The sequence below is a fragment of the Populus nigra genome, chromosome 11 (assembly GCF_951802175.1).
Source record: "Populus nigra chromosome 11, ddPopNigr1.1, whole genome shotgun sequence".
NCBI lineage: Eukaryota > Viridiplantae > Streptophyta > Magnoliopsida > Malpighiales > Salicaceae > Populus > Populus nigra.
Window position 1 is genome coordinate 12405988 of NC_084862.1, and position 71776 is coordinate 12477763.

The 71776-nt window shown below is 37.2% G+C and overlaps 1 protein-coding gene and 1 pseudogene across 1 annotated transcript; both read right to left on the bottom strand.

The window, feature by feature from the left end:
• Positions 1-4114: 4114 nt before the first annotated feature.
• Positions 4115-58794, bottom strand: LOC133668106 (uncharacterized). Its single transcript, XM_062087850.1, has 4 exons — positions 58279-58794; positions 6714-6773; positions 6193-6244; positions 4115-4395 (listed from the first exon to the last, which is right to left on the bottom strand). Exons 1-4 carry the CDS (start codon positions 58753-58755, stop codon positions 4115-4117), a joined length of 870 nt encoding a protein of 289 aa, XP_061943834.1. The 5' UTR covers positions 58756-58794.
• On the bottom strand, positions 43613-45422 carry LOC133668833 (uncharacterized; annotated as a pseudogene).
• Positions 58795-71776: the final 12982 nt, after the last annotated feature.

A 71776-nucleotide genomic window follows, 5' to 3' on the forward strand; every position in this document is an offset into this window, starting at 1 on the left:
AAAGCCAGAATCATGCAACTACGGCTTGAATTACAATCCATGAAGAAAGGATCTTTGTCCATGATAGATTACATCATGAAGGTCAAAGGAGCTGCAGATAATCTAGCAGCTATTGGAGAACCTGTTTTAGAACAAGATCAGGTAATGAATCTCCTTGGAGGCCTTGGTTCTGACTATAATGCAGTAGTCACTGCCATCAACATTAGAGATGACAAGATCTCTATTGAAGCAGTTCATAGTATGCTACTAGCATTTGAGCATCGTCTTGAGCAACAAAGCTCACTTGATCATATCTCCCCTGTATCTGTCTGTTATGCCTCTTCCTCTAATAACAGAGGTGGTGGAAGAAAATACAATGGCAGCCGAGGACACAACCATATTTCCAATACCAGCAACTACACCTACAGAGGTCGTGGTCGTGGGGGTAGATATGGATATAATGGGAGACACAATTCAACCAATCCTGAAAAGCCACAATGTCAGTTATGTGGCAAGTTTGGTCATACTGTTCATGTTTGTTACCATCATTTTGATATCTCATATCAAAACTCACAAAAGAATGGTACTTCCTCTTTGAATACTGGAAATCAAAACACAATACCTGCTATGGTTGCATCTTCTCATAATTCTGCAGGTGACGATTGGTATCTTGACTCTAGAGCAAGTCACCATCTGACTCAGAACGAAGGGAACCTCAACAATTCTGCACCTTACACAGGCACAGACAGAGTCATAGTTGGTAATAGTAAACATCTATCCATTTTTAACACTGGTTCCCATCGGCTAGTCTCTAAGTCACATTCATTTCAGCTCAGAAAAGTGTTTCATGTTCCCTTTATCTCAGCCAATCTGATAAGTGTTGCTAAATTCTGCTCAAACAATAATGCCTTAATTGAGTTTCGGTCTAATAGTTTCATTGTGAAGGACTTGCATACGAAGAAGGTGCTAGCGCGAGGCAGACTTGAGAATGGACTTTACAGATTTCCAGTACTGCACAGTAACAAGAAAATGGCATATGTTGGAGTTCGTAATCTTTCCACTTTTCATTCCCATAGACTCAATCCTGTTCATAATAAAGTGGAACTTTGGCATCACAGACTAGGCCATGTTGCCACTAACATTGTAGTTCAAGTAATGCAAAGTTGTAATGTCTCTTGTGAAAGGAATAAAACTGTTGTTTGCTCCTCTGTTTGCCCTTCTTGTCAAATGGCCAAAAGTCACAGGTTGCCTGCTCATCCTTCATTTTCCCGTGCTTCCAAACCTTTGGAACTCATTCACACTGATCTCTGGGGACCTGCCATGCTCAAGTCTACATCAGGGGCAAAATACTTCATTCTTTTTCTCAATGATTATTCACGTTATACATGGTTCTACCCTCTGCAAACCAAGGATCAAGCTCTCTCAGTGTTCAAACAGTTCAAGCTTCTAGTAGAAAATCAGTTTGATGCAAAAATAAAATGTCTACAATCTGACAATGGTGGTGAATATCGATCCTTTATGACATTTCTCCAACAATCTGGCATTTTGCATCGATTTTCTTGCCCTTATACTTCAGCTCAGAATGGGAGAGTAGAGAGGAAGCATAGGCATGTTGTGGAAACAGGATTGGCTTTACTAGCTCACGCCTCCTTACCAATGTAGTTCTGGCAATATGCCTTCCAGTCAGCCACTTTCCTCATCAACAGGATGCCAAGCAAGGTACTAAATAATGACTCACCTTACTACACTCTTTTTCATAAAATTCCTGAGTACAAGTCTTTCAGAGTATTTGGTTGCCTGTGCTATCCATTCATTCGTCCTATAACAGTCACAAGTTGCAGTACAGATCTCTTCAATGTGTTTTTCTTGGGTATAGCTTCCAAAACAAAGGTTATTTGTGTCTTGATCCTCTAACTGGACGTGTATATGTCACCCCCCATGTTGTATTTGATGAAACCAAATTCCTTGACACTACACTTTCCCTTACTAGAGATCCCCCAGCAGAGATCCTCACTCCAGCTATCTTACCTTTCCCCAGTTCATTACCTACAAACATCAGTCATTCACCACCACAGTTTGCTTTACCCTTCCCAAGTGACAGTACACGTTCTATGAGTGGTTCCACATCCACTCCTGTCTCTCATTCTGAACCTGCATCAATTCTTAAGGATCAGGATACTTGTTCTGCCCCAGCTCCACGAATGACCACACGATTGATGCATGGTATAACCAAGAAAAAGATCATTTTTGATCTCTCTGCTACAAGAATCTCAACACCATCCACTCTCAGTCAGGCCCTCAAAGACTCAAATTGGACTCAGGCTATGGATCTAGAGATAGCTGCTCTACATAAAAACCATACTTGGGATCTTGTTGACCAACATGTTGCTGTTAATATAATCGGTTGTAAGTGGGTCTATAAGTTGAAGCACAAGCCAGATGGGAGCATCGACAGGTATAAAGCCAGGCTTGTGGCTAAAGGGTATCATCAAACTCTTGGCCTTGATTATTTTGAAACATTTAGTCCGGTTGTTAAGGCTGCCACTATTCAAATCATCTTAACTATTGCAATCAGTTTTCAGTGGGAAATTCGTCAACTTGATGTTCATAACGCATTCCTAAATGGTGAGTTAAAGGAGCAAGTTTATATGACACAGCCTCCAGGCTACGAGGATCCTAAGTTTCCCACCAAAGTCTATCGATTGAAGAAAGCTTTATATGGTTTGAAACAAGCTCCACGAGCTTGGTTCCAACGGCTCAGCTCTGCTCTTTTACAATGGGGATTCAGTAACTCTAGGACCGACAGTTCCATGTTCCTTCATTTTGGTGCTTCCACAACTCTGATAGTTCTAATCTATGTGGATGATATTCTCATCACCGGCAGCTCATCTCAACAGATTTCTTCACTCATTACCAAACTTGATTCTATCTTTGCTTTGCGCGACTTGGGGCGGCTCTCCTACTTTTTGGGAATAGAAGTTTCTTATCTTGAAGGATGTATGCATTTAAGCCGAACCAAGTATACCTCTGATTTACTGCATCGCAAAACAATGTTTAATACCAAAGCTGCCAAAACTCCTGGCGCTGTTAGGCAAAATTTGTCAAAGTTTGATGGTGCCCCTATGGAAGAGGTCACTCAATATCGCAGTATAGTAGGTGCCCTTCAGTACCTTACCATTACCAGACCTGACATTGCTTTTGTTGTTAATAAGGCATGCCAATTCATGTAACAACCAACCACAGCTCATTGGCTTTCTGTCAAAAGGATCCTTCGGTATCTCAAAGGCACGTTACATGATGGATTGTTGCTACGTCCTTCACCTCATTTGACAGTTGAAGGTTTCACAGTTGCAGACTGGGGGGCTCAACCTGATGATCGACGAAGTGCGAGTGGATATCTAGTTTATTTAGGGGATAACTTAGTCTCCTGGTCCTCAACGAAACAGAAGGTAATGTCTCGCAGTAGTGCAGAATCAGAGTATCGGGGACTGGTTTTAGCTACTGCTGAAATCATCTGGATGCAGGCTTTACTACAGGAGCTATGTGTGTTCTCCTGCTATTCCTCTTCTCTGGTATAACAATATCAATGCTTATCATATGGCGAAGAATCCTGTTTTCCATGCCCGAATGAAGCACATAGAGATTGATCTCCACTTCATTCGTGACCAAGTTCTCAAAGGAAAATTACAGCTGCAGTTTTTTCCTACTGACGAGCAGCCAGCTGATTTATTAACCAAGCATCTACCAAGTGCAAGGTTCTTGTTCCTCAAGTCTCAACTGTGCATCGTCCCCAGACCCTTTCACTTGTGGGGGGATGATAAACCAACACTGGAAGAGTTTATTACGTAACTAGCAAGTTAGTTAAAGTCAGTTACATATAACAGAAAGTTAGTTATACAGTTATGTTAGTTAAGCCAGCTGTACTGGCAGTTAACCTCTTCTTGTTATAACTGTTCCTCGTTCTAACGTACTCTCCAAGGATTGTATATATATGTGGTTATCTCTGATCTTAGTAATTAGAGAAACAGAGAATAACATTTTCTCAAATTCTATCTGCCCCTCTCTGCCAAACCAGGCCACCCTCATTTTCTTCTCCACTCAACCACGACCCCTCACTTCCACTCTACCCACTATGTCACTCTCCCAGACAAACTAGCCTCCCTTTTCCCTCTCCATTGTTTATCTCCTCTCTCAGTTTTCCCTTAGCCCTTCCACCGACGGTAACAGAGAAGCAACACCAAAACCATAGACCGGCCTTCCTCGGCGATATCTCCGCCTCAACACCACCAGCAACCTCTCCCATCTCCACAGCAGCTCCAGCAGCCGCGGGCAACAACAGATCTCTTCTCCATCTCTGCTGGCCAGACGCGACAAAAGCCCAGTCGTCGGCGACCTCTTTGCCTTTCCACCAGCTACCTGAAACAGAAAAGAAGGCAAAACCAAAACAAAAGGCAGATCTATAGAGAAAAAAAGCAGATCCAAAATGGGAAAGAAGAAGAAGAAAAAGATCCGTGAACAAGAAAGAAAAAACTAAAATCAACTACTTGTTGTGTTTTTGGGTATTTTGCAGGTCACCACCTGCGAGGAAGGGAAGAGGGTAGGAAGCCACTCTAGATCCCCCAGCTGCCTGCAATTTCTTGCAACGACGCGTGGGTTGGCGGTGGCACGTGGAGAAGACGCGCCGCCACTGTTCCGTGACCCAGAAGCCTTCCAGCACTGTTCTCGAGTTTTTTTTTGTAATTTTCTGATGATGTGTATATTTAGATTACTATTGTTTGGTTTATTTTGAACGATCTATTTTGAACCTTGATAATTTGTAACATGTAAATGCGAATGCATGAAAAAAAAAACATAATGAAAAGGGATTTGTGTGTGTTTGTATTTTTTTATGTATGTTTTAGAATTATAAAATCAAAAAGACAAGAAAAAAAGAATTTAATGTTTTGATTTGTATATGATCAAGGATTATGATTTTATATGTAAGATGTATTCTTGATATATATAAAAAAAGAGTTTGTTTTGTTTTATTGATATTAGAACTGTTAGATTTTCTTTGCCTGATAAGATAAAGATTTCCTTACTGAGGAGATTTTTTCTTCCCTTTTTACTTGGCCGGTGATAAGATAAATTGTCAAAAATTTCAAATCACATCAAATTGCAAAGTAGCTTACCTCAGGTAGAGTGCGTTAGGGGTGCTAATATCTTCCCTGACCACAACAAATCCCTTACCTGTGAATCTCTGACAAGACCAGTACACTTGGGTTTCCTAGTAACCCTGAATCAAATACTAGGTGGCGACTCCCAACAATCAAGCAAACAAATGAAAATCGCCAACGATGCCGCGCGGGGACATGCGACATCTCTCTAAAACTCAATTGTGTTGGTCTTTTTCTTAAAAAATAAATTTTTCAAAACCACAATGGGATTACAACAGACCAAAATAAGTTTTAATGGGGCAATTGTCAACAAGAGTCAGATGATTAAATTACAAGCATTGAAACATGAGGGACCAAGTGATAATTAGTGTCAAGACCTCTAGACTGGTGGTTAATTTAATCTTAAGGACCATAGAACTATTTTATTTTCACAAAAACAATTAATAATTTATTAATGTTGCCATAAACTCCACCATCATAATTAATTAATGCAATATTGAGTCTAGATAATGTGATTGTTTTAGCATTCATAATTAATCCAGTTCACTAAATATTACCTAAGGGAGACTCAACTCGTCTTTTAAGCCCTTGGCCATAGGTCATTAACCTAGACAAGCATGAAATTTCATTGTCTAAAATTAATATTTTGCTAAACTATTAAAGAGATTCTAACTATTTGGGTGTAATTTCAATATTCTCTGTGAGGCCACAATGAAGTCTTCTATGTTTCCTAAACTATTAAAGAGATTCTATTGTTTCGGGGCAACAATAAAGCTAAAGTGTCTCATTTCATCTAACCGTCGTGCCGAACTGTATACATACTTAGAATTAAGGAATGTAAGTTCGAGCTCTTGCTCGTCATAAAAATATGAAGATTCTTATTGAAATATTCATCAAGTCTTATAGTTCATTAGTTAATGGTGCGGGATTTTTCAAAAAAATAAAACATCTTGTTTGGACCATGGCTTGAGCCTCCAGTTCGTTTGGGCTGGCCTGAACGGACGACCCTTATTTGTTTTTTTTTTTGTCTTGACCAAATACCACGAAAAATTCAAACCTTTTCTGTGCACAACAAGGCCATTTTCTACGCTAATTGTAGTGACCATCACCTACAAATCCAGCAACCATAAGCCAGCAACTATAACCACACAACAATACGATAATTCTAGAAATCACAAGCAATGGTACAACAAATTGAATAATCATTCAACAATCTCATAAGTTCAGATAGAACACATAGTATTCATAAATATACTTTCCAACATTCTTTATAGTATACTGTCTTCCTCTTATATTTTATGAACTTAAACATTGTAGAATCCTCCATTTCGGTAAGAATCTTGTTTTGTATAAAGAGCTCGTGGACTAGTGCTGAAGTCAGTCATTTCACTAGCTGAAGATCGCAGCCCATGAAAACCTCGATCTAGTCTGAAGTTTTTCATTACTTCATTAATAATAGTCTTCCATAGGCAAGTGGTTCAAGTTCCACCCCTTTCAAACTCTAATAAAATTAAAACACAGTGATAATAAAATGCATCATTCGTTCTTTCACATAATGCTGCAGCCAGAGGATGATACAAGACAAGCACCACCAACAACCATGCCTGTAACAATTTTTTCAAGCACATTTCTTCGTTTCTGAAATTAAAGATAAAGAACGATATGATTAGTTATTTGGAACAATGTCTATAAGACAAATTTTGATTCTGATGTATTCTTACTATCACTATGCTATATAATAAAACCCACACAACGATTAGGACACTTATGGAAAACTTTGTGATTTTTTTTTAATTATGGAAATTTAATTAGAAAGATGTTATCAAATTTGACAAATAAATTTATAGAAACGAACTATTTGGATCACTTGTTTGATCAATAGGCCACTACCTGTACTGTTGGGTTGTTTTTACTAAGTATATTTTACTATATATCAACCATAAACAAGCAACAATTTCCTTTAATCAGTTCAAAGCATCGATGCACATTAAATTATATCTTTTTTAATTCCTCTTTTTCATGTATAATATTTTTAACAAAATGATAAGTTTTTTGATAATAAACTTCTATTGGTTTGGGTTTCTTAATTCAAATATATGTATAATATTTTTAACAAAATGATAAGTTTTTTAATTTGATAATAAACTTCTATTGGTTTGGGTTTCTTAATTCAAATAATCTTATTTTTTTAATTTTTTAATTTTATATGTAGTTTTTTTTTCAAGTAATGCTATTACCGGTCAATACATGTATTTTTGACACATGTTATATGATTTATGAGAATTGAACACGAGGGAAAAAAACCTTAAGAAAACATATAGTGGAACGGTATAATCCATAAAATAATTTTTTATAAGTGAAAAATCTAGTAAAAAAAAAGACTACAGGAACAAAACATATCATTATCAATAAAATTATGAATGAAACATTTAGCATTTTTTGTGGTTAATTGTGTATTTGAGATAATTAGGTTTTACATGAAAATAAGGACAAATATGAGTTATTATTTTCTTAAAAATAACATGTATTTGTTAGTTTTCTTTATTTATATATTATATCTTTGTTAATTTTTTTCATGCATAATATTCTTAACAAAATGCTAAGTTTTTTTTTTAATTTGATGATAATTTTTATTGCTTTTTGTTTTTTAAGTCAAATGTTCTTATTTTTTTTTCAATTTTTATAAATATAGTTTTATTTTTTAATTATTGATCTTATTAGGCAATGCACATATCTTTGACATGTGTTATATAATTTAAGAAAATTAAACACAAAACTTATAGTAAAATATCATTAATTCATTTTTAAGATTATTTTAAGATTATGGAAACATAAGTGGAACAATATAATTTTTGCTACCCAATTTTTGACCATGTTTTAATAAATTTTTAGAAAAAATCCAAAAATAGCGAAAAGCATTGAAAACCCAAAAAATACATTTTTAATACATTTGCATCGTTTTTAGCATTTTCAGCATCGTCTCAAAAGAATTTAAATTTTCAAAGGTCTTTCGAACGCGTTCAACTTTTAACGCGTTATTTTTAAAATCATTGATTTTCCTCATTAAGTCGATGTTGATATTTGCTCGCTTTCAAAAATACAAAAAAAAATAAGAAAAATCAAAATTTACAAAAAAAAGCGGAAAAGAGAAGGAAAGGAAAAGTTGAGGGACTAATTTGAAAACCTATCAAAACTTTTCCTATAAATACCATGCTATACTAAATTTTCAAAGGGGGGGCAATTTTGACATCAGAAAAAAATACAAAAAATACCTAACCTTAAACCCATCTTTTTCTCTAGAGCCGCCGCCCCCCCCCCCCCCCGATTGAGAATTTTGTCTTCCCCCACAGAGCCGCTCACCCCCCTGAACCAAATAACAGCAGCCCCCATACACTTTTCAATTTCCCTCCTTCTTGGCCCAAACCAGCCTCCACACAGTTCCCCCCATTTTCTAGCCAACAACACAGAGCCCCTCCCTTTTGATTTTCTTCTTCCTCAGCCGCTGGACGCAAGCCTCCCTTCTACCCTCTCTCAAGCTCTCTGATTCCCCTCCATCAAGCCACCAGCAGCAGCAGGAGTCCCCTTCACAACCTCCTCCCACCGAAGAACCCAGCGGCGGCCGACAGCAGCAGCACCAACAGACGCCGTCCCCTTTCTCATCATCCAGCTATCCTTTGCACAGACCGGCCTCTGGCGCTCCTTCCACAACCGCTGACAGATCTTCCCTCTTCAACCGGCCACAGGCCACGGTCTCCCTCATTAGCACAGACGCGACAGAGCTTCCCTCATCGGCGCAGATCGGCCTCCAACAGCAACCTCGCTGTTTTCTTCATCTCCCCCCCACCAGCCTTGCAGCGACGTCTCCTTCCCATCACAGCAACGCCGCCTCTTCACTCACAACATTGGGTCCTCCACGGCAGATCTGTCACTGGGGAAGAAGAAAAGAATAGCAGGCATAAAACAAAGATAAAAGCAGATCTAGACAAAAAAAAACGGATTGAAATCAACTATTTGTTGGGTTTTTGTTCTTCGTTGCAGGTCACCGTGACTCTCACTGTCGGCGTAGGAAGACAGGGGGGAAGAAGACATTCCAGATCCCCTGGTTTGTTTGGAGTTTCCAGCGGCGGCGCGTGGATGCACGCGCCGCTAGTGACGGCCGCGCGTGGGCCAACGCGCCGCTACTGTTCCTGCGGTTCAGAAACCTTTTGGCAGCGTTACGGAATTTATTTTGTTACTTTTAGAATAGTTGAAATGTGTATTTAAATTATTGTAAGCATTTTATATTCTGTTTGGTACATTATGAACATGTAATTATGGTAGTGAGAGTCAAAATAGTAAAAGGTGATGTGTGTGTGTTTTTGTATTTTATTTTATAGATGTTTTTTTTTTATTTAGGATAAAATTGCAAAGAATAAAGAAGAATTTAATATTTTGATTTGCTCACGGATAAAGAATTATGAACTTACACGTAAGTTGTATTTCTAAAATTCGATGAAAGAACAAAATTTTTAAAATTTCTTTAACACATCAAGTCCACGAAGCAGCTTACCTCAGGTAGGGTGCGTTAGGGGTGCTAATACCTTCCCTAACCACAACCAGTCCCTTACCCGTGAATCTCTGACAAGACCAGTACATCCAGGTTTTCTAGTAACCCTCAATTAAATACTAGGTGGCGACTCCAACGAACAAATCAAATAAACGCATAATGAAAAATCGCCAAGCCGACGCCGCGCGGATTTTGTGGACGTGCGACAGAATGGCGACTCCACTGGGGAAGGTATTGTATTCGACATTATTGGACTAAGCTTTGTGTATTTGATGTGTTTATGTTTTTGCATTTTTGTCTTGTTTTATTTTTGTTTTATTCATGCATTTTGTAAAATTGTCTCATGCATCACATATTTTAATTTTTTAAAGCACACACAAGCTTCAGGTTAGGAGGGGGACTAGCAGCTTACCTTATGACTTTTAGTCAAGGTTTAAGTTTGTGTAAACTCCAACTCTTTGTTGAGTGCTTAGACTGGTAACAGTTGGTACATGTGCCATCTCATTACCTACTGGGCCCCTATATTGCCTTCAAGAGGGTGATCACTGGGACAACAAGAGACCTTTTTTAGAGACAAAGTAGTAAACCTAAACCGGTCTCACTTAAAACGATTAGAACCTGCCTTTAGGATGTGTGCTCCGTATACATTGTTTTGCATCAGGGCAAACCCTTCTTGAAGCATCTTGAACTCAAGACTTTTGGGTGACCCAATGGCCGTCACTCAGAAAATTTTCATTGTAGAGTTTGGGCAAGAATCAAGATTCTTGTTTCATCATACAAGAGTTACGACCATATGTCACCCCTCGAAGGGAGCGTTCCTCATATAGATTACATGTTCATACATTTATCATGCATGTACCGGGAGGAAAAATAGGTTCCCTATCTGAGGTTTGCTTGAACAAGTGTCAAAATAAAGATGGATGGAAAAAGATGGAAATGAAGAAAGATGTCAGATAGAGGCTCATTATCAAAATGAAGTTGAGAGCATCAAAGATGAAGTAGCCAGACTCAAATATGCTTGAACAAGTGTTGAGCATCAAATGGAAATGGAATGTCTGCACAGCCTTCTGCAGGAACACTGCTTGTCCAGTCTAATTGAAGTTACACCTCTTTTCAGTCATGAATAACTGCAGCAATGCCTTCAGTCATCAGCAAATGACAACCTTTGTTCTTGTTCAGTTGCACTGATAATTATTCATCGTCTCCGTATCTTCTAATGGAACCAAATAACTACTAGCCTCGGTACATGGTGCATTAGTCTTCTTTGAAGCTACCCCAACTATGAGCTCAATTCCAGTTCAGCAGCACAAAAAGTAAAAAACCATGATTATACACTGAACTTCTATGTGGCAGAGCTCTCTCTGTAGAGATTTGTTTTTAGATCTGCTGGTGGGGAATGCAAGAGGGGATGTAGTAGTTTTATATGCTTTGAAACTTTCTCCCACCAGTGGCACCAGCAAAACATTGTAGTAGGCTGAAGAGTCAGACCTGGTCTGAAAACATGAGCAGTCGTCGAACTTCAACGTGGCAGAGCACTCTATGTAGAGATTTGTTTATGGATCTGCCAGTGGGGAATGCAAGAGGGTATGTAGTAGTTTCATATGCTTTGAAACTTTCTCTCACCAGTGGCACCAGCAAGACACCGTGATAGGTTGAAGAGCCAGACTTGGTCTAAAAAACATGAACATACATCAAACTTCTACGTTGCAGAGCTCTCTCTGTAGAGATTTGTTTGGGGATCTGCCAGTGGGGAATGCAAGAGGGGATGCAATACTTTCATACGCTATAAAACTTTGTCTCATCAGTTTCAGCACTGAAACACTGGAGTAGGCCGAAGAGTCAGACCTAGTCTGAAAACATGAGCAGTCGTCAAACTTTGACATGGCAGAGCTCTCTCTACAAAAACTTGTTTATGGCTCTGTAAGTGGGGAATGCAAGAGGGGATGTAGTAGTTTCAAACGATATGAAAAGTTACCCCACCAATTTCAGCATCGAAACACTGTAGTAGGCAGAAAAGCCAGACTTGAGCTAGAAAACAGGAGCAAATATAGAGCTTCACCGTGGCAGAGCTCTCTCTGCAGAAATCTGTTTGTGGCTCTGCAAGTGGAGAATCCAAGAAGGGATGCAGTAGTTTCAGATCATCTACAATTTTTCTCCCATCACTGTTAGCTTGAAAATGCAAAAGTAGGGAGAAGAGACAGACTTGGACTGAAAAAAACAGGAAGAAGACTGAAACTTCAACAGAGCAGAACTCCCTCTACATGTGTCTATTTGTTGCACTGCATATGATCAATCAAAGATGAGACAGAAGAGTTTTAGATTCATCAATTTCTCTTCCAGTTGAGACAATGCGTGATTCCACGTGTCGGTAGCGGTGATGTTGTACCAAGATTACCTAGGTGGTGGAAGTTTTCCAACAACCCTCAACCAACCACAACAACATTGGAAGATTGACATGATGTTGTGAAGATCATCGAAAGAATTGAGCGAGCTATGAAGAAGTGAAGGATTGAAGGTTTTGTCATGGATTCTAGAATTGTGAAGAGAGTTGAATCAGAAGATGACTCTCGATTGAGAAACCTCAGTTATTTTGCATAGTCAAGTCTTGCATAACATTAATTGCTCAAATGTCTTTGCCAAGATTGACATTCATCTGCCACTCAAGTTTGTCGACCAGCATCTGTTAGATTCCAGACTTGGTGCACCCATTTCGATAAAATTGCATGCAACCACCGTGGTATAATTCAAACGAGATGTGAATATCATGGTGGGTTCCTGGGCCATTTTTATTTGGACAGATGCAAGAGTTTCAAGAATCGAGCAGAGTTTGTGAAAGATGATGTCATCAATCATTTTGTCACCAGAACATCATCAGAATAACAAGTGATCGAAGTTGCTCGGCAAAACACAGATATGGCCAGAAAAGCTGATCCAAGAATGGTGCTGAATTGTCCATCATTTTATTGTGGACTTATCATTCCGCGTTTTGTTTTGGGGTCACATCTCATCCTCAAATGAAACATGTCTTTTCTTTGTCTTTTTGTTGTTTTGAAATCAAGAGATGCTTCTTTCAAAGGGTATTTTGACAAATATTTTTTTGAGCAAACTCCAACATGCAATAAAGGTTAATCAATCCTGAAGATTAAAAGTGTTTTGATTACAGAAATGACTGGATGCTTGAAAATGACATGAGGTGACCAAACAATTTTGAACTCATACCTCCTAAAACTGAGCCACACATCATGTAGCTAAATTTTAAAGTATGCATAATGACATGTAGTGGATTCAGTAGTCATGGACTCGTGAATCATGATTCTTACAAGTCCAAATCATTACATTGGATGAGGTCAAAATTTATCGATTCTAACCGACCTTGCTTGAAATGAGAAAAGGCCATCTTTGTTATCCTTTCACATTTCTTGAAATATTATCCCTTGCGGTCCCCATTTGATTTTGATAGAATATTTTTCAAGAAAACCCTGACTAGGATTACACCCCGCACTGGGGGCAAATAAGAGAAGACAAAAGTGAAAGAGAAGGCTTAGAACAAAAGTTCAACGTTTGAGAGTGAGTAAAAAGAAAGAAGACCTAGACTGGGGGCATGTTAGAAAACTATGAGAAATGCTATGTGAAAGCCATGACCTTTGGCATCCATGATAAAGCCCTTGAAGTTATCAGAGGATTGAGATTGGTTATTCATCAAAGAAAAAGTTGGATTTGCATATAACCTATGTTAAGAGAATTCTGATATTTAAGGTTAATAAGGTTATATGTCATTTCCTCTATAAAGACAACAATAGAAAAAGAGTTGATGAATAGTTTGATGTTGATCCTAGGTCTTTGAAACCCTCAAACACCTTTTGAGCCTGAATTTTCCTTTCTTTCATAAGCCATGAACCATAGCCTGCATTACGTGCTTTTAAAAGCCCTTTTTGATCAAGTAAGCAATCTGAACCGATAAATGGCGCTCTCAAAACTTGAGGAGCCTTTCCATAAGAGTCGTGGCTTCATGGATTAAGCCACTTGTTATTGTGCATGCTAATAAAATTGGTGCTAAAAAAGAAAACAATCTTTCTTGATGAATCCTCAAGTTTTGACTTTGAGCCTTTTGTTTTCCTCGAAATTAACAAAAGGTTACCTCATCGCAAACCATCAAAAGTTATACCCAAGATCAAAGATTAAAATAGACACAAAAAAAATGAGAAAAGCTATTTTAATCTCACAACGGGTTGATTTCTGTTTTCAAAATATAAGACAATCAAAGGATTACATTGAATGATGTGTGTTGGGTCTTTGACCAAAAAGCATGATTTTTAAAAGATCTTTTCCAAAATTAATATCTCTTTGTTTTCATTTCAACAATTAGACTTGAATAGACATGACCTTTGAAGTATGAGATTCCAGAATAAGAAAGATTGTCAAACAAGAAGAATATCGATCAAATTGGCAAAATCCATGATCGAAATGACATCAACATTTCTTGACACTTCTTGAAAAGTTGACCACCTGGGGGCAATACAGTGGATCCTGAGTAGGAAAACCAACAGTATTCAGATCAGCTGGGGGTAAAGAAAGAGGATCAAATGATGAATAAATGCACTAAGGACAATGGTGTTTAAAGAAAGCTAAGCAGCAGAACAAGGATTCAGATCATTACTCGGGGCAATGTTGTTCAAAGACAGTCCATGATTTAGTGAACTTCATCAGCAATTGATGAGCAACGCCGCACTGGAAGGATACTTTCATATCTTCATCCTGGTTTATCACCTCCAACATGGCTATGACTTTTGAACGATGTTATCGCATAGTTGCATTTGAATGAACATCGAACATATGCATACCACTAAGACTGACTGTGGGACCATCTATTCTGAAGCTCAAATGCGCACTTCACCGTATGAATATGGGTGATAACATGAACATCATTGATGATGTCAAGACATTTCTTTCCACGATTTGGTTTGACAAGTTGAGAGGAATCCACGAGAAAGAACATTGAGCATACAACGATGAGTCTTTCACTACAAGCTATGAGATGCATGTTTGGACGATTAGATGATTTCCATGAAGACTAGTGATATCATATACTTGAAGAGTATTGCTTCAACTTGAGGCAAGTTCATGACTGGTTGACAATCTTGATGGGTGTTGGCATGAGGCACACAATCAATCAGAGGGTAATTCTCAGAAGAATCCAAAAGAGAAAATTCTTCATGATGAATCAAGCAACATCACACTTGGGGGCATGGTCAAGCTTGATAAACAGCGAGAGCAGTAATCGTCGTGGACAGCCCAGGATGGGCACTGCACTTACAACTGAGTGGATGGCTAGCACATGAATGAGCCAATGCATTGAGAGAACAAATAAAGCTTTGGAATGCAAACAAAGGCACCCTATGACGATGGATCATCAAAGGGGGGGACCTATATTTCGAATCAGGTAAGGATGCATGCATGTCATCTAACGTTAAAACATTACACATATTTTTTATTTTGTTTTGTTGCAAGAAAAATCCTCAATGTAGTTCAGCAAGATTGGGGACCAAAAAAAAAGAAGAAGAAAAAAACAAAAGAAAAAAAAAGGGAGAATCATTGAGCTGATAATAACAGAGAATCATGGTTGTGACCTTGGAACGAGAAGAAGAGGAGATAAACCTTACTGTTAGGAAAATCTCAAAGAAATGAAAAGATCAACTATGCAATCGGGAAGCATTGAGTTTTCGAAGTCCTGCGATCAGGAATTACTAAGAAGCACCAAGTTTTTCGGCCCTTCTTCTATCATCCCTTCAGGACTTCGCCAGGTAAGTCCCATTTTTCACACTTGTCACATCACATCTTTCATTTGGGTAGGTCACCCATTACAATGAGACCATTCTTCATGTTTTTTTATCTGGGTAGGTCACCCATTACAATGAGGCCATTCTTCCACTTGGGTAGGCCACCCATTACAAAGAGACCATTCTTTCCCTTTTCCTTGGGTAGGTCACCCATTACAATGAGACCAACATTTTTCTAGGTAGGTCACCCATTACAACGCGACCAATTCTCCATGTTTTTTTTATCTGGGTAGGTCACCCATTACAATGAGGCCATTCTTCCACTTGGGTAGGTCACCCATTACAAGGAGATCATTCTTTCTATTTTTCTTGGGTAGGTCACCCATTACAACGCGATCAATTCTCCATGTTTTATTTATCTGGGTAGGTCACCCATTACAATGAGGCCATTCTTCCACTTGGGTAGGTCACCCATTACAAGGAGATCATTCTTTCTATTTTTCTTGGGTAGGTCACCCATTACAACGCGATCAATTCTCCATGTTTTATTTATCTGGGTAGGTCACCCATTACAATGAGGTCATTCTTCCACTTGGGTAGGTCACCCATTATAATGAGACCACACTTCACATTTTTTCTACCTTCCACCTGGGTAGGTCACCCATTACAAGGAGACCACTCTTTATTTTTTCTTTGGGTAGGTCACTCGTAACAATGAGACCATTATTTTATTTTATTTTATTTTTTGAAAAAAAAACACCATTTTTTTTTGGTATGTCACCCGTAACAATGAGATCATTTTTTTGAAAAAAAACATTATTTTTTCTGGGTAGGTCACCCATAACAATGAGACCACACTTCACATTTTTTCTCATCTTCCATGTGGGTAGGTCACCCATTATAATGAGACCACACTTCACATTTTTTCTCATCTTCCATCTGGGTAGGTCACCCATTATAATGAGACCGCACTTCACATTCTTTTCATTTGGGTAGGTCACCCATCATAATGAGACCGTTTTCCACATTCTTTCCACCTGGGTAGGTCACCCATTACAATGAGACCATTTGTTACACATATTCTTTGTTTTGATTTAAAGAGGTCGCCAGATCGGATCTCATGTAGCTTTGGTTAAAGGAAATCGCTAGATGGGATTTCAGGTTGACTGAGTTACGTAACATTTTTTGGGTTTGGTTTAATGAGGTCGCCAGATGGGATCTCATGTAGCTTTGGTTAAAGGGAATCGCCATATGGGATTTCAGGTTGACCGAGCTACACACTTTTTTAGTTCCAGTTGAATGAGGTCGCCAGATGAGATCTCATGTAGCTTTGGTTAAAGAGAATCGCCAGATGGGATTTCAGGTTGACCGAGCTACACATTTTTTAGTTCCAGTTGAATGAGGTCGCCAGATGAGATCTCATGTAGCTTTGGTTAAAGGGAATCGCCAGATGGGATTTCAGGTTGACCGAGCTACACATTTTTTTAAGTTCTAGTTGAATAAGGTCGCCAGATGGGATCTCATGTAGCTCTGGTTAAAGGGAATCACCAGATGGGATTTCAGGTTGACCGAGCTACATATTTTTTTTAAGTTCCAGTTGAATGAGGTTGCCAGATGGGATCTCATGTAACTTTGGTTAAAGGGAATCGCCAGATGGGATTTCAGGTTGACCGAGCTACACATTTTTTTTAAGTTCCAGTCTAATGAGGTCGTCAAATGAGATCTCAGGTGGCTTTGGTTAAAGGGAATCGCCAGATGGGATTTCAGGTTGACCGAGCTACACATTTTTTAGTTTCAGTTGAAGGAGGTCGCCAGATGGGATCTCAGGTTAACAAAAAAAAAGAGAGAAAAAAAGAGAGAAACATAGAAAGAAAGAAAAAAGAGAAAAAAAAGAAAAAAGACAAAAAGACAAGTTTTTCTTTACAAAGCCTACTATGCAAAACATTGAGGAGTTTTGCTTCGTAAGCATTGTAAAGAGGGGGCATCTGTTGCTACCCAATTTTTGACCCATGTTTTAATAAATTTTAAGAAAAAATTCAAAAATAGCGAAAAGCATTGAAAACCCAAAAAATACATTTTTAATACATTTGCATCGTTTTTAGCATTTTCAGCATCGTCTCAAAAGAATTTAAATTTTCAAAGGTCTTTCGAACGCGTTCAACTTTTAACGCGTTATTTTTAAAATCATTGATTTTCCTTATTGAGTCGATGTTGATATTTGCTCACTTTCAAAAATACAAAAAAAATAAGAAAAATCAAAATTTACAAAAAAAAGTGGAAAAGAGAAGGAAAGGAAAAGTTGAGGGACTAATTAAATTCATTGATGTGTCTAATGCTTTAGTGAACAATGAGTATCGGAAGAAGGACCAAATTGTTCACAAGGAGTCAACGTCAGAAGCATTGACAGTTAGAGGCAGAACAAATCCCAGAAGATTTCGAGGGCGAGGGAGATCTCGCTCAAAATCCAAAGGAGAATCATCAAACAGACGATATCTTGTAAAAGATGAGTGTGCCTTTTGTCACAAAAAAGGGCACTGGAAGAAAGATTGTCCAATCAAGCACAACAAGGAAAAAGATGAACCAACTGTGAACGTTGTATGAGATGAGGATGAACGAGACTCTGTATTCATGGTCTCATCACCAAAAAACCATTCTGGTGAATGGATTCTTAATTATGCATGTTCCTATCACATGTGCCCTAACAAGCACTTATTCTCGTGACTCAAGGAGTTCGATGGAGGAGTTGTGTTGATGGGTAATGATAATGTTTGTGAGATCAAAAGGATTGGGACTATCCATCTGAAGATGCATAATGGGGTAGTCAAGACACTAACAGAGGTACGGTATGTACCTGACTTGAAGAAAAATCTCTTCTCACTTGGAGTCCTAGAATCCAGTGGTTATAAGATTATCATGCATGGTGGAGTCTTGAGAGCAATCCATGGTGCATTAGTTGTCTTAAGAGGCACGAGGACAGGAAACTTATATTTCCTGGATGGATTCTACGGTTACTGGTACAACAGTTGTCTCCAAAAGCATATAAGATGATGAAGCAGATAATTCCAGACTTTGGCACATGCGCTTAGGGCATGCTGGTGAAAAGGCTTTGCAAGGATTAGTTAAGCAAGGTCTATTAAAAGGCGCCAAGACTGGGAAGCATGGGTTCTGTGAGCATTGTGTTATTGGAAAACAGACAAGGGTCAAGTTTGGCACTGCAGTACACAACACAAAAGGAATCCTAGATTATGTTCACACAAATGTATGGGGACCTTCAAAGAATGAATCTCTTGGAGGTAATCATTGGTTTGTTACTTTTATTGATGATTTCTCAAGACGAGTATGGGTGTACATGATGAAACACAAGGACGAGGTCCTTGATATCTTTTTGAAATGGAAGAAAATGGTGGAGACTCAAACTGGAAGGAGGGTTAAGACTCTTCGGTCAGATAATGGTGGTGAGTACACTTCAGATCCTTTCTTTGAAGTTTGTCAGAATGAAGGGATTAAGCGACATTTTACTGTTCGCAAAACACCACAACAGAATGGAGTAGCAGAACGCATGAACCACATATTGGTGGAGAAAGTCTGATGTATGCTATCACATTCGGGACTAAGCAAAGTGTTCTGGGGCGAGGCATTAAGCTATGCTCGTCATATTGTTAATTGGTTACCTTCAGCAGCATTAAATGGAAGAACCCCCTTGGAGGTATGGTCAGGCTCTCCTGCAAATGATTATGACTCTATGCGCATATTTGGTTGCTCAGCATATTATCATGTTACTGAGTCCAAGCTAGATCCTAAAGCGAAGAAAGCTATATTTGTGGGCTTTAGTGGAGGAGTAAAAGGTTACAGACTCTGGTGTTCTGAATCAAAGAAAGTGATTTTGAGTAGAGATGTCACTTTTGATGAGTCTGGCATGTTACATCAAGAGAAATCACAGGAGAATGAAAAACATTCTGGTGGTGCACAACAGGTGGAGTTGGAGACTTCAGTCATCCCTATAAAGACTGTTCAGAGAATCCCTACTGAAGGAGATTCAGATGAAAGTTCAGATGAAGAGGATGCAACAACTCCAGCAACCACACAACAAGAATCCATTGCAACGAGTAAACCAAAAAGGGTTATCAAGAAACCTGCTCGGTATTGTAACATGGTGGCTTATGCACTTCTGGTGATTGATGATGGAATACCCTACACCTACAAAGAAGCAGTACAGAGTGTAGAAAGTGCAAAATGGAAAGAGGCAATGGATGAAGAGATGAAATCTCTCCACAAGAATCAGACTTGGGATTTGGTACAACTCCCTAAAGGAAAGAAGACAATTGGTTGCAAGTGGGTATATGCCAAGAAGGAAGGTAATCCTGGAAAAGACAACATCCGATTCAAAGCAAGTGTCGCACCCTCACAAGCGGAGCGCGGCGTCGCGGCGATCCTTGATTGATTTCGGGGTCTTTGTTTGTTTTGTGAATAAGGGAGTCGCCACCTAGTATTATGGTTACTAGGAAACCTAACTGGTCTTTTAGAGATTCTAAGGCAAGGGACTGATTGCATAAAGGGAAGGTATTAGCACCCCTAGTACGCCCTACCTAAGGTAAGCTGCTTGGTGCTTGGTTTGCCTTATAATTGCTATGGTGTTGGTGTTTTCCTAGGATATGTTTTGCTATGATGAATGGATTTGGGCTGAAAGTTTAAAAAGAAATAATCGTTGGTCAATGTGGATCACACCCTTAGATATGTCTACAAAGTACCAAGGAGAATCAATGCAAATCTCTTGAAATTTGTGTTTGACTCAGATTAAATTTATTAAGATAGAAATCTAAGGAGATTCCATGTGCTTTAAAAGCTCATTTTTCCCTTAGTATTTCAAGAGTTTTGTGACTCGTAAATCACAAGGAGGAGAGACAAAAATTTAGAAATCTAAGAAAATTCAAGGTGCTTTAAAATCCTATTTTTGCCTTAGTGTTCCATACTCTCACAGCTCGTAAACCGTGGAGTCAGAAATTGAAAGACGACTTATTATTCCTAGAAAATTATTTTGGATATTTACCACTAGGGGTTTCTTTATCCAAATATTAACAGTGAATAATAACAAGTTATTCCCAATAATATTTTGGATATTCATCCCTTTAGGATTTCTTTATCCAAACATTAATGGTGAATAATAGATGAATTCCCTCAAAAATAAGATTTTTGTATTTTTGGAATATTGGCCAATACCCTTTGGAGTTTTACAAACATGTTGTAAAATCCAGAAATGCAAGAGAAATAACATTTTCGAAATCCATGTAAAAACACATTTTCGAAACTTCAAATATTTTTTTTATATATATAAAAAAAACGTTCAAAACATGTTACAGTATTGGCCGTATGCAACACACAAGAAAACATTTTTTTGTTTTTTCAGACATTTATATATATATATATGCAACATTTCGTGGAAAAACCGGGTATTTTAATACCAGATTTGTATTCCCACAATATAAAAAATAAACAAAACCATAAAATAAATACATGAGAAAAACAACGATATTACTTGTTTTTTTGAGGTTGGGTCCAGCTCGACCCATGTGGTAGGGCTGAACCCAGCAAGCCTAGCCGAGTCACCGGCCCAAACCAGTGACCCGGCTGGGCACTGTTGCAGCTTGCATGCGTGAATTACTCACGCATGCACTGCATAGTGTGAAGGTAAATAATTTACCTTCGCACAGTGCCAAATTCTTTACTTAAAAAAAACTGAAAGAGAAGAGAGACGGCTTACCTGGCGAGGCAGTGGCTGGAGGAGAAGTGGAGGGAGACGGTCGGGCGCTGCTCACGAAGGATGACCCTCCTCGTTGTTCCCGGTGGAGACAGGTTTGCTGGCTGAAAGATGATTGTCTCAATGGTGGCCCTTCGTTGTTACTACGTGCAACCTCTGCAGGGAAGAGAAGGATGCTGCTGGAGGAGCAAACTATGGCAGAAGTGAAAATCCCCTCTGCTGCTGCTGGCTGCGAGTCAGCGATGGCTACCGGGGCTGAAGATGATGCCGCTGTTGAAGTTGGAGATGGTTGCGTTCTGGTGCAGGACTCAGAGAAGAACTGTCTATTTGGAATGTAAAGCAAAGCTCCTGACGCTGCTTGTGGCTCACGGTTTTGGCTGATCTTAAGAGAGGTTGTTAGACCGTGGGGGGAGAATCTGGTGGTGATAGGGAGAAGCCAAAAAGAAAGAAGGAGAGGACGAGGCTTTGGTTTTCTTGCTGTTCGGATGATAGAGGGAAGATGTGTTTCGGTTTTGAGAATGGAGTTGGAAAGGGCAGTGTGCTGCTGAAGGTGGGTGGTCGAGAGAGAGTCTGAAAGTTTGTGTTGATGGGCGGCTATGGGCTGTTTTTTAGACTGACGGGAAGGGAAAGCTTTGCTGAGGGAAGGGGAAGGTCTGTGAAAAGAGAGATGGGGTTGTGACAAGAGAAAGGAGTATGTGGTGGCTGTCTTGTGGCTGAGAGGGAGAGCAATGGGTGAACCAAAGAGGGAGCCGATTGCAGTGAGGGAAAAAGGTTTGTATTGATGAGAGCTTAAGGGGACAGTGTCTGGCCAGAGAGAGATCTCTGTTTTTGTAAATCCCAAAAAAAACCAAGGCTGGATTAAATTAAAGAAGATAAACTAAACTAAAAAGAAGTGGGGGCAAGAACCAATACACTTAAAGAAAATAGGGCCTAAATGCAAATAAGAATAATTATAGAGCATAAATACTCCTATTCTCACCAAAAACAGATCTGCAGCTACGTAAAGAAAGAAAAGAGGGAGTTTTTATATCTATTTTTAGAAATCAAGAGAGAAACACCAAAATTTCAAGAACCTATCCCAGATTGAGGGTTATAGGTAAAATAAACCTTGGTGGGAAAGGGATTAACAAGAAAAAAATTGAACAAGAAGAGAAGAGGGGAGGGCCGGCTGTCACTAGAAAGAAAAAGAGGGATCGAAGCCTTGATTCGCACCAAGTAAGATATTCTAAACCTGGTCTTATGAGTCATTTCAAGTCCATTATAAATTGATGCCTGGATGTTAATTTATATATTGAGTTCTTAGACTTGAATTGAGGAAAAAGTATGAGTTGTTAAGGTAAAGAACTTCATGTGTTGTGTGTAAATGGAAAGGTTGATGAATCTGGACAATTTCATCTCTTGACCTTGAAAGAGATTCTGGGTAGGAGAATGAAGGAATTAGGATCAAGTTCCTTCATAGAAATTGTAGTTTTGGATGTTTACTAACTAATGAAATTGGTCTTTCTCAATTTGGAGTCATAGAACTCCAGTCATGGGTCACCAACCGAGACTGGGTCATGACAGACCCTATAAGGTAGTAGGTCTGGTTCATTGATGAGCAATTTTGACTGTCTTAGAGGCAGAACTGGGTTCTCCCCAAAACATAGAACTTGTATCCTCATGTCTTACCTTTCCAACGCCACAAATTTTTCTTGAATCGAAGTTCTATAACTCTAAATATAGTTAAAAATCTGAGGAGAGGTCAGACAGTAACAGTTCAAAAACAAGACAGTAACAGTTCAAAAACAAGATAGTAACAGTTCGATGTCTAGACAGTAATAGTTGCACAGTAACAGTTCAATGTCTAGACAGTAACGGTTCAAAAACAAGATAGTAATAGTTCAATGTCTAGGCAGTAACAGTTCAATGTCTAGACAGTAACGGTTCAAAAACAAGATAGTAATAGTTCAATGTCTAGGCAGTAACAATTCAATGTCTAGACAGTAACAATTCAAAAACAAGACAGTAACAGTTCGATGTCTAGACAGTAACAGTTGGACAGTAACAGTTCAATGTCTAGAGAGTAACGGTTCAAAAACAAGACAATAATAGTTCAATGTCTAGGCAGTAACAGTTCAATGTCTAGACAGTAACGGTTCAAAAACAAGACAGTAACAGTTGGACAGTAACGGTCCACGTGTTTGTTGATCAATGATTTTGACTATCTTAGAGGCAGAACTGGGTTCTTCCCAAAACATAGAACTTGTAGCCTCATGTCTTACCTTTCCAACACCATAAATTTTGCTTCAATCAGAGTTCTGTAACTCTAGATATAGTTAAAAATCTGAGGAGAGGTCAGACAGTAACAGTTCAAAAATGGACAGTAACAGTTGGACAGTTACGGTCCAACTGTTTGTTGATCAGTGATTTTGAATATCTTAGAGGCAGAACTGGGTTCTTCCCAAAACATAGAACTTGTAGCCTCATGTCTTACCTTTCCAACGCCATAAATTTTGCTTGAATTGGAGTTCTGTAACTCTAGATATAGTTAAAAATCTAAGGAGAGGTCAGACAGTAACAGTTCAAAAATGGACAGTAACAGTTAGACAGTTACGGTCCAAGTGTTTGTTGATCAGTGATTTGACTATCTTAGAGGCAGAACTGGGTTCTTCCCAAAACATAGAACTTGTAGCCTCATGTCTTACCTTTTCATGCCAGAAATTTTGCTTGAATCGGAGTTCTATAACTCCAGATATAGTTAAAAATCTAAGGAGAGGTCAGACAGTAACAATTCAAAAATGGACAGTAACAGTTGGACAGTAACAGTCCAAGTGTTTGTTAATTAGAGATTTTGACTATCTTAGAGGCAGAACTGGGTTCTTCCCAAAACATAGAACTTGTAGCCTCATGTCTTACCTTTCCAACGCCACAAATTTCGCTTAAATTGGAGTTCTGTAACTCTAGATATAGTTAAAAATCTAAGGAGAGGTCAAACAGTAACAGTTCAAAAATGGACAGTAACAGTTGGACAGTTACGGTCCAAGTGTTTGTTGATCAGCGATTTGACTATCTTAAAGGCAGAACTGGGTTCTTCCCAAACATAGAACTTGTAGCCTCATGTCTTACCTTTCTAACTCCACAAATTTTGCTTGAATCGGAGTTCTATAACTCCAGATATAGTTAAAAATATAAGGAGAGGTCAGACAGTAACAGTTTAAAAATGGACAGTAACAGTTCGATAGTAACGGTCCAAGTGTTTGTTGATTACCGATTTTGACTACCTTAGAAGCAGAATTGAGTTCTTTTCAAAACATAGAACTTGTAGCCTCATGTCTTACCTTTCCAACGCCACAAATTTCGCTTGAATCAGAGTTTTATAACTCCAGATATAGTTAAAAATCTGAGAAGAGGGCAGACAGTAACTGTTCAAAAACAAGGCAGTAACAATTGGACAGTGATAGTCCAAATATAAAGAAAGGAATGATAACTAGGATTGGACAAAGAACGACAGTAATAATGGGTGAAATGAGAAAAAACATAAAGAACTAAGAAATGACTGAAAGAAAGACTTAGTGGTTGTTGATGTGGTTATTATAAAACATATCCTTGAGTGAGGAAAATTTATGAGATAAACCTGTGATTTGTAGGAGGGACCACAGACGTGGTGCAACAGTAGCAGCAGGGGAGCACGAGTAGAGCTTCTATTGCAGGTAGGTGATTCACACCTATGCTTTCTAGTTAAATTCCATGATTTAATATATTATTGATGTGAAATGTGAATTACTGAATGTATGTGTATTCAAAGTGAAAAGTTGTTATGTGAATTGCCAAGTGATGAAATTATCACTGATAAAGGAAATATGAGAAGTGTGATTTGAGGCATAAACTAGCATACATTGAGTGTATGTTAGGATCCCAGGTAAGGGGACCACCATGTATTGTCTAGCATACATTTAGTGTATGTTAGGATCTTGGGTAAGGGGATCACCATATATTGGCTAGCATACATTTAGTGTATGTTAGGATCCCGGGTAAGGGGATCGCCACGAATGGACTAGCATACATTTAGTGTATGTTAGGATCCCGGGTAAGGGGATCTCCACGTATTGGCTAACATACATTCAGTGTATGTTAGGATTCCGGGTAAGGGGATCACCATGTATTGACTAGCATACATTTAGTGTATGTTAGGATCCCGGGTAAAGGGATCGCCACGAATGGACTAGCATACATTTAGTGTATGTTAGGATCCCGGGTAAGGGGATCTCCACGTATTGGCTACCATACATTCAGTGTATGTTAGGATCCCAGGTAAGGGGATCACCATGTATTGGCCAGCATACATTTAGTGTATGTTAGGATCCCGGGTAAGGGGATCGCCTTACATCAACTCCTATGGGGTGGTGATGCGATACCAATGAAATTGGTATCGGTAATGTGATAAGCAAAAGTAATCACGTTGATCTTATAAAGTCTAGAATGAAGGTTGATAGTGGCTGAGGGAATGGTTATTAATAGTTTGAATAAGGAAGAGATTTTAAATTAAAAAAAAAACTAGAAGGGAGAAATAAATGAAATATGAACGCATGTTACCCTGTTGAAATTATTAGATATTCATATTGTTATATTTATTGTGATATTCACCTTGCAATAATATATATTTTGTTTCAGGATCATCGCATGCAAGACAGGAGTAGATCCTAGCTTATATTCCCTTCTTGAAATCTAGGTTCTAGGGAGTATACCCTTGTATTTTATAAACATGAAAATGTTTGTATAACTTAATTTGTATAATAAATGTTTAAATTTGATTGGATGAATTTAACGTTGTACTTCACATAACCATATTTCATATCTATGTATTTATATTTATTTAATTATCCATCCATAATGATATTTTGTTATATAATCCATATCATAAATATTATGGTTGATAGGTGTGAGTATAATTGTGGAATTGAAACCCAGGATGATTGGGTCGGGAATTAAGTATGAGATGTGAACTGTTAGAAGTGTAAACAAGTTACATGTCAGTAACTTGGGACCTTCCGGTATAGGGGGGACCCCGTCGAAATTCTGGTAGATGTTAATACGAAGACCATGAATATATATACAAAAAAAAAATTAACTACTCTGTTTTTCTAATGACATGAGATTGTTGTTTATCCCAGAAATGGGGGATGTTACAGTTTTCTTTTTAAAATCAGGGGGGTGGCTGCTTCGTTTATAAAAAGATGAGAGGAGGGAAGGGCTATGGCTTCCTTGCTAGAGAGGATAGGTTTAGGTTTTTCTTTGTGATTTCTCTCTTTCTGAAAAATTACCCCCTCGTCAATATTTTTCTCTCCCCCTATTATTATGGTTATAGTTTCATTTATATAGAAAATCTTTACACGTGCTATTCAAGGAAATATTGCAATAATTATTGCAGATATTGTCTTTTATAACCAGCACCAACAAATCATATATATATGGTATTTTGTATTGCAGTGATTATTTTCCATAACCAGCACAAATCAAATCATATATCTATGGTATGATTATTTTCCATAACTAGCACGAATCAAATAATATATATATGGTATTTTATATTGCAATAATTATCTCATTGACATATTGCTTTCTTGATATTAGTCGTGATGCTTTATGTTATCGCCACATGTAAACCCTTATTATTATTATTTTATTATCTTTTATTTTTTTATTTTTTTATTTGAAAATTTATCAAAATATAGGTCAAAAATTGGGTAGCAACAGCAAGATTGGTAGCAAAAGGCTATGCTCAGAAGGAGGGGATAAATTATAATGGGTATTCTCTCCAGTTGTTAAGCATTCATCAATCCGTATTCTGTTAGCCTTGGTTGCACAGTTTCATTTGGAGTTAGCCCAACTTGATATGAAAACTGCCTTCCAATATGGAGATTTGGAAGAGGAAATTTACATGTCTCAGCCAGATGGTTTCAAAGTCACTAGGAAAGAGAATTGGGCTTGTAAACTGAAGAAGTCATTGTATGGATTGAAACAATCTCCTCGTCAATGGTATAAGTGATTTGATAAGTTCATGACAGAACATGGATACACACGAAGTTAGTTTGATCACTGTGTATATTTTCGCAAACTTCTTGAAGGTTCTTTCATCTATTTGCTCTTATATGTGGATGATATGTTGATCGCATCGAAGAGCAAGGTGGAGATTGATAGACTGAAAGCTCAACTGAGAACTGAGTTTGAAATGAAGGACTTTGGAGAAGCTAAGAAGATTCTTGGCATGGAGATTCAGAGAGACAGAAGAAAAGGCACAGTCTGTTTGACATAGACCCAATACTTGAAGAAAATTCTACAGAGATTTGGGGTAGATGGTAAGACTAAGCCTGTAAGCACACCTTTAGCTCCTCATTTTAAGCTAAGTGCTTCAATGTCTCCACGCACAGAGGAAGAACGCAAGCATATGGCTCAAATTCCATATGCAAATGCAGTTGGTGCATTAATGTATGCAATGGTTTGTACGAGACCTTATTATTATTATTATTTTATTATTTTTTATTTATTTATTTATTTATTTGAAAATTTATCAAAATATGGGTCAAAATTGGGTAGCAACAGATGCCCTCTCTTTACAATGCTTACGAGGCAAAACTCCTCAATGTTTTGCATAGTAAGCTTGTAAAGAAAAAAAAGTATTCCTTGCTTGCTGAGTGATCCACTCATCCAAAGATTTCACTTTTTAAAAGGAAATGGTCTCGTTATCATGGGTGACCTGCCCTTTTTTTTTAAAAGAAAATTCGTCTATTTTCACGGGCGACCTACCCACACACACTCAAACCTGATCTATTTTCAGGGGCGATCTGCCCACATATTCACACTGGTTTATTTTCACGGGCTACCTACCCTTTTGATTGGGTTAACCTAAGATCCCATCTAGTGATCTTCTTTAACCCGAAGCAAAGTCGGTGTGTAACTTGGTCAACCTGAAATCCCATCTAGCGATTCCCTTTAACCAAAGCTAAACTATATGTGTGGTTGGGTTAATTGAGATCCCATTTGGCGATCTCCTTTAATCCGAAGCAATACAAAATTGTGTGTGTGATCTTATTATGACGGGTGACCTACCCAAAAATGAAAGATGGTCTCATTATGACGGGTGACCTAGCCAAATGCAAGATGGTCTTATTGTGATGGGTGACCTACCCAAGTGGAGAGAAGGGAAGAGTGGTCTCATTCTTATGGGTGACCTACTCAGGGGAAGAATGGCCTCATTATAATGGGTGACCTACCCAGGTAAAAGAAAAGATGGAGAATGGTCTCATTCTAATGGGTGACCTACCCAAGTGGAAAAGGGAAAGAGTGGTCTCATTCTTATGGGTGACCTACCCAAGGGGAAGAATGGCCTCATTATAATGGGTGACCTACCCAGGTAAAAAAAAGATGGAGAATGGTCTCATTCTAATGGGTGACCTACCTAGAAAAAATGGTCTTATTATGATGGGTGACCTACCCAAGTGGAAAAAAGGGAAGAGTGGTCTCATTCTTATGGGTGACCTACCCAGGGGGAAGAATGGCCTCATTATAATGGGTGACCTACCCAGGTAAAAAAAGATGGAGAATGGTCTCATTCTAATGGGTGACCTACCCAGAAAAAATGGTCTCATTGTGATGGGTGACCTACCCAAGTGGAAAAGGGGAAGAGTGGTCTCATTCTTATGGATGACCTACCCAGGGGGAAGTATGGCCTTATTATAATGGGTGACCTACCCAGGTAAAAAAAAAGATGGAGAATGGTCTCATTCTAATGGGTGACCTACCCAGAAAAAATGATGATCTCATTATGATGGGTGACCTAGCTGTTTTGAATTTCAAAAGAAATTATCTTACTTCGAGGAATGAAGCAGTGCTGGTTCACAATTCAAATTCTTTTCCGTAGTTTCGTTGACCTATTTTTGGAAACCTAGGTCCCCCTTTTCGTTGTAGCCTTCTTCGAGCCCCTGTTTCCATTTGTTTGCCCGACCTATCCTCTTGAACTGGAATATGCTCCATGCGCTATATGTCCTATCCTTCTTATGCTTGGTGAAGAGATCTCTAATTTCTTATGGGGCCCTTTCTTGCTCCATTGAATAGTCCTTTATTATACTTTTGCAGATGTTTTAATCGTCTTTTTCCATTTTTAAGAAATTATTTTCAGAGGAAAACTCAAAGGATCTGGTTTTATTCATGAAAACTAAAACTTTTAATGCAATCATCATATTTTGTTTTAAGCAACTCTCATAAAAGGTGCTTCAACAGTTCTATGATGATACCCTTTGGGCTTTGGTTCACTAATAGACCCTATGTGCACTTTTTGCCCCCTAGTGTGGTGTACAAAACCTATCAGGTTTAAATTTGGTTTGGATCCCTCCAATTTTGAGAATTGATGGAGTCATCTTCTTAGTCATGTGTAAAAACATTTTTTTTTATTAAGTAAAAGATTTTGAATGCTATGAGATCATGCGCTTTATGAATAAAAGGTTTTTTACGGAGAGAATTCATGGCCGAACTTTATTTTATGGATCCGGAAGCATAGTATTTCTTTATAGAGTCAGCATTCACAGGTCTAACTAGATCTTCTCAATCCATTCTAGATAATAATAAAGCTCCTCCCGAGAACGCTTTCTTTTCCATGTAAAGGCCCTTATTGTTTGGCATCCATTTACTCTGATCTTCTTCTGGTAAAGGTTATATTTTCTTCAGTACAAAATCTCCTTCATGGAATCCTCGGGGTCGGACCTTCTTATCATATGATTTGGTCATCCATGATGATAATAGATTGCAGTTATCCTCTTTTTACTGATCAGATTCAACTATTCATATCTAACTTTTACTCATCCCACCTTTTTTAAACTCAAAGTCTACCAATACTCTTAATGAGAGGGTTTCCACTTTTAAAGGCATCATCGCCTCCATTCCATATACCAAAGTGTACGGGGTGGCTCTTGTTGAAGTTCGGATTGCAGTGCGTGACACGACCAAAAGATTGATGTCTTTTCCCAAGTGCAGGAGTGTCAAAGTAATAAATAACCCGGCAAAACCGGGGTCGAACCACATGGAGGTTAATTGTATAAATTATAGATAACAATAAAAGCAATAATAATAAGTTTAAAGAGAGCTTTGAGATGTGATATTGATGTAAGGATTAAACAAGGATAAAAATAATTATCAAGGTTAGAGGATCCATTAATGGTATTTCAAACAAGTATAGTATAAACTCTTTTTATTACTCAACTGGAAACCACACACAAAGGAGGTTCCAATCGGATTTGTTAACATGATTACATTAATTATCTTATTCGAATAATGCTAATACTTGTAAATGTTGTCAGGCATTCATGATTATAACTTATGTTAACAACAAATCAAGTTCCTTTCATAGCTCAGGTGTCGGTTATACCATACAGTATGGGCTATGAAAGTGCTAAGTATTTGTTGTACCAAGTGCTATACAACATAAATCTAGATTAACCATTTAACAAGCAAAGTATTAAAAGTGAACAAGATAACAAATATAAAGCATGTTAGTATCCAACATTAAGGTCCATGTTAAGTTTATATTATACTTATTCTTGCACCATTAGTGTATCCTTTTCACCTTGACATAATTAACTTAGCAACACATAATGAAAGAAAGAAACATAAATAAACAAGGAAAGGAAATGAAAAGCATAAGCAAGAAATTAATATAAGCAAAACTTAAGCATTACAAAATATAAAGAGAGAGCAAGAGCATGATCTTGATCTGAAAACCAAGATGCCTAAATACATGGCAAATGCCTCCTTTTATAGGTCAAAATTTGGAACTATTGATTTGTTGACTAATTGATGAGTGGGTGGCCACATATTGACTTGGTGACAATTCTTATCTTCTTGTCTGCCAAAAACGTCATTGATGACGTCATAATTTGAACAAACTTAAATCATGAAAGTTCTAGGAAATTGTCTCATCTTTCCAAGGTAAAAATTTGAGATCATTTGAACTTCTAGAACTCGAGATATGGGTTGAACACTGAACAGTGTCTAGGCTGCAGGACAGATTCGGACTTCTTCGTTGTTGCTACAATTTGGACTTGAAAACGGCCTTGTTAAATCTTGGGCTCCACATGAAAGTTGTAGACCTATGTCTTATCTTTCCATCCATATAAAATGGACCTAAATCCAAGATCTACAGCTCCAGATATGACCCAATTACCGAATAGTGTTCCAGTTTGGACTACACCAGCATCTCTTTTCTAAGTTTGGCCATCTCTTTATCCTTTCAATTTCAGTACTTTAACTCATCAATCAATTCTTTCATTTATGTGACAGGCCTGCATTTAAGATGAACATTTACCATAAATTAAAGGTATCTTATAGTATTAGATATGTTATTATAAAACATGCTTTAGTTAAGGAGTTATTGATACTTCAAGTGCAAAATGATGATATAAAACCTTGATAAAAATGCACTTTTAAGTACTAATCAGTGCGGTACGCGTGAAGGGCAAATGACAACATCTCATGCCAATCCTTGTAGGTGACTACCATCTTCTAAATAATCTTCTTGACATTTTCGTTTCTACCGGACCATTCATCTTTGTCCTATATGGTGAGGAATTGGAATGCTTGATTTTCCGTTTAGCGTAGAGTTCTATTGTCATCTTGCCATTGAAGTTCTAGGCTTTATTAGTTATAATCTTTTCTAGTGGACCATATCGACAGATCAAATCTCTTTCCATAAATTTCTTCACCACTTTTTACCTCCATGTTATCCAAACATCTCAACAAAGTTCCGTCAGATGATTTTCTTTATACAAAGTTTCCCTATCAAGATAGAAATCCATTGCCAGCCTCCTCAAAGTCTTCTTGTTGATTGTGGATGCCCCCATGGGATATGTCTGGTTTTGGATGAAATTCTTGATATCATAGTACCAAGGGTTTCCAGCTATTTCTCTTTTAACTGAGCAACAATAAGCTGGGTTATTTCTGATATTAATGCGTATCGACTGTACCTTATGCCCAAAGTCTATTCTAGCCATAGAAGCTAACGTGACCAAAGCGTTAGCAAAATGGTTTCCTTCCCTTACTAGATGGGTGAACTTTATTTCCTTAAATTCTCTAGCCAATTTAAATAGGTATTCTCTACCCCGAATGAACACCTTACATGGTCAAGCCTCAACTAGTACTTCCTTAATCTTTCAAATAATTCCTTCAATATTTGGACATGATTCTCTCCCTCTCTAGATTTAGTAATCATGTCATCCACATATACTTCAATCTCTTTGTGCATCATATCGTGAAATAGAGTAAAAATGGCCCTTTGGTAGGTGCCCCCAACGTTCTTTAACCCAAATGGCATGACTTTGTAGCAAAAGGTTCCCCATATTGTTACAAAAATTTCTTCTCCTTATCCTCTTGCGCCATTTTTATCTTATTGTAGCCCAAAAACCCGTCCATAAAGGAATATATGGGGCTACGAGCTGCATTGTCAACTAACATATCTATGTGTAATAGAGAAAAATTATCTTTAGGGCTAGTCCAGTTTAAGTCCCTAAAGTCCATAAAAACTCTGATTTTATCTTCCTCTTCGGGTACTACCACTATGTTGGACACACACCGCGGATACTCGACTATTTCTAGAAAACCAGCATTCCAATGCTTTTCAATTTATGTCTTTACCTTGATCAAGTCATTCAGATTGGTCCTTCTTAACCTTTGCTTAACCGATTTGCATCCTTCTACTAGTGGTATCCTATATAAACCAGACATATCCTTGTAGGACCAGGAAAAAAAAATCTACATAATCTTGGAGTAGTGCAATTAACTTTTCTCCTTCTTTTAGGGGTGATCAAAGTCCCTATCTTTAACTCTCTCTTGATTTTTCATTGCCCACATCTATGGTTTCAAATTCCTCTTTAGCGGGTTTCCAAGCTTGTTCATGTTGTTCTTATTAATTTTTGTGAATCCCCTAATGTTATTTCCCTCTCATTCTTCTTCTTCTACAACTAATATGTATTCTTTTAAAGTTCGGCCATTCATTCTAAGTGTAAAGTGCAGGTGTTGTTATGAAAGATCAGCTTTGAAAACGGAAAGTGATGTGTAAAAACATCAAGATGAACTTTTGAAAATGCATGATCTTATTAAAAGGAAAATTTTGGCTAAAAAAACAAGGATAAAAATCCAATTGACATTTGGAAACTCGATTTAAAAAGGTTAAAAAGGCAAATAACACAATATCATGATCAAACAAGCATTGTTGATTAAATTTTTAACACCAATGGAGCTTCTTGGGTCTCTCAATTCTGGAACATCTCTCCCTTGGCTAGCTTTTGAATGAAGGTCTTGAGATTCAAGATGTTTTGAGCTTAGGCTTGTTTGGATGCAAAATGATAATATGGAGCATACATCCTAAGGATAGGTTTTAGTTCCTTTATGTGAGACATAGGGTAGGTTTATTACTTGGTCTCTAAAAAGGATCTCTTATTGTCCTAGTGATCACCCTCGTAAAGGCAATATAGGGGTTCAGCAGATAGTGAGATGGCACATATACCAATCACTATCAGTCTAAACACTCAGCAAAGAATTAGGGTTTACACAAACCTAAACCTTGACTCAAGTCATAAGGCAAGCTGCTAGTCCCCCACCTAACTTAAAGTTAAATGTGTGTGCAATCACAAAGATAATAATAATAAAGTGATGCATGACTATACCATATATGACATAATGTAAAGATGCATACTAAAGCTTTTAAACAAAGTATCATTCATAGTAAAAAAAAAAAAACAACAACACATAGCATAATAAAAAAAACAATTACCAAGCTTAGTCCTAGGGTCCCTAGTGGAGTCGTCATCCTGTCGCACACTCGCGAGCGGAGCGCAGCGTCGCGGCGATCCTTGAGATTTGGGGTCTTTCATTGTGATGGGTGACCTACCTGTTTTGAATTTCAAAAGAAATTATCTTACTTCGAGGAATGAAGCAATGCTGGTTCACAATTCAAATTCTTTTCCGTAGTTTTGTTTACCTATTTTTGGAAACCTAGGTCCCCCTTTTCGTTGTAGCCTTCTTCGAGCTCCTGTTTCCATTTGTTTGCCCGACCTATCCTCTTGAACTGGAATATGCTCCATGCACTATATGTCCTATCCTTCTTATGCTTGGTGAAGAGATCTCTAGTTTCTTATGGGGCCCTTTCTTGCTCCATTGAATAGTCTTTTATGATACTTTTGCACATGTTTTAATCGTCTTTTTCCATTTTTAAGAAATTATTTTCAGAGGAAAACTCAAAGGATCTGGTTTTATTCATGAAAACTGAAACTTTTAATGCAATCATCATATTTTGTTTTAAGCAACTCTCATAAAAGGTGTTTCAACAGTTATATGATGATACCCCTTTGAGCTTTGGTTCACTAATAGACCCCTATGTGGACTTTTTGCCCCCTAGTGTGGTGTACAAAACCTATCAGGTTTAAATTTGGTTTGGATCCCTCCAATTTTGAGAATTGATGGAGTCATCTTCTTAGTCATGTGTAAAAATAGTTTTTTTAAGTAAAAGATTTTGAATGCTATGAGATCATGCGCTTTATGAAGAAAAGGTTTTTTACTGAGAGAATTCATAGCCGAACTTTATTTTATGGATCCGGAAGCATAGTATTTCTTTATAGAGTCAGCATTCACAGGTCTAACTAGATCTTCTCAATCCATTCTAGATAACAATAAAGCTCCTCCCGAGAACGCTTTCTTTACCATGTGAAGGCCCTTATTGTTTGGTGTCCATTTACTCTGATCTTCTCCTGGTAGAGGCTATATTTTATTCAGTACAAAATCTCCTTCATGGAATCCTCGAGGTCGGACCTTCTTATCATATGATTTGGTCATCCGTGATGATGATAGATTGCAGCTATCCTCTTTTTACTGATCAAATTCAACTATTCATATCTAACTTTTACCCATCCCACCTCTTCTAAACTCAAAGTCTACCAATACTCTTAATGAGGGGGTTTCCACTTCTAAAGGCATCACTGCCTCCATTCCATATACCAAAGTGTACGGGATGGCTCTTGTTGAAGTTCGGATTGCGGTGCGGTACGCGTGAAGGGCAAATGACAACATCTCATGCCAATCCTTGTAGGTGACTACCATCTTCTAAATAATCTTCTTGACATTTTCGTTAGCAGCTTCTACCAGACCATTCATCTTTGGCCTATATGGCGAGGAATTGGAATGCTTGATTTTCCATTTAGCGCAGAGTTCTATTATCATCTTGCCATTGAAGTTCTAGGCTTTATTAGTTATAATCTTTTCTAGTGGACCATATCAACAGATCAAATCTCTTTCCATAAATTTCTTCACCACTTTTACCTCCATGTCATCCAAACATCTCAACAAAGTTCTTTCAAATGATATTCTTTATACGAAGTTTTCCTATCAAGATAGAAATCCATTGCCAACCTCCTCAAAGTCTTAGAAGCTAACGTGACCAAAGCGTTAGCAAAATGGTTTCCTTCCCTTACTAGATGGGTGAACTTTATTTCCTTAAATTCTCTAGCCAATTTAAACAGGTATTCTTGGTAAGGTTTCAACTTCTCTTCCTTGGTTTGCCCTTTTCCTTTCACTTGGAAAATAATCAAAATCGAGTCTCCATACACATTTATCTTTCTAATATTCATCTCCGATGCAACCTCTAAAACGAGAATGCAAGCTTCATACTCCCAAACTGCAACTTAACTAAAACCGAATACTCCTTTTTATTAAGAGAGATTATCATTGCACTAGCTCTGTTACCACATACGTTTACATCACTATCAAAGTACATAGTCCACCAATCAAATTTCCCTTCCTCAACTGAAAGCACATCTTCATCAGGAAAGTCAAATTTTAATGACTCATAATCTTCCCTAGCATGGTCGGCAAGGTGATCGACAATAACACTTCCTTTCATGGCTTTCCTTGTCATATATACTATGTCGTACTCAACTAGTAGAACTTGCCATTTTGCAATTCAGCTTGATAGATAGGAGTGGATTCAATATGTATTACTTGATTTTCTCGAAAGCTTCTTCACACTCTTATTCCAAATTCTGAGATTCTTTTTCCTTAACAATCGGAGATTGAGTCACAAGTTATGGTTAATTGGGATATAAACCGAGCAATGTAATTCAACCTTCCCAAGAACCTTCTTACATCCCTCTCAGTCTTGGGAGTTGGTATAGATTGAATAGCCTTTACCTAACCGGGGTCCATTTCTATCCCTTTGTTACTCATCATAAATCCCAACAACTTTCATACATTTCACCTCGAATGAACACCTTGCATGGTTAAGCCTCAACTTGTACTTCCTTAATCTTTCAAATAATTCCTTCAATATTTGGACATAATTCTCTCCCTCTCTAGATTTAGCAATCATGTCATTCACGTATACTTCAATCTTTTTGTGTATCATGTCGTGAAATAGAGTCAACATGGCCCTTTGGTAGGTGCCCCCAACGTTCTTTAACCCAAATGGCATGACTTTGTAGCAAAAGGTTCCCTATAGTGTTACAAAGGTTTCTTCTCCTTATCCTCTTACGCCATTTTTATCTTATTGTAGCCCGAAAACCCGCCTATAAAGGAATATATGGGGCTACGAGCAGCATTGTCAACTAACATATCTATGTGTGATAGGAAAAAATTGTCTTTAGGGCTAGTTCACACAAACTCTGATTTTATCTTCCTCTTCGAGTACTACCACTATGTTGGACACACATTGCGGATACTTGACTATTTCTAGAAAACCAGCATTCCACTGCTTTTCAATTTATGTCTTTACCTTGATCAAGTCATTCAGATTGGTCCTTCTTAACCTTTGCTTAACCAATTTGCATCCTTCTACTAGTGGTATCCTATACAAACCAGGCATATCCTTGTCGGACCAGGAAAAAAAATCTACATAATCTTGGAGTAGTGCAATTAACTTTTCTCTTTCTTTAGGGGTGATCAAAGTCCCTATCTTCAACTCTCTCTTAATTTTTTCATTGCCCACATCTATGGTTTCAAATTCCTCTTTAGCGGGTTTCCAAGCTTGTTCATGTTGTTCTTATTAATTTTTGTGAATCCCCTAATGGTATTTCCCTCTCATTCTTCTTCTTCTACAACTAATATGTATTCTTTTAAAGTTCGGCCATTCATTCTAAGTGTAAAGTGCAGGTGTTGTTATGAAAGATCAGCTTTGAAAACGGAAAGTGATGTGTAAAAACATCAAGATGAACTTTTGAAAATGCATGATCTTATTAAAAGGAAAATTTTGGCTAAAAAAACAAGGATAAAAATCCAATTGACATTTGGAAACTCGATTTAAAAAGGTGAAAAAGGCAAACAACACAATATCATGATCAAACAAGCATTGTTGATTAAATTTTGAACACCAATGGAGCTTATTGGGTCTCCCAATTCTGGAACATGTCTCCCTTAGCTAGCTTTTGAATGAACGTCTTGAGATTCACGATGTTTTGAGCTTAGGCTTGTTTGGCTGCAAAACGATATTATGGAGCATACATCCTAAGGATAGGTTCTAGTTCCTTTATGTGAGATATAAAGTAGGTTTACTACTTGGTCTCTAAAAAGGATCTCTTGTTGTCCTAGTGATCACCCTTGTAAAGGCAATATAGAGGTTCAACAGATAGTGGGATGTCATATGTACCAATCACTATCAGTCTAAACACTTAGCAAAGAGTTGGGGTTTACACAAACTTAAACCTTGACTCAAGTTATAAGGCAAGCTGCTAGTCCCCCACCTAACTTAAAGTTAAATGTGTGTGCAATCAAAAAGATAATAATAATAAAGTGATGCATGACTATACCATATATGACATAATGTAAAGATGCATGCTAAAGCTTTTAAACAAAGTATCATTCATAGTAAAACAAACAACACATAGCATAATAAAAAACAATTACCAAGCTTAGTCCTAGGGTCCCCAGTGGAGTCGCCATCCTATCGCATCCTCACGAGCGGAGCGCGGCATCGCGGCGATCCTTGATTGATTTCGGGGCCTTTGTTTGTTTTTTGAATAAGGGAGTCGCCACCTAGTATTATGGTCACTAGGAAACCTAACTGATCTTTTAGAGATTCTAAGGCAAGGGATTGGTTGTGTAAAGGGAAGGTATTAGCACCCCTAGTACGCCCTACCTAAGGTAAGCTGCTTGGTGTTTGGTTTGCCTTATAATTGCTATGGTGTTGGTGTTTTCCTAGGATATGTTTTGCTATGATGAATGGATTTGGGCTGAAAGTTTAAAAAGAAATAACCGTTCGTCAATGTGGATCACACCCTTAGATATGTCTACAAAGTACCAATGAGAATCAATGCAGATCTCTTGAAATCTGTGTTTGATTCAGATTAAATTTATTAAGATAGAAATATAAGGAGATTCCATGTGCTTTAAAAGCTCATTTTTCCTTTAGTATTTCAAGAGTTTTGTGACTCGTAAATCACAAGGAGGAGGGACAAAAATTTAGAAATCTAAGAAAATTCAAGGTGCTTTAAAAGCCTATTTTTGCCTTGGTGTTCCATACTCTCACAGCTCGTAAACCGTGGAGTCAGAAATTGAAAGATGACTTATTATTCCTAGAAAATTATTTTGGATATTTACCACTGGGGGTTTCTTTATCCAAATATTAACAATGAATAATAACAAGTTATTCCCAATAATATTTTGGATATTCATCCCTTTAGGAATTCTTTATCCAAACATTAATGGTGAATAATAGATGAATTCCCTCAAAAATAAGATTTTTGTATTTTTTTGGAATATTGGCCAATATCCTTCGTAGTTTTACAAACATGTTGTAAAATCCAGAAATGCAAGAGAAATAATTTTTTATTGTGTTTAAGAAATCCATGTAAAAACACATTTTTGAAACTTCAAATATTTGTTTTTTTATATAAAAAAAAACGTTCAAAACATGTTAGAGTATTGGCCGTATGCGACACACAAGAAAACATTTTTTTGTTTTTTCAGACATATATATATATATATATGCAACATTTCGTGGAAAAACCGGGTATTTTAATACCAGATTTGTATTTCCACAATATAAAAAATAAACAAAACCATAAATAAATACATGAGAAAAACAACAATATTACTCGTTTTTTTTAGGCTGGGTCCAGCTTGGCCCATGTGGCTAGGCTGAACCCAGCAACCCTAGCCGGGTCACTGGCCCAAACCAGTGACCCGACTGGGCACTGTTGCAGCTTGCATGCGTGAATTACTCACACATGCACTGCACAGTGCGAAGGTAAATAATTTACCTTCGCACAGTGCCAAATTCTTTACTTAAAAAAAACTGAAAGAGAAGAGAGACGGCTTACCTGGCGAAGCAGCGGCTGGAGGAGAAGTGGAGGGAGACGGTCGGGCGCTGCTCACGAAGGACGACCCTCCTCGCTGTTCCTGGTGGAGACAGGTATGCTGGCTGAAAGATGATTGTCTCAATGGTGGCCCTTCGTTGTTACTACGTGCAGCCTCTGGAAGGAAGAGAAGGATGCTGCTGGAGGAGCAAACTATGGCAGAAGTGAAAATCCCCTCTGCTGCTGTTGGCTGCGAGTCAGCGATGGCTGCCGGGGCTGAAGACAATGCCGCTGTTGAAGCTGGAGACGGCTGCGTTCTGGTGCAGGACTCAGAGAAGAACTGTCTGTTTGGAATGTGAAGCAAAGTTGCTGACGCTGCTTGTGGCTCATGGTTTTGGCTGATCTTAAGAGAGGTTGTTGGATCGTGGGGGGAGAATCTGGTGGTGATGGGGAGAAGCCAAAAAGAAAGAAGGAGAGGATGAGGCTTTGGTTTTCTTGCTGTTCGGGTGATAGAGGGAAGATTTGTTTCGGTTTTGAGAATGGAGATGGAAAGGGCAGTGTGCTGCTGAAGGTGGGTGGTCGAGAGAGAGTCTGAAAGTTTGTGTTGATGGGCGGCTATGGGATGTTTTTTAGACTGACAGGAAGGGAAAGCTTTGCTGAGGGAAGGGGAAGATCTATGAAAAGAGATATGGGGCTGTGACAGGAGAAAGGAGTATGTGGTGGCTGTCTTGTGGCTGAGAGGGAGAGCAACAGGTGAACCAAAGAGGGAGTCGATTCCAGTGAGGGAAAAAGGTTTGTGTTGATGAGAGCTGAAGGGGACAGTGTCTGGCCAGAGAGAGATCTCTGTTTTCTTTTTAAAATCAGGGGGGTGATTGCTTCGTTTTTAAAAAGATGAGAGGAGGGAAGGGCTACGGCTTCCTTGCTAGAGAGGATACGTTTAGGTTTTTCTTTGTGTTTTCTCTCTTTCTGAAAAATTACCCCCTCGTCAATATTTTTCTCTTCCCTTATTATTATGGTTATAGTTTCATTTATATAGAAAATCTCTACATGTGCTATTCAAGGAAATATTGCAATAATTATTACAGAGATTGTCTTTTATAACCAGCACCAACAAATCATATATATATGGTATTTTATATTGTAGTGATTATTTTCCATAACTAGCACGAATCAAATCATATATCTATGGTATGATTATTTTCCATAACCAGCACGAATCAAATGATATATTTATGGTATTTTATATTGCAGTAATTATATATGATTCAGTAATTATCTCCTTGACATATTGCTTCCTTGATATTAGTCGTGATGCTTTATGTTATCACCACATGTAAACCCTTATTATTATTATTATTTTATTATCTTTTATTTATTTATTTTTATTTGAAAATTTATCAAAATATGGGTCAAAAATTGGGTAGCAACAGCAAGATTGGTAGCAAAAGGCTATGCTCAGAAGGAGGGGATAGATTATAATCAGGTATTCTCTCCAGTTGTTAAGCATTCATCAATCCGTATTCTGTTAGCCTTGGTTGCACAGTTTGATTTGGAGTTAGCCCAACTTGATGTGAAAATTGCCTTCCTACATGGAGATTTGGAAGAGGAAATTTACATGTCTCAGCCAGATGGTTTTAAAGTCACTAGGAAAGAGAATTGGGCTTGTAAACTGAAGAAGTCATTGTATGGATTGAAACAATCTCCTCGTCAATGGTATAAGTGATTTGATAAGTTCATGACAGAACATGGATACACACGAAGTCATTTTGATCACTATGTATATTTTCGCAAACTTCTTGATGGTTCTTTCATCTACTTGCTCTTATATGTGGATGATATGTTGATCGCATCGAAGAGCAAGGTGGAGATTGATAGACTAAAAGCTCAACTGAGAACTGAGTTTGAAATGAAGGACCTTGGAGAAGCTAAGAAGATTCTGGCATGGAGAATTAGAGAGACAGAAGAAAAGCACAGTCTGTTTGACAGAGACCCAATACTTGAAGAAAATTCTACAGAGATTTGGGGTAGATGGTAAGACCAAGCCTGCAAGCACACCTTTAGCTCCTCATTTTAAGCTAAGTGCTTCAATGTCTCCACGCACAGAGGAAGAACGCAAGCATATGGCTCAAATTCCGTATGCAAATGCAGTTGGTGCATTAATGTATGCAATGGCTTGTACGAGACCAGATATTTTACATGTTGTCAGTATGGTGAGCAGGTATATGCATGATCCGGGAAAGGGTCATTGGTAGGCAGTTAAGTGGATTCTACGATACATTCATGGCACAACTGATATTGGTTTGAAGTTTGAGAGGGATGATAGACTCGGACAAAATTTAGTTGGTTATGTGGACTCGGACTATGCTAGTGACTTAGACAAGCGTCGTTCCACAACAGGCTACGTGTTTACACTTGCTAAAGGGCCTGTAAGTTGGAGGTCAACGTTACAATCAACAGTAGCTTTGTCAACAACTGAGGCAGAGTATATGGCAGTAACAGAAGCTTTCGAGGAAGCTATTTGGTTACATGGGTTGATTGAAGATTTGGGAATTGTTCAAGAGCACGTGGATGTCCATTGTGATAGTCAAAGTTCTATTTGTCTTGCAAAAAATCAGGTTCATCATTCCCGCACCAAGCACATCGATGTTCGATTTCATTTTGTTCGAGAAATTGTGGATGAAGGGGATATTCTGCTATAGAAGATTGGTACCGCAGATGATCCAGCTGACATGCTCACAAAATGTGTCTCAGGGATCAAGTTCCAACATTGTTTGGACTTGGTCAACATCTCTCGGTGTTGAGCACCTTCAGGGTGCAGCGCCATATGGCGCATTAGAGGCAGCATTGATTAATCACGAGGACTGGATGGAAAAATCTTGCCAAGGTGGAGATTTGTAGCAAATTTGTCAACCTTTTTCCAACCACCATGACTTTCTTCTTGTAGTAGCTGGTTGGTATTTATTAGGCTGCACATGGGTTACTGCCAAGGCTCTTCTTTCTTGTATAAATAGAGACAGAGACGAGAGTGCATAGTGTAGTGTAGAGACAGTGCAAGTGTGTGCAGAGAGAGGAAGACAGTGCAACTGTGAGAGTGAGTGCAAGTGCAGATTTGAGAGAAACACCGAGTGTAAGAGTGAAACACTCGGTTTTGTAGGGTTATATTGGGTTGAGTTGAGTGTTTGTATCATTCCTTCAATAATATACAATCTGCTGCCTCCGTGGACGTACCTAGTTTTGGGGAACCACATAAATCTGCTTGTTTGTGTTTTTATTTGTGTTTGCTTTCGGTCCAGTATGCACAACACAAACAAGCCTGAGCACTTTCTTACCCCCACACAAAGTTTATTTTAATATCTTAATTAGATCTAGTTTATATGAAATAAATTTAATTTCACGAAATGGTTATTTTATGAAAATAATAAATTATTGCATGTCATTGGGCTAGAAGGCAAATAAATCAACCGAACGTGTTTTTCACTGAAAAGAAAAATGTAAGATTTTGAGTGGAGAAAACACTTTTCATTTTAACCATCGATATGTTAGTGTTGCACATTGCTATCTGTACGTATATATTAAAGAAATTGCATTTCCTAGGAAATTTAGCAGCAACTTCTAACACTACTTCTAGCCCAGAGGCCATTGACTATTCCAATCTACAAATCTGATCAAACCATGCAACCCAGCATGTTTTAGTCTCATTATAAAACAATGCCTATAGTATTTCTTGGTGAAATTTGTGTATGATTCAATGATCATATAAAAAATTCTAATTGTTTTTATAATACATGTTGTTTTGTTCAACTAGCCCAGAGGCCATTGTCGTTTTGTTACCTTTTACCAATCAATCTCACTGGAGATGGAGATTTGAGGTTGTGGTCCCCTGATGAGGAAAGGAACAGGTCTGACATTTTCTTTTAATTTATATAAACCTGCTTTAGACGTTAAAGAACATAGCAGTGTTGGTTGGATTTTCATCTATTGGCAACTATATATTATGTCTGATGTTAATTTTATGAACAACTGAGCCAAATTTTATCTTTTGTTTTTAACTACTTTTTAAGTAGTGTATGGTTTCGGTATCCATTTCCAAGCTTAGATTTTACACAAAAACAGCTTAAGATTAAAGTAAAAATTCACAATGCCCTCCAAAAGCACACATGAGAATATGGAGATCGAATGCATGAGAATACAATAGCAACACAAAAAATACAACTCCATAAAAGTAACTTGAGCTTATTCTCTACTGGACGTGAGCTTTTCTTGAAGAGTTTCCAGTCATTTCCTCTTACCTCATCAGCAATTACTGTACTATTGGAGGCATTTGACTTATGATAAAATGCATCGTTGGTTATTTCACATAATGCTACAGTAAGATTTTGATGCAAGATCAGCAACACCAACAGTTATGCCTGCAAGACCAACAGTTATCTCTGCAACTAGCAGTCTCTTTTTATGGGATTTAAGCACCTTTCTTCGCTTCTGAAATTAAAGATAACAAAGCATGATGATTAGATACTAATGTCCTGTTATGGGTAAATTACGTGAAACTAATTGGTAACATGCAAACCATAAAACAAATTTTGATGATTATGATGTATTGTTATAGCCAACAATTAGGACAACAAGACATTAAATTCTTTATCACTATACTTGAAAACACGAAGAAACATATTAAAAATCTTAATAAACATGTTTTTAATAAAAATTAAAAAACATCCTAATCATTAAAATAAAAAAAAAACAAATAAAATAACCTTCCCAAACCTCAATGGCACTCATCATTGTAAAATGAACCCACGACTCCAAATAAGTCTCTTTCACTATCATTCCTGTTTTTTACTGAGTTTCTCTATCGCCTCAACACTCAAGAATTAAAGTGTTAAAAAATGAAGTTTAGAATAGTGACTGAAAATCCTAAAATCACAGAGACCAAAATAAAGTTTTTCACATGAAAATGAAAAAAGCTCTGATTTTTTAAGACTATAACCTTAAATTTTATTTTATTAAATTTATCTTTAATTCAATTTTATAATTTTCCCAGACACTTTGAATTTGAGAAAGCATGTCAAGAAAAGAAAATCTCAACAAATAAAATGACAATATAACATTTGTGGCTGAAATTGCAAAAACAAAATTGATTATGAAAATGAAAAAAAAAAAAGTAATGCTCCATAAACAATGAGGTATCAGTGAATTTAGGCAAATGTAGAGTATAAATAGTAAAGAAAAAATTATATGTTTTAGTTTCTAAAATTAATTGCCTTTATGGGGACCTCTTGTATCACGCTCCTGCTTTGACGTAGTAAGGTATAGTTATCGCAGAAGATGGCATCATCGTGGTGTGTGAAATTTTTACCACCATAACAAGCACAACAAATTTCATAGGTGCTATCTGAATCATGATTGAAGAAACATTGAGAGCAACTGAAGTATGCTCCTGCCAAGAACGTCTTACAAGACTGGCAAGTTATAGCCCTTCCACTCTGCATGATGTAGTACAAGACGTACGATTGCTTCCTCAAAATCCAAGCTTCCATTGCCGTCCTTGTCCAGCGCTGTAAACAAGCTCTGATGAGTGAAATCCGTGGCTTTGTTTTTCTTGAGGTAGTCCACGTATTCACGTAGACTAATTTGCCCGTCTCCGTTCTCATCCATGGCATTGAAAGTTTTTCTGGCCAATTTCTTAGTCTTAGCGGGCAGATGTTCATAATAAGCTACAGCAGCCCGGCGAGTCTGCTCCATATCTATTTATGCGTGTAATATTTAAGAGGATAATGGAAGAGGCAGCTTAGATCTACAATTCCAACACTCCAAAGGCACTTTTAAGGAAGAGGCTCACCTCTAATCTAAAATTTCTTAGACCTAGTCCAAGTGTTTCATGAGACCGTGTCTTAGACTCTGACTGGATTTAGATCCAAAAAATTGAGATTTCAGATTATACTGCTAATTGGGTTAATTCTTATATTACCAAGTCAACACGGTCTTTTTTTATCTATTCTTTTAATTTCTAAATTTTAATATAGTTAGGTTTAGCAAACTTCAAAAACAATTTAAAATCTCTCATATTTTGTATCAACCTGCCGTGGAAGCCAAGATATTAAACCTATGATTTGGTTGTTGATATAAAATGAATGAAAACATAATAATTATAATCTATGATTCCGTCTCGTAGTTTGTTAAAAGTCAACTTAGTTTGGCTTCTATAAAAGTCAAGTCTCAATTTTGGTATATAACTATACGTGATAAAAATTAAATTAAATTAAAATATTTCTGATAAGGTGTCCCATACAAAATTTATTTAATATTTTAATTAGCTCTAGTTGTATAAGTAAATTCAATTTCACGAAGTGCTTATTTGATGAAAAAAAAATGATTGCATGTGATTGAGCTAGGAGGCCAAGTCAGTTGACTGTTACCATAACCAAATTATTGCATATTCTAGTTCCATTATAAAGTTATAAAACAAGAGCAAAAGTATTTCTTAATAATATTTGAGTATGATTTAACAGTAAAAAAAAAAAATATAGTTGACTCAGACCGTATAGGCCACTTGTATCTATTCATATATTCTATAAATATATCTTCCATATTTTTCACAGTCTGATTATTCAAATCCTCTATTCTCTTGCATCACAATCCTTTTTTATTATTGCTAGTGATTTTTTCTTCAGTGGCCTGTGCGCTGAAAATATTATAATCATGAAAAGATGCATATTGTTTTGTTACCTATTACCATTCAATCTCATTATCAATGCCAGAGGTTGGTCCCCTGATCAGGAAAGGGATAGGTCTGGCATTTTCTTTTAATTTTTTTTCTAAATTTATATAAACCTGCTTCGGAAGTTAAAGAACATAGCAAGGTTTGTTGGATTTTCTTCTATTATCAATACAATTAAAAATACATATGTTTGGTTTAACTATTTTTATGAAAAATTAACAAGGTTAATATACTTTTTTAATCATGTTTTAATCATTTTCTTGGTTTAAATTTTTTTGAGTATGAGATTACCGACAACAAGCTAACCATTGATCAAGTCCATGAAATTCAAATTATAATATCAAAACTTAGTGACCCTGATATCAAAGTTCTTGATTGACTTCTATCGCATGTGTGCGGCGTCGCGGCGATTGTCCACCACCCTCATCAGGTGTGGTCGTGTCTAACTTGGCATCTATGGGGAGAGAAGGAATTCTTGTCTCTTATCAGTGAAAAAATTGAATGGAAGTCGTCACCTAGTTTTTGGTTACTAGGAACCCTAACTGGTTTCAGAGATCAGGTATGAAGATTGGTAGCGTAAAGAGAAGGTATTAACACCCCAAATACGCCCTACCTAAGGTAAGTTGCATTGTTTAATTGTTTGATATATGCTAAGGTTTCATTGTATTTCTAATTGTTGGTCTATCTACGCTTTAAGAAAAGTCCTTCTCGGTTAGGAGGTCCTTATCTTATCGAGTAAAACCTAATCGTTCTAATGTCTATAAAAGAGCTACCTTTTTAATATCAGAAATATGTTTTACGTATAAATTCGTATTCCCAAACATTAAAACAAAAAAATATTTTTTTTTGAATTTTTTTTAAAATATTGTCCAAGTTCTCGTGACTTTAATAAACTGGTTACTAAAGCCAAAATACATGCTAAAATATATTGTTTGAAGTTTTCTTTGTTGTATAAAAATACAATATATTTTTTTATTTTTTTTTGCCTTGAGAGACTGGGTCGTATGCACGAAACAAAAAAACAATTTTTTTACAAAAACCGGGTATTTTAATATCGGATTTGTGTTTTTACGGTATATAAAAACGAACCGATATTAATTAAAATGGATAGAAAAATATGCAAGAAAATTATGGATGTTTTTGAAAATGTATTTTTTTTTTGTAAATTTTTGAACGGGCCGGACCCGGAACCAAATTGGGCTGGGACTAACCCGAATAAAACACAAACTACCTTATATTGGGCTGGAATCAGCCCAGCCGCGTGGACTGGGCTGATGATCCAACCCGAACTGGTTATTGTGCCATGTACAGTAACCATGATCCAACCCGGGCTGGTTAGTGTGCCATGCACAGTAACCTGCCAAATGTAATTATTCGGTTACTGTGCTCATGCACAGTAACTGGGTAATTTTTTTTGTCTTGCATTGCAGAAACGTGCACAGTGCACGTTCTGCATGCAAGGAAATGAAATGGAAAATCAGACATGAAAGGATGAGAATTACCTAGAATGGAGACGCTCTAGTAGCTGAGCTGACAGTGGCTGGTGGTGACGATGGAGTGGTGACGGTGGTGTTGCTGCAGTGGCAGATGGTGGTTGCTGCAAGAAGAGGAAGAAAGGAGAAGAAATCTGCAAGGCTAACGATGGTGACAGTCGCGGTGGCTGATCCTAATCCTATGAAGATCTGGGTTGGTGGATATGGAGGTGGACATACCGGTGGTGGTGGTGGTTGTGGCAGGAGGCCGTAGTGAAGAGAGAAACAGAGAGGTTCTGCTGGAAGCAGAAACCGGGTTAGGGAGGTTGGTTTTTTGTCTGTCTTTGGACCCAAATTTCTTCGTCCCTGGAGATGAAGATAAAATCTATTTATAGGTTGTGGAAGAGGAACACCTTTTCTCTTCTGGTGCAAAATCTCTGCCCTTGGTTCGACCCGAAAGCATCCCAACCATTGGCTCAAAGTAGCAATGATGAACTGTCAGTTTTGTTCAGGAAAATGGCTGGTCCGGTTGGCCACTTTGGGACGGTGCCACCGCCTCTGCAACATCGATCCGCCCGAACAGATTACACTAGCATGTAGTCAGGTATCACAGGATCGTTTATGTGTATGTTTTGTCTAATTTGGTGAAGAAACGAGGCGCCAAATGTCTTGGGAAGGTTGCCACGCAACCAGCCTCGCTGGAGAAGAAGATGAACAGTACCTTACAATTTAGTCCTTCAATTTATGATTTATTTCTATCTACACCCCTGATTGGCTTCAAACTTTTAATTTTGTTCAATTTTACCCATGAAGAACTTCAATTTAAACCCCAGATTTCGGCGCATTTTTCCCTTTAGTCCTTGGTTTCGGATTTATGCAATTTGACCCTTAATTGATCAATGAACTTCCAATTTCTTTAATTTGACCCTTGCTTTGGTCAATTTCAGTCCCTTTATTTACACGTCATTTCCAATTTGGTCCTTGGTTTTGGATTTCTTCAATCAAGTCCCTAATTGGCCATTTGATTTTGGACTTTTCTTCCTCAAAAATTGAATTTTCCTTGTCAATAGGGCTCTCACCAGTTAATAATATACTCTCAAATTTTAATTCTTGTATTTTTGAACCTCCTCAACCATTTTCAAGCCATTTTATGGGCGTTCCAGCATCCTTTTCTCACTCCTATTATTTTTTGGATTCCTATATGTATGTATGTATGTATTTTTTTTATGTCTTTTTTTTATTTTTTGTGCAGGAACCAAAGAATGAGTAACAACATATACATACACATATTTGTTGTCCAATTATATTATGAGAGATTGTTTTTATGCTTACATTGAACTTAATTTGTAATAGTGATGTCTCATAGCCATGGCGCTTAGAAACTCCATCCTACATATTTTAGGATAAATCATGTAATAGTGTGATTAGCGAATATGCATTTTGTAAGGGCTATGAACTTCCAATCGACACTTTTGTAAAAACTTATGATTATGACTTTCAAAATCATGAATATGGATTATGTTATGTATGAACACTTCATGCTATGAATGAAATGACTATGTATGTTCTTTTATGATGCTATCGGGTATTATATATATGTGTGACGTGCTACGTCCCCTAATGATGTCTAATTGCTGAAATTATAAATGATATTACGCAATGCATTAATGGAACATGACAATACAAAAAACATATCACTCCATTTTCAACTCGTTATGAACAAACATCATGTCATGAATTTGTAAATTTTGTGGGTCTTTACACTAAAGTCCACTTGCATTCCTCTTGATTGATTCAAGAAATGCATATTGGATATGGTAAAAAAGATTTGGTCCTAAACTGTCTTGGTCAAAGCTACAAATCGCCTAAAAAATTCCTAGAAATCCTCGAGAGAGTTGTTTAAAGCCTCTAGCAGAGCCTGAGAACTTTGGGCCTCCTTCATGGTAGCGAGAAGGTCAGGCCTTAGACCGTCTAGGAGTATAGACTTGATTATAAACAGTTAAAAGTAATTTGTCATTAGAGCTATTGAACAACAACACCTTGTATTTGCTCCTTTAGCGATAAATAAGCCATCTTGAGGATCCGCCTCTTGGAATGGGGGCACATCATGAAAGTCTACCAAGAACAAGTGTTAGAAATAATAGTCATACAACTAAAGAAAAAGGTGAATAAGAAGGTTCTTTACATTAAAGGCCATTTGACTAGTTAAAGCCAAATAACGGTTATAGCTCTAATCAGACATCATTGAGATGTCTAACGAGATGATGAGAATCTTTCCAGTAGTCTCACCACCTCAAGGCCATCTTTCTCAATGCCTGACCTTTCACCAATAATAACCTCCATAAGCTGCCTCTCCTCTTCAATAAAGGCGGGGAAAGTGATGGGAGCTCGACCAAGAGCGAGGTTGGTAGAAGCATCCTCAAACTCAGCTCCCTCAAGAACAACCCGGGTAGAGGGCCCAACTGGTCAGCCTCTGTTAGCAAAGATGGAAGTTGAGTTAGAGAAAATGCCATCATAGAAATCTCTATAATTGAGACTGGAACACCAGAATCCACAGGGGTGTAGACCCTTCTCATCTTATAGCGGGTGGCAGAGCTGACAATCACTTTAAGAGAAGTTAAATTTGCATCAACCCTAATTGGGGGAGTACAACTTCCCTTTAGTCCAACTGTTGTTTCCTTAGGAACAGAGCCCTTAAAAATAGAGAGTTAATAAAAATCATGGGGGTAGTCCTCCATCACTTCTTCAACCTTGCCTCTATTAGCAACAAGAGACAAAAACTTCCTTGATGAACTCTCTTTTATAGACTTCACTAAAGTTTCTCCTTCTCAAGAAGATTGAGCTCTCATGCCAAGGAATAAAGGAACGTCATCCTCGAGGGTTTGAGGTAGCCTCCCTCTCTCCTGGGATTCCTTAGTAATGGCAGGAGAAGGACTTCTACTAGGAGAGCTACTCTCCCCCCTGTTAGAGATGGATGCTAGGGTGTCACCCCTTCTAGTTCTGTGACATCCCTTTTTAGGGACAACAATATCCTTTTTTAAAAGACAAATCTGACTCTTTTTGGGTCCATATCTTGGTTTAAAGTAGAAAAGGAAAGAAACTGGTGGTGGAAAATACCTGGAAATGAGTTTGTCTCATTAGATTAGAACTAAAATAGTTCGTGGTTTTCAACAACAGAAAGTAAGAGAAAAGATAGAGGCAAGAACGACTAAGGTTATAAAGGAAACATCTTTCTACCCTCACCGTTGGATGAATGATTTTTCATATCATCTCTAATCTCCAGAAATCTACTCAATTATAGCATTAAATGCAAGCCACCATTTTGCTTCCCAAAGACGCCTCTTTTAAATAAAGATAAGTCATCTGGCTATAAAAAATACCAACAGTCCCCTATGAGATAGAGAAATTTTATGGAGAAGGTAAAAAATGATCTCATTTATTGTTGGTAACCTTTAAAAATCTTTGCATAATAAATACGCAAAGACTTGGAGGGTTATTGATGGATAACATGTTTCGTTCTTATTTTTATTTTTATTTTTACCTTTACCAAGATCCTCATTTAAAGAAATTAGAGGCCGAGAGATAATATAGCATCTTCAGACTCAACTAAGCGCTGAGTCAAAGCATATATGAGTCCTTGAATATCATCAATGAAATATTCAAGACGAATTGAAAAGGGTAAATACTCACCCATAGTTAAACATGGATACCTCTAGGGCTAAAGTTTGGTACAATTATTTAGAAATTGACAAACTCCAAAGTCAAAGGAAAAGTTAATTACTAGTTGGTCCTTAAGTTATTAACATGACTATAAACTAGTCTTTTATGTTTGAAATCTATAATTTAGTCCCATGGCTTATGTTCTCAATTCTCTTACTTTGATTTCTCTCTAAAACTCAATTGTGTTGATCTTTTTCTAAAATAATAATTTTTTCAAAACCACAATGGGATTACAAGAAACCAAAATAAGTTTTAATGGGGCAATTGTTAACAAGAGTCAAATGATTAAATTACAAGCATTGAAACATGAGGGACCAAGTGATAATTAGTGTCAAGACCTATAGAGTGGTGGTTAATTTAATCTTAAGGAACATAGAACTATTTTATTTTCACAAAAACAATTAATAATTGATTAATGTTTCCATAAACTCCATCATCATAATTAATTAATGCAATATGAAGATTCTTATTGAAATATTCATCAAGTCTTATAGTTCATTAATTGATTGTGCAAGATTTTTCAAAAAAATAAAACGTCTTGTTTGGACCATGGCTTGAGCAGACTGCCTCCAGTTTGTTTGGGCCTGAACGGACTACCTTTTTCTTTTCTTTTTTTGTCTTGACCCAATACCACGAAAAATTCAAAACTACTAGCATATATCTAAACCTTTTCGGTGCACAACAAGTCCATTTTCTACGCTAAGTGTAGTGAACCATCACCTACAAATCCAGCAAGCACCTACAACCATACAACAATACGAGTAACCACAAGTAACCATACAATAATTCTAGAAATCACAAGGAATGGTACAACAAATTGAATAATCATAAATAACCATTCAACAATCTCATAAGTTCAGATAGAATACATAATATTCATAAATATACTTTCCAACATTCTTTACTCTCTTGTATAATATCTCTCAGAATCCCATGTTTTGATAGGAATCTTGTTTTGCATGAATAGTATTAGCAAGTCAACTGTCAATATTTATTTTCCATATTTAGCATCCTTGGTTTACTGCTTGATTTGTATTGATTTATATCCTATTTTAGTTTCCTTGATTTAAGATAGTTTCCTTGATTTAAGAGCTAATTGAAGCTTCTTCTTGTATATAAAAATATCATTCATCAGTAATGAAATACAAGAGTGGAATAACTCTCATTTTATAATTTCTCATTGTATCAGAGCGGTTAAAATCCTAAATTTTCCATGGCCGAAGAAAATTTTTTTAGCAATGCTCAATCAAATACTACCCAAATTAACCTTTATGCCTTATCACCATACATCCTTCATGCGTCTGATAGCCCAGGAACAGCGTTAGTAACCTGTCTCCTAAAAGAAGAAAATTATCCCATATGGCGTCGTGCTATGACGAATGCACTCCAAGCCAAAAGCAAATTTGGCTTCGTAGATGGATCTATTACTCGTCCATCATCTGGTTCAAAAGAAGAGTCTGCATGGATCAAATCCAATTCAATGGTCCTTTCTTGGATTTTTAATTCTCTTCATCCTACGCTACATGATAGTGTGGCATTTTTTATGACAGCAGAAGAATTATGGAAAGACTTAGAAGAACGTTTTTCACAAGGTAATGCTTCTCGAATTCATCAATTAAAAACTGAGATGATGAATACCTTGCAACGAGGAATGACTGTCTCAGCATATTATACCAAATTAAAAGGTATTTGGGATGAACTCAGCACTTATTCACAAATCCCACCATGTACCTGCGGTTCAGCAAAGGCGCTTGCTGCAGAAAGAGAAAGAGAAAAAGTGCACCAGTTTTTAATGGGTTTGAATGACAAATACAAAACTGCCCGTTCTCAAATCTTGAATACAGATCCCTTGCCTTCTTTATCTCGTGTTTATGCACAGGTAGCCCAAGAAGAACGACAACAGTTAATAGTAGAGACGTGATTGCCTTCTGTTGATGCAGCAGCATTCTTGACAAACAGCTTCAGCAAATTCAATAACAATCGCAAATTCACAAGTAACCATGACCTCTCCAAGCTATTTTGTGACCATTGCAAAAGGATGAAGCACACCAAAGAAACTTGTTTTGAACTACATGGCTATCCGGAATGGTGGGACAAAGGCAAGAAATCATTAAAGCCAAAGACAGCCAACAATACGCAACACATGGAGAAAACTGAGGGTAACAATACTGTTCCAATTACTGGATTGACGAATGAACAGTATTCCCAACTCATATCTATGCTCAACCTTGACAAGAGTCATGCCTCTACAACCAACTTTGTGGGTACAGCTAACTTTGCGGGTAATGCAATTTTTCTACCCGGCAATGAAGATGAATGGATCTTGGATTCTGGTGCCTCTGACCATATGACTTTTCAAGAAAAATTCATCTCTTCCCACACAACTATTCCTCATTTCATGCCAATTAAAATTCAAGATGGATCCTTTGTGCCAACAAAGTCACTTGGAGATGTTTCCCTTACCCCTCTTATTACTTTAAAAGATGTCCTTCACATACCATCATTTTCCTGCAATTTTATTTCTATCAGCAAATTAACTAAAGCATTAAATTGCGTTGCTCATTTTTTTCCTTCCTTCTGTGTTTTACAGGACCTACCCACGAGGAAGCTGATTGGCATGGGTGAATTGCGAGATGGTCTTTATTACTTTCGGGCACTCAAAATTCCTGTAGCAGCAACCAGCATTACTTCTAATTTGCATATTACTCTGTGGCATCAACGTCTTGGACATTTGTCTTTTGATAGGCTGTCTCTTCTCAAGGATTTAGGTCCGTTTTCTTTTAAGTCTTTTAATAAATGTTGTGACTCTTGTCATCGCGCTAAACAAGCTCGATCTTCCGTTCCTGTTAGTGCTATCAAAACACATGAACCTTTTGAGTTAATTCATTGTGATGTTTGGGGGCCATATCAAACTCCATCTTTATCCGGGGCTCATTATTTTTTAAGTATTGTAGATGATTACACCAGAACTACATGGGTTTATTTGATGCAAGCTAAATCAGAAGTTTATACTAGGTTGGTTTTTTTCATGGCCATGATAGTTCGACAATTTGGAAAAACAGTTAAGACAATTTGTAGTGACAATGGAACTGAATTTACTAATCATAAGCTTCACTTATATTGTCAACAACATGGGATCGTAACTCAATTTTCTTGTGTTTCTACAACCCAACAAAATGGAGTCGTAGAACGTAAGCATAGACATATTCTTGACGTTGCAAGAGCCTTACGATTCCAAGCAAATTTACCCATTAAGTTCTGGGGGGAATGCGTTCTAACAGCCGTGTATCTGATTAATTATACTCCTACCCCCCTTTTGTCTGGCCAGAGTCCATATGAGTTTCTGTTTTCCCGCAAACCTAATTACTCACATCTTCGTGTGTTTGGATGCCTTTGTTATGCATCTGTTCTGCCTCGATCCAAAGACAAATTTTCTGAACGTGCCACAGCATGTCTCTTTATTGGATATCCCTATGGTCACAAAGGATATAAAGTCTATGACTTACATACACATAAGAGTTTTATCTCTAGAGATGTTGTGTTTTACGAACACATTTTTCCTTACAATCACCAACATCTCCCATCACATTCCTCATCTTCTCAATCTACGAATGTACCCATATCTCTACCTGTTCCTGACCATGACTCCATTGAACCTATTCCAAATACTACCACTGAACACATAGAACCACCCTCTCCACACACAGATCATACAATTCCTATTGACCTTGATATACCTGCATTACCCACAGACACACCTACCACTTCCACTACCATTCAACCTCCTATACCACCAACCACACGCCCCTCACGCATTACAAAATTGCCATCTCGCTTCCATGACTTTCGTGTTGAGTTGCCAAAGCTATATACATCTCAGTTCACCTCTTCCAATCATGCATCCTCAGGTACGTCTTATCCACTATCACACTTTCTTTCATATTCTAATTTCACTACTTCACATGCTAGCTTTTTGGCGGCCATCACTCAACATGATGAGCCAAAATTCTATACACAGGCCATTAAAGATGTTCATTGGCGAGGAGCAATGCAGCAAGAATTAGAGGCACTTGAACAAAATCATACATGGACTTTAGAGCCTTTGCCACCTGGAAAGAAACCCATTGGTTCCAAATGGGTTTACAAGATAAAATACCATTATGACGGAACAATTGAGCGATACAAAGCTCGCTTAGTGGCCAAGGGTTATACACAGATTGACGGACTTGACTATACCGAAACTTTTGCTCCAGTAGCAAAACTCACCACAGTCTGAACTTTATTGGCAGTAGCAGTAGCCAAATCATGGGAATTGCACCAACTGGATGTTCATAATGCTTTCTTACATGGGGATCTTGATGATAAGGTGTACATGACACCACCACCTGGATACTTGTCTTCCGCTGACAATCGTGTGTGTCGCCTTCACAAATCCCTTTATGGTCTGAAGCAGGCATCACGCCAATGGTTTGCTAAATTTTCCAATGCTATCCTTCAGTTTGGGTTTACTCAATCAAAAGCAGATACTTCTTTTTTTACGCATAGTCAAGGTACTTCCTTTACTGCATTGCTTGTATATGTGGATGATGTTATTATTGCTAGCAATAATAGTGCACATACTAATGCACTTAAGGATTACCTGGATGCTTGGTTTCACATTAAAGATTTTGGCCCTCTAAAATATTTCCTTGGGCTAGAGGTGGCTCGATCTCCTGATGGCATAGTCTTATCCCAACGCAAATATGCCTTGGATATTTTGCATGAGGCAGGTCTCCTTGGCAGCAAACCTTTCACTTTTCCTATGGAACAGAATCACAAATTGGCTTTGGATGATAGTGCTATTCTTGATAATCCAGGTGCATATCGTCGACTTGTTGGACGACTCATCTATTTAACCATCACTCGACCAGATATTTGTTACTCAGTTCATATTCTCTCTCAATTCATGCATCAACCTCGTCATGGCCATTGGGCAGCAGCTATTCGTGTCCTTCGATACCTTAAATCTACCCCTGGACAAGGGATTTTTCTACCATCAAAATCCGATCTTCAACTTCATGCTTACTGTGATTCCGATTGGGCTGGATGTCCGGTTACTCGGCGCTCACTTACTGGTTACTTTATTACTTTGGGTTGCTCTCCTATTTCTTGGAAAACCAAGAAACAAACTACTGTTTCCCGCTCCTCAGCTGAAGCTGAATATCACTCTATGGCTACTACAGCTTGTGAAATTATTTGGCTTCGCACTTTACTACATGATTTGATGGTTCCTATTTCTTCATCTGCTCAGTTATACTGTGAAAATCGTGCTGCTATTCATATTGCTGCTAATCCAGTGCATCATGAACGCACAAAGCATATCGAGATCGACTGTCACTTTATCCGGGACTGTATCAAATCAGGGTCCATTGCTACAGCACACATTTCTTCTAAACTACAGCTTGCTGACCTCTTCACCAAAGCTCTTGGTTCCCATCAATTCTCGTTTCTTGTTGGCAAGTTGGGCATTCGTAACCTCCATGCTCCAACTTGAGGGGGCATATTAGCAAGTCAACTGTCAATATTTATTTTCCATATTTAGCATCCTTGGTTTACTGCTTGATTTGTATTGATTTATATCCTATTTTAGTTTCCTTGATTTAAGATAGTTTCCTTGATTTAAGAGCTAATTGAAGCTTCTTCTTGTATATAAAAATATCATTCATCAGTAATGAAATACAAGAGTGGAATAACTCTCATTTTATAATTTCTCAAATAGCTCGTTCTTTCACACAATGCTGAAGATCCAGCCCATGAAAACCTGGATCTAGTCTGAAGTTTTTCATTACTTCATCGATAATAGCCTTCCATAGCCCAGCGGTTCAAGTTCCACCCCTTACAAAATTCTAATAAAATTGAAACACGGTGATAATAAAAGGCGTCATTCGTTCTTTCAAATAATGCTGCAGCTAGAGGATGATGCAAGACAAGCACCACCAACAACTATGCCTGTAACTTGCACTATCATTCCAATTTTTTTAAGAACATTCTTCGCTTCTGAAATTAAAGATAAAGAAGCATATGATTAGATATTTGGCACTAATGTCTATAAAACAAATTTTGATTCTGATGTATTCTTATTATCACTATGCTATATAATAAAAGCCACACAACGATTAGGACAAAAGACATTAAATTCAAAAGCTGCAAAAAGACGACATTAAATTCAACGATTAGGACTAAAGACATTAAATTCAACAGAAGTAATAATGCTATTAGCGGTCAACACATATATTTTTGACACGTGTTATATGATTTATGAGAATTGAACCCAAGGAAAGAAACCTTAAGAAAACATATAGTGGAACGGTGTAATCCATAAAATAATTTTCTATAAGTGAAAAATCTAGTAAAACAAAAAGACTACAGGAACAAAACATATCATTATCAATAAAATTATGAATGAAAAATTTAGCATTGTTTTGGTTAGTTTGTGTGTTAGGTTTTACATGAAAATAAGGACAAATATGAGTTCTCTTATTTTCTTAAAAATAACATGTATTTGTTAGTTTTCTTTATATATATATAAATATATTATTTCTTTTTTTTAATTTTTTTCCATGCATAATATTCTTAACAAAATGCTAAGTTTTTTTTTTTAATTTGATGATAATTTTTATTGGTTTTGGTTTTTTAATTCAATTAATGTTCTTATTTTTTTTTTCAATTTTTATAAATATACTTTTATTTTTTAATTAATGATCTTATCAGGCAATGCACATATTTTTTACATGTGTTATATAATTTAAGAAAATTAAACACAAAACCTTATTGAAACATAAGTGGAACAATATCATTTTCCAAGATTAATTACCTGTACGGGAGCTTCAAGTGCCAAGCTCCTGCTTTGACTTAGTAAAGTATAGTTATCCCAGAAGATGGCATCATCGTGGTGAGTGAACCTTTTTCCACCATAACAATCACAACAAAGATCATATGTGCTAGCTGACTCATCAAGACAGAAACATTGAAAGCAGCTGAAGTATACGTCTGCCAAGAACGTATCACAACACTTGCAAAATAGAGCTCTTCCACTCTGCATGATGTAGTACAAGCTGATTGTTTCCTCAAAATCCAAGCTTCCATCGCCGTCCCTGTCCAGCGCTCTAAACATGCTTGGATGAGTAAAAACTGTGTTGTTATCTTTCTTGAGATACTCCTCGTATTCATACAGGTTAATTCGCCCGTCTCTGTTTCTGTCCATTTCATTGAAAATAAATCTGGCATATTGCTTCTTCTCCTCGGGCAGATTTTCATAATAAGCTTCAGCAGTCCGGCGAATCTCCTCCATATCTATTTATGCGTGTAATATTTAAGAGTAGGAAAATTTAAGAGGATAATGGAAGAGGTACGTAGCTTAGATCTACAACTTCAAAACTCCAAAGGGACTTTACAATTTAAAATTTCTTTGACTTAGTCCTAATCAAGTTTGGGACTTAGTCCTAATCAAGTTCGGCTAAATCTACCAAATAATGGATGTATTTGAATCAACCTGCCGAGGAAGCCAAGATATTATACCTATGACTTGGTGGTTGATCTAATAATTATAATCTATGGTTCCGTCTCGTAGTTTGTTTCCGTCGAGTCAACTTATTTGGCTTTTATAAAAGTCAAGTCTCAATTTTGGTATATAATTATACGGACTAAAATTTAAATTAAAATATTTCTGATATGGTGTCCACAAAGTTTATTTTAATATCTTAATTAGATCTAGTTTATATGAAATAAATTTAATTTCACGAAATGGTTATTTTATGAAAATAATAAATTACTGCATGTCATTGGGCTAGAAGGCAAATAAATCAACCGAACGTGTTTTTCACTGAAAAGAAAAATAAAAGATTTTGAGTGGAGAAAGTGTTGCTCATTTTAACTATCGATATGTTGGAGTTGCATATTGCTATCTGTCCGTATATATTAAAGAAATTGCATTTCCTAGGAAATGTAGCAGCAACTTCTAACAGTACGTACTTCTAGCCAGTGGCCATTGACTATTACAATCAACAAATCTGATCAAACCATACAACAACCTATAACTAGCCATTGTTTAACTGGTCTGTTTTAATTTTTATCAATGCTATTGCGAAGTTATAATTTTCATAAATTTATATGTATAAATTTAAATAGACGTTGATAATTGATAATGAATATTTAAGAGAAGTTTTAATTAGTTTGTTGGTCGCAGAACCCAAAGCAAGCTTCGTGTTAGAGAAAAATACACAACAACTAGTCTACCAATGGCTTAAGAGTCTGTGTTTTCCTGATGAACATGCCTCTAACATTTCAAGGTTGGTTAATCTGGAGGAATGCAGATTGTATGGAATGAAGAGCCATGATTGTCACGTGTTTATGCAAATACTCATTCCATTAGCTTATCGTGATTTGTTGCCAAATGGTATATGGGATGCACTCACAAAGATTAGTTATTTTTTTAGAGATATATGCTCCAGCAAGTTGCTGACAAATCACATTGAGCAGCTTGAAATGAATATCGTCGAGACAATATGTAAACTTGAGATGATATTCCTTCAATTATTTTTTGACTCGATGGAGTATCTACCCATACAATTATCGTATGAGGTAAAAGTTAGAGGACTAGTCCAATATAGATGGATGTATTCATTCGAGAGGTTAGATATTACAGATGCAATGTAATTTATAAAATATTTTCATTGTTTTTCTTAATTGAAAAATATTTGTTTAATTTCATACAGGTACTTGTTCAATCTTAAGAAAAATGTTAAGAACAAGGGGCATGTTGAAGCTTCGATATGCGAGGCTTATATTAGTGAGGAGATCTCAACATTTATCTCGTACTATTTCGAATCTCATTTGAGAACGTGAATCAACCGCATTTCATGACATGATGATGGTGGTGAAGTGCCTTCCAATGAAAACTTGTCAACATTCTCCAATCCTGGATGACCCACACCTAAAACTTTTGTGAGGGAATGAGTTTGTCGGTATTTCACAGAGAGTTGTAAAATATTTACTGCATATGCCACAATCACCAACGTCTTTACAAACAGAACGAGTCCGTCGGTATTTTCAAGAGGATGGGAAGTGTTCACCTCATATGTCGGTGTAGTCCTCTGAATCATCGACGGACTCACCGATGGCCCGTGAATTCCAAAGCGGGGGTAATTAATGCATCTCTAACCACATGTACTTATTTCACAATACTGACGGACTCACTTATCACACGTGTACAGCATCGCGACGATCGTCCACTCTCGAGTGTATCTATCTAGCAAATATAGGGAGATAAGAAATTCTTGTCTTTTATTAGTGGAAAGCAGGAATGAGAGTCGCCACCTAGTATTTTGGTCACTAAGAACCCTAATTGGTCTCAGAGATTGGGCACGGGGACTGGTTGCATAAAGGGAAGGTATTAGCACCCCAAATACATCATATCTAAGGTAGGCTGCATTGTTTTAATTGTCTAATATATGCTAAGGTGTTGTTTGTATTTTTAATTGCTGGTCCGTCTATGGTTTAGTCTATGGTTTAAGAAAAATCCTCCTCGGTAAGGAGATCCTTAACTTATCGAGTAAAACCTAATCATTCTAACGTCAATAAAAAGAATTACATTTTTAATATCAGGCATACATTTTACGTATAAATTCATAATCTCATATACTAAAAGAAAACAAAATGATCTTTTTAGAATTTTTGAATGGCCTAGTTCTAATAACTTTAATAAACTGATTATTAAAGCCAAAATACATGCTAAAACATATTTTTTAAAATTTTCTTTGTATGAAATTACGACATGATTTTTTGTAGAGACTTGGCAGTATGCATGAAAACAAGACTTTTTTTTTTATAATTTTTGCAACGTTTTAACAAAAACTAAGAATCTTTACGGTATAAAAATACAAACCAATATTAATCAAAATACACAAAAAATTCATAATTTTTTTGGAAAGATTTTTTTTGGGTTGGGTCAGACCTAGCCTAGCAATTTTGTTCTGGGCTGGTGTTGTCCGACCCAATGAACAGTGGAGAACTCTCCATTGTTGACATGAACAGTGGAGAGTGATTTAATTCTTTTTCCACTGTTCGCGCAGAACAGTGGAGGGGGAAACCAAAGAAGGTGAAGAGGAGGAGGAAGGAAGAAAGAAAAGGGGCAAACTTGCAGTGGCTTATGGTGGTGCTAGTAACGATAGAGAGGAAGAATAACGGTGGTTTGCGGAGACGAACGGTGGCAGTTGCTGCGGTGTTATGGGCAATCTTCCTCTATTTCTTCTTCCTTTGTTTTTTTGTTTTCTTTTTCTTTGCTTCTGCTCCTCCTCCCAAATGTCGTCCTCTGTGTTTCTCCTGTTCGTCCCTCCTCTTCATTCGTCCTCTCTCTGTATTTCATTCTTCCTCTTGTTCCATGTTTTGTTCTTTTTATAACATCTCTCGTTCTCTGTTCTTTCACCTTTCAAGTCCCCCTGTGTTTTTTGTTCTTCCCTCTCTTCTTTCTCTCAAACCTCCCCCTATCTTTCTTTGTTTTCTCTTTAATCTCCCCTCTCTGTTTTTTCGTTTCTTTCCTCTATAATCTCCTCCAAATTTCCCCCCGTTCTTTCTCTTTTTTTCCCTTGATTTTTCGGTTATCTCTTCTCCTTCCCTTTGTTTTTCTTTTCTTTTCTCTCTGGTTTCAAAAACAATCTCCCTATTTTCCTTCTCTCTATTTTCTTTCATTCATTCCTCTCTTTCTCCCTCTATATCTCAATCAATTCTTACATCAATCTCTCATCCCCCCCTTTTTTTCTTCTCTGCCTCTCAGTATTTATAGGCAGAGGAAGAGAGGCTCACCCTGTCCTGTCTAGTCATGGGATAGGGTAGGGTGGCTGGGACGGCCTCTGTGCAGCCGCCCTAGAGCCGCTCGCAGGGCATGGGTCTCTTGTATCTTTATAATGGTTGCAGGTGAGGGTTGTGGGTTGCGTTAGGGTTTGGGCAAGAAGGAGAGAGAGGGTGCAGGAAAATGCAAGGGAGAAAATCTTCTTCTTCCCCTGCCTATGCATGTCCAAAGGAAGAAGAAGACCCATTATGCCGTTCAAAACGGCATCATTTTTGTTTTTTTTAAGTGAACAATGCAATGAAATGACATCATTTGAACAAAATACGCCATTTCATTTAAAAGAAAAAAGGCGCCAAAATGTTAATTTTTCAAATCAATCACTTTATTTGCGCACTTTTTTCTATTTGGTCCTTAGTTTTGGATTTCTTCAATCAAGTCCCTAATTGGCCATCAAACTTCAATATTCATACAATTAAGCCCATGATTTGACCAAATTAACTCTTACAAATTGTAATTTGACCTCAGAACTTTAATTTCATTCAATTAAAGCCTAAATTCACTTAAAAATCAATTTTTCTTGCAATCAAACCCTTCATAAATTCAATTAAACCTTCAATAAAATTCAATTGAGCCCATAAACATCTGATTTTGGACTTTTCTCCTCAAATTGAATTTTCTTTTTCAACAGGGTTCTCATCAGTCAAATATATACTGTCAAATTTCAATCTTTGTATTTTTCAACCTCCTCAACCAATTTCTGACCATTTTTTAGGCGCTCTGGCATCCTATTCTCATTGCTATTATTTTTTTGGATTTCTCCCGACTATATTTTTTTGATTTTTTGTATTTTCTTATTTTTTTTTGTGAGGACCCAAAAATGGGTAACAACATCACCGATGGATTGCAAAAAATCTAGAGGGTTATTTAAAATTTTTAGTGTGAAATTCAAAATTTTAAAGTGAATTCACCAATGGAATCACCGACGGACAAATTAAAATAATATTATTTAATAGTCCATCGGTAAGTCCGTCGAAAAAATTGCAGTATAACTCCCACCAAGAGCCCCTTCAGTTTATTCTTTTCTCTCCTTCGTTTCATCTGTTTTTTCCTCTTTTTCGTTTCAAAACATCTCGTTTTTTTTCTTGTAATCTGTCTCTATAGTTGTATCTTCATCTTCAACTAATTAAAAGGTATGTATTGTGATTCAATATACTTAATCATTTTCTTTTTTTCATCTTTTCTTTGTTTTATTAACAATATATTTTTGTTTTGTTTTTGTTTTTTTTGTATTGTACGTAAATAAAGTCTAGAAATAAACACACTATTAAGGTAAGCATTTTTCATTTCTAAAGTCTATAGTTTTGTTTTTAATTTGTTGTCTATTTTATTGTTTGTATTGCCATAATAATTGAATATTTTGTTGAATTTTAATTGTTATTGTTGAATTTGCATTGTAAATGTTAATTGAATATATAGGATTAAATTTAATAGTTTTATCTCAATTTTACTCTATTATTGCATAATAGGGTGTTTGATTGTTTTCATGAATTTTAATTGTTATAGATGAATTTATATAGATATTAGTTGAATATATATAATTAAATTTAATTTCTTCCGGTAATCTCACACCGATAGAAATATTTTGTTGGTAAAACTGTTAAATGTTGTAGTGTCATTGGCAAGTCTATTGTTGATTTTTATACCAACAAAATTAGTTTGTTTATACCAACGGAATATTTCGTAAGTGTTGTTAAATTTTCTGGTAATGAAGAAACATTGCTATCTAGAAAAAAATAATAATCTTTATCATCTTAAATTGAGAAATAATTGTCAACTTCGAATTTAAGTCTCCAACTTCTTGCGGTAATTATTTTTATGGTATTTGTCATTTTAGAAGGAACTGGTCAAACTTCTCACGTACCAAACAAAATTAATGGAAGTTGGTTTCGAGATGTAAAGACATCTGCGTGTACATAAATTGATGCAAAAATGCATTAGCAGTCCGATAAAAACCTTGACGAGGTTTTGTATGGATAGTTCTTGCTAGTTTTTCTACGAGAATGATGAAAACATATATATCCATGGAAATGATGTTTGTTCTAGTATATTAGTCACGTACTTAAAAAGGATATTGTAGATTTAGTGACTCCAAGGAATTTTTTTGAATCCACCTCTGTTACTCAGTCAGAGTAAATCTTTATTTTTATTCTTTATAGTTTCAGATGTAGCTCACTAGTAGAAAACCATATAAGGTAGGCACAAAGAAATGCTTACACATAAGAAAAGTTAACAGATATTTGGTCCTCATTTCTGAACATGACTACAAATTATTGTCAGCTATGAATCCCTAATTCCCTTCCCTGGCATAAGCCACGCACAAATCACTTCTTCATTTATAGCCTACTTCTTTGTATTATTATTATTATTATTATTATTATTATTATTATTATTATTATTTTTCTAATCTTATATAAAAGTGTTCTCTAATGGTCTTGTTGATGTGAGATACTTGAGTTTGCATTGGAATGCAAATGAATAAAGTTTTTGACGTTGTTTACTATCATCTAACGAGCCAACTTAATCGAGCCCAAATTTTGTATCTTTTTATTGCACATAAAATAATTTTATCCTATGTGATTTTAAAGTTCAAAATGTGATCTTTTTACATTATCTAGCTATGTATTGAAGTTATGTACAACTTATGATTGTTTTAGTTTTTAAACTTTCTATATGTTTGTTTGTATTTCCAAGTAAAAAATATGTGTTGTTATTATTTGTCTAGATTTTTTTTAAAGTAATTTATTTCAGTCTTAATTATATTATTTTGATTTATCCCTAGACTTTGAGGGTTGTTCCAAGTATATAATAATCATTTGAATCATGTATTAACCATATTTGGTGAAGATTTTAGTAAAAGTCTTTGACTTGACTTTTTGACACCCTATTCAGTTCTATATTTTCTTTTGAGTTGTGAACTTTTATCTCTTAGCTCTATATAACTAAAGTGATGAGAAAATATGTATATTTAGAGTAGTTAGTTATTTGTAAATGTATCTCTTTGATTTTGTATTTTAAAATGGTGAGCATAAACCATCATTTATTGGAGTGAACTATTTATACTTTATATTCCTACCATCTGGGTGTCACGTTGGTATTAGAGATTAGGATTTAAAACCATGGCTATCCTTGGACATAGAGTGAAAGAATTTAAAAGGGACATTCATGCTCCTAAAATGGCTTAAATGATAAGGCAAATCCAGCAGCTACAAGATTGTCTAAATTGATATGAAAATCTGGACAATGATGAATTGAGATGACGATGATGTGAATAACTAAAAAATTGGTTCTTCTAGTAATAATAATAAGGATGTTAATCCTTTTATCACAAAAAAAAAATCATGATTCTAGTGATGGTTTCTCAACATCGAAGAAGGAATTGAAGGGCATTATCAAGATTTTGATGTAAGAGTAGATATTCCTAAATTCAAGGAAAAAATACAATCTAACGAGTTCATTGATTGACTCCAAACTGTTGAAAGAGTTTTTGATTCCATAGAGTGTCTTGATGAAAGAAAAGTGAAGTTTGTGGCTTTTAAGCTTAAAAAATATATTTCATTATGGTGGGAGAATCTTAAGAAAAAAAGGGTTTACAAGGGTATAAACAAAATAAACTCCTATGAGAAGATGAAAATGGGGCATAAAAGGAGGTTCTTGTCCGAACACTATCAACCAAAGACTTTTCTCAAGTTTCAATCTAAGGAGATCTAGACTAACCATTGAAGAGTATACTATGGAATTTGAATTGCTCATGCTTAAGTGTGCTATTGTTATGCTTAAAGAGCAAATAATAGCCTTATACTTGGGTGGGTTAAAAGAAAAAATTTCTATTATGGTTTGGTTACAACCTTATTGGACATTCAATGATACGAGAAAACTTGTTTTATATGTTAAAAAACAACAAAAAGAGATTAGAAAGACTTGTTGGAAATCAACATCTAAGGAGAGTTTTTTCAATTAGAAGAGTACTTCATTCTCTAAGAAATCTACAACAACAAAGTCTTCCAATTTCAAAGCACTAGAGAAGAGAAATGCTGGAGTTGGTTGTAAAGCAACAGGTTACTCAAATTTAATTCAAATAAGTGCTTTAAATGTCAAGGGTAGAAACATATTGCTTCTAATTATTCAAATTACAAAATTATACTATTATGGAGGAAGAAATAGCTAGCAAAGATGATTTGCTGATTGAATCAGATCTAGAAAATAAAGTGATTTATGTTGATCAAGGTGAGTTGCTTATCATTCAGAGAAGTTTGAGAGTTGTTCATGATAGTTGAAGTTAAGGGAGAAGGAATATTGGAAAATATTATAGAGGCTGTGATATGTGATGAGCAGCACTCCCTTTCTGTAATATATATATATATAGATGTAGGGTTGTACATGATACTAACCATGTAGTCTAATACACATGATCAGAAACCTATATAAGGTAAATACAAGATAAATATATATACATAATAACATTCCATAATACGCCCCCTCAAGCTGAAGAAGGAGAATCCACATGAAGCTTGGACCGAAAATAAGTGAAGGACGCATGAGGAAGAGGTTTGGTAAGCATATCAGCAAGTTGATCCTGGGAGGAGATGAACCAAACCGCAATTTCCTTTTTAGTAACGCGATCACGAACAAAGTGATAATCGACTTCAAATGCTTAGTGCGAGCATGAAAGATAAGATTAACAAACAAGTAGGTAGCACCCAAATTATCACACCAAAGGATAGTCATAGGATTAGTGGAAAAATGAAGATCTGACAGCAGAGCCCGAATCCACAAAATCTCAGCAGTACCATCCGCAAGAGCCTTATATTCCGCTTCAGTCGATGAACGAGCCACTGTGCATTGTTTTCCAGACTTCCATGAAATAGGGGTGCTGCCGAGATATACCAAGTAGCCACCGGTGGATTTTCTGTCATCAAGACTACCAGCCCAATCAGTATCTGTAAAACCATGTAAGGAAAGAGGGGACCCTCGAGTGATGTGTAGACCATAAGATGCTGTTCCTTAAAGGTATCGGACAATTCTTTTAACAAGAGACCAATGACCATCGGTAGGCGAGTGCATAAACTGACAGACTTTATTTACAGCATAACAGATATCCGGGCGAGTAAAAGTGAGATACTGCAAAGCACCAACAATCTGTCGATAACGGGTAGGATCAGAGTACAGAGTATCTGAGGTCAGCAATAACTTAGATGAGGATGAAGCAGGTGTGTCAACAGCTTTACACAAAGACATACCGGCTCACCTAATGATATCGAGAGTATATTTATGCTGTGAGAGCATAAGTCCCATGGCAGTTTTGGTGACTTCAATCCCCAAGAAATAATGCACAGAGCCTAAATCCCTGATTTTGAATTCAGAATTCAGTAAGGTAATCAAATGGCATAACAGAGTTGAATTGTTCCTAGTAAGCAGAATGTCATCCACATACACAGGCAAGTAAATGAGATCATGGCCATCATAGTAAATAAACAGAGAGGTGTCAGCAGTAGAGGCACGAAAACCAAGAGAAATGAGATAATCACTGAGTCTGGTATACCATGCCCGGGGAGCCTGTTTTAAATCATAGATAGATTTATGCAGGTGACAAACATGAGATGATAGAGTAGGGTGAGAAAAACCAGGTGGTTGCTCCATATACACCTCTTCTTGAAGAATCCCATTCAAGAAAGCATTGTGAACATCAAGCTGATGAATAAACCACCCATAGGTCACAGCAATAGTAAGTACTAACCTCACAGTCGCAGGCTTAACAACTGGACTAAAAGTCTCAAGGTAGTCGATTCCTTCTTGTTGAGTGAACCCTCTAGCCACAAGACGGGCTTTATACCTGTCAATACTACCATTCGCTCGCTACTTGATTTTATAGACCCAGCGACTGCCAACAACATTCATAGAGGAACAATAAGGAACTAGAGTCCACGTACCATTTGATTGCAAAGCCCGAAGCTCATCTTGCATAGCTTGCTGCCATGCCGAATGTTGAGAGGCGTCTTTGAACGTGAGAGGTTCATGTTCAGGAGAAGAAGAACTCACGGTAGCAGGGGACTGAACAGGACACATGGTAGCAGATGACTGAGATACACTAAGATGCGCCTCTTTGGGCTGGCGAGGACGAAGTTTCATGTGGTGGCTGCGAGAGGAGTCAGCTGGCAAAGTTGAGGAACTATGAGAAACCTGCTGAAGATTAAAATTAGATAAATCAACTACCAGACGCAAGGCAGGAGGAGAGCCAGAGGAAGAGCTTGATGTGGGACTGCCAGGAGGCCGAGAGGAAACCACAATAGGAGAGGAGGCCACTGACAATGGGATCACCGTACCTAGAGAAACAGACACCATACTTGGAGAGTGATCAGTAGTAGCGTAAGGTGGAGATGAAGTAGAGGGACTGTTACTCACGGGACAAGGTAGAGGAGAGGAGGCAACAACCCTGTGAGCAGGCGTTGGAGAAGGTGGCAGAAATGGGGTAGATGGAGAAGGCATGGGAGTAGGAAAAACGGTGAAGGCAGGGAGGGCTGTTTGTAGAGATGGAGAAGGCAAGGCAGTTGTCTGTTCAGAACATGCAAAAGGGAATGTATTTTCATGAAATTTAACATGCCATGCAATATACATACGAGATGATGACAAATCAAAACAACGATAACCCAAATGAGAGGAACTATAGCCAAGAAACACACACGGGGAAGAGCGAAAATCTAGTTTATGTCGGTTATAAGGACGAAGTAAAGGAAAACATAAACATAAACACCTAAAGATACGAAGAAAATTGTAATCAGGGGAAGATTTAAACAAACGTTCAAAAGGTGTACAACCATTTAGAACAGCAGTAGGCATACGATTTATGAGATAGACAGCTGTTTCAAAAGCATAACTCCAAAATTTTAACAGAGCCTTACACTGACCAAGAAGCGTAAGACCAGTTTCAACGATATCACGATGACGACGCTCAACAGTACCATTTTGTTCATGCGTGTGAGGACAGATTAGACGGTGATGAATGCCAATGGTTTTAAAATATGTGTTTAACTTCTTATATTCACCACCCCAATCTGTTTGGACAGATTTAATTTTGGTGGCGAATTGTCGTTCAACATGAGCTTGAAATTGAAGAAAAATTTTAAACACATCATACTTAGCGTCTAAAGGAAAAAACCAGATATATTTAGTATAAGCATCCACAAAAATCACAAAATACTGATAACCATTAGTAGATAACATAGGGGAAGGTCCCCAAACATCACTGAAAACAAGCTCAAGAGGAGCACAAGTTTTATGACCAGTAAGGCCTAACGACAGACGCAATGCTTTTCCTAAACGACAAGATGAACAATTAAAATTAAAAACTCTGGAAGTACATGCAACTTTATTATTTGATACTAGAGACCCTAAAATACGAGAGCTAGGATGCCCAAGGCGATGATGCCAAACATCAGCAGTGGAGGACACAGACGTTGATAGGAATGCTTGAGGTACGGACGTTGCAGAAGACTCGGATAAGACATATAGACCATCGCTACTCTGACCGGAAAGGAGCACCTCCTTGGTTATTAGATCCTTAACATAAAACACAGATGAATGAATTTCAAAAAATACATTATTCTCAATGCAAAATTTCTGAACAGACAATAGCGGTTTTTTAATATGTGGTACATGCAGAACATTTGATAGGATAAAAGTGTGTTTGAGAGTATAGAGTTTAGATTGAGCAATATGTGATATAACCAGTCCCTTACCATCACCGACATGTAATTGATCACTGCCAAGATAGGGCTCTGAACTCGTCATACTAGCGAGATCCGGTGTCACATGCTAATTAGCACCCGTATCAGGAAACCAACCTGCAGAGGAGAGCTAAGGATTTTGAAATGCCAAGTTAGCAGTAGCCTGCAAATGCTGTGAGGTAAATTGAGAACAGTATTTGGCTGAAGGCCCAAAACCATAACACAATTGACGTTTAACATTTTGAAAATTTTGGTTGGAGTTAGAAACTCCACGGGAATGCTGCTGCCAACCAGTCCCAGACTCACGGGAACCATGATGAAAACTAGACCCAGACATCTGCTGCCAACCAGATCCAGAGGTGCCATGGTTACCACCATGGTAGCCTCTCCATCCACCTCGGTGGCGCCCACGCCCACGATAGGAATGGCCAGAAGGACCACCAAAACCACCACGCTGAACTGAGAATACTGAAGCTGTGGAATGTGAAGGTGTGGGCAGCAGAGGTGCTGTCATAGGAGAGCCAAGAGTGGATTGAAGGGAGCTCTTATTCAGGTATTCGTGAGTGAGCAGGTAACTGTGAAGATCAGAGTATGATAAGGGTTCTGCTCGTGTAGACAAACTGGTCACTAAGTCTTTGAAATCACTGCGCAAGCCCCGAAATACATAAAGATTAAAATCCTCTAAGGAGAGAAGCCGACCAGCAGCAGCCAACTCATCAAAGAGAACCTTAGCTCGCTGCAGATAAGTGCTAACTGAACATCTCCCTGACGCAAATCCTGAAAGGAACCATGTAACTGCATAATCCTTGAATGTGACGGTGAAGCAAAGGATTTTTCAAGTGTCTACCATATGCTATGAGATGTGTCACAGTCAACCACAAGATGTAGAATTTTAGTAGATAAAGAAGAGAGGAGGGCACTCATAATTAATTGGTCTTGTTGCTTCCATGAGAGAAAGAATGGGTTTATACAAGGAGCTGCTGTATCGGTGGCAGTCACATAGGGTGCAGGACAAGGATAAGATCCATCAACAAAAGCATACATACCCTGACCCAACAAATATGGTTTTATTTGCATTCTCCAGTACAAATAGTTATTGGTGGTCAGTTTCAAGGAGATAACCTGATGAGTATTTGAGAGAGGGACTACAGCAGCACCATGAAGATGTGTGTTGGGAACAATTGATGCTGCAGAGGGGAGTCCTGGCAGTACCGAAACAATCAGTGCAGAGGAAGGTATTGCTGCTATTGTTAGAGGAAAGCTGCATCCAATAGAAGGAATAGGTGCAGACCCAAAAAATCCAGGAGGAGCCATTGAAAAAACTGACGCAGGTTGCATAAGTGAAGAGCAGGGAGAACAGGGAATGTTGTAGCTGGCATGTTTGTTGTAAGAAGAGATGAAGATTGAGCTGTAGTAGAATCCATGAGAAGAAGACGGAGGCGCCGATGGAAGCTCTTTTGAATATAATGCTCTGATACCAAGTTGAAGTTAAGGGAGAAGGAGTATTGGAAAATATTATGGAGGCTGTGATATGTGATGAGCAGCACTCCCTTCTGTAATATATATATATATATATAGATGTAGGGTTGTACATGATACTAACCATGTAGTCTAATACACATGATCAGAAACCTATATAAGGTAAATACAAGATAAATATATATACATAATAACATTCCATAATAATGATGAAAGTGAAAACTGAATCGTTGCAATATTTTTTACACTCATTATAATGCAAATGA

Bases quoted from the DNA above. Each gene is read 5' to 3' on its own strand.
- LOC133668106 (XM_062087850.1), bottom strand. From the start codon at position 58,755: ATGGAGGAGATTCGCCGGACTGCTGAAGCTTATTATGAAAATCTGCCC. The intron at 6,774-58,278 runs GTAATTAATCTT...CTTTAATTTCAG, and splicing joins CACTTGAAGCTCCCGTACAG to AAACGAAGAAATGTGCTTGA. The intron at 6,245-6,713 runs GTATCATCCTCT...CTGGATTTGTAG, and splicing joins TTGTTGGTGGTGCTTGTCTT to GTGATGGTCACTACAATTAG.